Source organism: Trachemys scripta, chromosome 1 (genome assembly GCF_013100865.1).
Source record: "Trachemys scripta elegans isolate TJP31775 chromosome 1, CAS_Tse_1.0, whole genome shotgun sequence".
In the NCBI taxonomy this organism is placed as follows: Eukaryota; Metazoa; Chordata; order Testudines; family Emydidae; genus Trachemys; species Trachemys scripta.
In genome coordinates this window covers 232,736,012-232,808,100 of record NC_048298.1, presented here as the reverse complement: position 1 = coordinate 232,808,100, position 72,089 = coordinate 232,736,012, and the positions used below count along the sequence as shown (strand labels likewise).

The 72,089-nt window shown below is 42.0% G+C and overlaps 1 protein-coding gene across 1 annotated transcript; it reads right to left on the bottom strand.

Moving 5' to 3' along the window:
• Positions 1 to 37,971: 37,971 nt before the first annotated feature.
• Positions 37,972 to 69,884, bottom strand: TMEM182 (transmembrane protein 182). The gene is made up of 5 exons (XM_034758032.1): positions 69,098 to 69,884; positions 68,601 to 68,700; positions 68,046 to 68,144; positions 54,203 to 54,340; positions 37,972 to 39,055 (listed from the first exon to the last, which is right to left on the bottom strand). Exons 1-5 carry the CDS (start codon positions 69,236 to 69,238, stop codon positions 38,820 to 38,822), a joined length of 714 nt encoding a protein of 237 aa, XP_034613923.1. The 5' UTR covers positions 69,239 to 69,884; the 3' UTR covers positions 37,972 to 38,819.
• Positions 69,885 to 72,089: the final 2,205 nt, after the last annotated feature.

Here is a 72,089-nt window from a genome sequence, read left to right as displayed (position 1 = left end):
GCAAAGTACCAAGCACCTCTTGTGATGCACTGAGCAACGTTTACTCACACTGATTTTTACCTTGAGCAGTTTATAGGATTGGGCCCTAAAGCTACTGCAAAACTTGTGGATTCTACTGAAGGGCAGAAGGGCTGGCTGCAGGTACAGTTATTGTTAAAGATAAGTTTCATTTAAATAAATCTTGGATCAAATATTTCCCCTGAGTTAAACCAAGAGTTGCAGTTGGTGGAGACATCAGTTTTCTCCCCTGGCTCCCAGCAGAAAAGATGATGAAAATGTAAAGGGGAAAAGAAGATGGTGTCCCCAAAGTCTGGGTATTAATATCTTGATTTTGGCAAATTTCTCATAAAACTTAAAATGATTCCAACAGGATGTGCAGATTTCACTAAGTTGAAGGTGTCTTGGATTTTCCCAAGATGTAGAAAATCCTACTCTGGGGGAGGGCAGGCAATGTTTGCACTGCAGTCCCCCTGCTGACAGAGGATGCCCAAAAGATGTACTCTAACAGCCATCTGCTCTGACCACACTTCTCTCCAAGCAGCACCACCCACTTTGGAGGCTACGGGTGCTGCTTGCCTTGCCCTATATTGTTATCAGGATATTTTACTTTCCCCTCTCTGCTCCTTTTCTCATGGTCTTTTCTGTAGGATGCAGACATTATAACCTTTGAGTTTGAGTCAATCTTGCAAACCCCTTATATTTGAGGAAGTTCAGAATTAGGCAAAATGAAATTGCCCTTTCTTAATAATCAGGAAGCAGGGTAGCCTGCCACACCCCAAGCTGCTACTACTGTCTTGAAGTCCAAGAGGATCCATCTTTCCCGTTAAAGAATAGCTACTTTTTGATTCTTAGCCAAAAGGGGTGTTTTTTAGGGAGGGGGGTAGATTTTTTGCTGAAAAGTTGTTTTTAATCTGGGGGTGGGGGAGCGGAAGGCATTTTCCAACCTGTCCTAGAACATGGTACCGTTGTGGACAGCTATCTGAACTCTTTTGTAGCCAAGTTTTATGTAAATGAATGTACTATGGTTTGTTGAATGTTACATGTAATATAGCCACTTTCTCCATGTCTCTAAGTTGTGTGCAAAGACAGTGGCATAATAACCACCAAAGGTTTTTGGTTAGTATCTGCGTAGAGGCTCCGTAGCTGTGGAGTCCACATCCTCCTTTATTTTAAAGTGTATACCCAGTCATTTAAAACCAAAATAACAAGCAGTAGGCATTGAGACTAGAGTGAGTGAGTAATTTACAACAAATATTTTACCTGACAAGTTTAGCCTCTTCCTCAAATACATTCATTATTCAAAATTATTTTACCTTTTTTAACTCTAAGGATTGATTTGAAGCAGTTCTCTGCAAATATTTGGTAGATTGTATACACTATTCATATTCAGGGAATTCTCAACTTGGGGGTTGCAAACAGATGCCAAGTGATAATCACCACTCTACCCTTACCATATTGCTAATTCGAAGGGGATCCTTCCTAGATAGAAATGGGGGTACCAGTATGGAAAAAGTTAAGAATCACTGCACTGATCTGTGATGGTTAGTTTGGATGACTCAGATAAGTCATCTGGTGTTGCTTTTGCTTATTGAATGGAAGAGTGTGCAGAGACTTCCAGTAAACATGTGAACTACACATTCATTTTCTGCAAATATTCATGTGTGTAAGTTTGAAATTCACTTTCCATGGACATTTGTGCCAGTAAACCTTAATTATACAAATGTCACAGAAAGCTCTAGTTTAAGAAATAATAAAACAAAGCTCACCCAGAGAAACACACTGACATATGCTGGGTTTGCCCATCTCTAGGAACAATTATGCCAGTATTATCTGTAGGTGATAACAAAATATTTTCTCCACTCTGTGCAATATTATCAAATAAAAAACAATCATCCTAAAGCATGATCAGCCAATGTTCAGCACCAAATCCTTAGTTTTACTTGCGGTTCAGTTATTAGAGCAGCGGAAACTTTGATTCTCTAAGTCACGAGTAAATGAACGCACATCATAGCGATGTTATGACCATTTAATCGTTTTTCCATAAGAAAAGATTAAAATGCCTTAGTTATGCTAGATTAAATGCTCATTCGATAATTGCAATGGACAGTATGCTTTCAGAGTAGGCGAATTAAATTAAAAGAAAGACAACTACAGAAAATGTACTAGTGGTAGAATTAGAGAATGTTTCATCAGTTCCTGATGTCTCTACAGTAATGAATCTGTCAAAAGATAATAATATTTTAGTGAAAGGTATGATTGGATAAGTCACGTTATTTATTAACTGTTACCCTAAAATATCACTTTTGTCTTATTATTAAAGAATGGTTAGAGAGCAGCAGGGATGCCTGACACAAAGCATTAAAAAATGGATTATGGCTATAACAGGCCTTGGAGTGTATACGCCGTGCTGTAAACTCTGTAGTAGAACTTGCTAATACTGTAAACCAGCAGAGACCGGATCCAAGTTCCGTAGATTGATACAGCAATTCGCCCACTGTATTTAGATAGTTCCCTGGAGCTATGTTTGTCACAACAGTTTAACCATCCACATCCTTAGCTTCTAAACCTGATTTTCAAAGCACTTCAATTAAATATACTCTTTTTTTTTATGATGGCTGTGGGGAGGGGTTGTGTTATAGAAGGGAGACTATTATAGCAGCAAACACAAGTGAAAAATTTCTCAAAGATCTCAGCAAGCTCCCTGGTATTGCTCTGGCATATACTTTTTATTATGTGTTTGAATTGAGCCAGCATAGTGTCTGGTGAAGAATGGATCTTTAAATATCCAGTATTCAGGCCAACAAGGAGAGAGGAAATACACGCCAGTCCAAGTGTGGCAGACAGTAAAGATCCTGTGATGAAAGGTAAAGAATGCAGATAGTATAGTGCTGGGCATTATATAAATCCTAAGATAGACACTATACATAAAGCATCACCCACTCAAATTTTACTGTCTTTATTTCTGTAAAAGCATTAGAAATTAAGGGGGTGGGGGGATGTGAATGGTTCAGTCTTCAATGGCATTGTTACAAAACAAAGTTTGGCAAAAACAACTTCATATATTTTGAATTTGTGTTTTCTGAGCCCAAGATTAGCACTTACAAGTGGGGTTTTGCCAAGCTACATTGTACTGTAGCAATTACCAGTTACTTATGATAGTCATTCTTTACTGTAGCAATAAGATCTCATCACACTGATAAAGTGCAAGATATGGAGCTGTATACAGAAGGAGCTTTTATGCAAGAGAATATAACAACCTTTATCTAACTATGTGAGACTGGCTAAAACCGTTCCTTGACTTAATTCACAAATGAAATGTAACCGGCATTTGCAGAAGTCATTTCTGATTAAGAAAAGATGCGAGGTTTCCAATTATATCAGGAACAGGAACAACTCTTGTAAAATGAAGAATACCTTTTTAAAGTGGACCCATTCATTGATCAAAGCACTACTACTTGCATCAGATGTGAACTGAAATGATCCAAAGTGCTGGACTAAGTGTGGATCCTTCACACATTTACAATGCCGCAATACTTCTTAATATCAGGGCTACGGTAAGTCTGAACTCAGAGGGCACTAGCCAGTTGTTGATTTTTTTTTTCCCATCGCTGCCAGAAGAACTGCCATTAAAAGCATTACTTTGGGGAATGACAGTGTAACACTGGAGAATGCTGACTGGCAGCATCCCAGAAATGCATTTAAACATATGATGCTTTAGCCATTCTGGAAGGCTTGCAGGCCAATCAAGCACTGTGCGGTAGGATACCTAAAGTCACGATTCCTAGGGATACAGGGAATTTGCACACCACCTCAGCTTCATCTGTGACACTGGTTCCCTGGCCTGTTCTCTTGTTTTTATGATCCAAGGGATCAAGTATTCAAGGTTGTCTATGAGACACACACACACACTCGAGTGCACACTCACCAAATAAGATGGTGAGTGTGGTCAGTACTGAGTAGATATTTCTATTCTCCTTGGCTTCCTTGACATATTTAGAGGATGTAGAATAAGGGTCAGTAACCCTGTAACTTTTTCTGTACCTTCTGGAATGTAATTTGGTCAAAAGGAGAAAAGGACATGTTTGCCCTCAATTGCAAAAAACACACTGATCTTCATCTACGTTTCAACACACATCTGAACAATTTCAGTGCGGAAAGGTCAGAACGCATTGGATGACAGAAGAGCTCATTCAAAATCCATAGAAAACCAAAGGACATGCAAGCATCAATACCAAAGATCAGAATAGGGTTGTTCTGGGTCTTCGTTATTTACTACTGAAATTCTTAGCACTGGTAACAACAATGTACAATAATCTGATAAACAGTATAATTTTTTCTTTCAAGGTCAGTTTCAAGAAACCCTTGCTAGACTCAGCTAATTAATTTTTGGCCTCTTTAACTACAGGGTATTTGAAGCCACGTTATGAATTATTTTCAGTTGAGATATTAAAATCAGATTACAAGAGAAAAGCCTTGTAAATATTTGCCTTCAAATGAGTCTAAGAATAAATATATATTCAGTAATTCATCCATATTTAGCAGATATTAAAGAGACAAAGCATATCTTTAAATTCACTTATCATTTTATACAAAGAGGGGGAATATGAAACTTGGCTTGATTAGTTTGTTTCTTCCTATGCTTTGTAATACCTTATTAAAATTTGAACTTTGAAATGGATATTATCAGTCAAATAATGTCAGCAGAAATATTTAATCTGTGGTTAGAGCTTTAGTTAATAGAACTTTTATTTGAAGTATTTTATGTCCAAAGGGAAAAATAATATAAAGAAAGCCTCGAATTGACTTGGAAGGTTGATTTTCCTTCTGTGATTTCATTTAAAATCCCTACATAACTTGCTACTCAGAAAAACCCTCTGAATCTATCCCAAATTAGATTTATAAGATTATTGTACTTTCATTAGGGGAAATGTTCCATTTTAGCATGGGAGGTGTTCGGGCCTTGATGTTTTGTACGGTTCAAATGGCCCACTGAGTTAAGCAGACAAAGACTATACTGTTGTGTTCAGCTCAGAGAAACTCAAAAGAGCTGGTTCCCCCACCCCCTACTGATAACATTTTAACAATTAAGGAAATCCTGTATCCTATAGAAATTGAACGGGATTCTGATTCTGACCTTGCCCTTGACAAGTCAGTGGAATTAATTAATTTAAGGCACGTTTATAGAGTTCTGAGAGCTCTTATGTCCTAAATTAAATTAAATATATAATTGGCAACAATATTATTATTGTTTTAAAAGAATAAGGATGGATTAGTATAGCCTCCAAAAGGATATCACAAACAAAAATCACTTTTGTGTTTTGGCAACACAGGAGCTCCATTTATGAAAACCCGAGTGACTGTCATTCATAGCATTCCGTTTTGTGGCATAGTAATGCCATTGGTAATCGACTCCAGTCCCTGTAAAGTATCTTTTTATCTCCAATGACACATGCACCAAATACTGCAGAGTGTACCCTGTAAAAAAGATAAGTATGAGAGAGAGAGAAAATCATGAACTCTTGCTGTGCATTGTTGTTTTTCCACTAAAATATACAAGTGGCATCTCTGTCATTTATGAATTCGCATGGATAGATTTCCTCTTGATAAGAGCATTTTAAGCCAGGAATTTTAAAGAAAGAAAGAAGCTTCTTGTAGGACAGTTTAATGAGAACCCCAGTTTCTCAGTGTGAGTTTGTAAAGCAGGTAAAATGTAACTGTTGATTTCACAGGGAATCTGATTTCACAAACACTCAATATTTTTTAAAGGGGTTTTAAAAATTGAATGGCTCCATTCATCAAAGTGCTCTTTAAAGCAATCTTTATGTGTGGGACAACAGAGAAATATTGCATGTAGGCTCAGAAATACTGATGTGCCCGAGTAGCTCAGTTTTTCTATCCATCTGCCTGCCTATGTGTGTGTCTCTCTCACATACACAGATTTTGCATATTTTATATTAAAGAAAATGCAACTCACATCTGTGAAGGCCAAATGTGTAATATGCCACACAGAGATGTTAATTCACTTATTTTCAAGATCTGGAAACCATAATGTAATGTCTAGAACAGAAAATTCACTCCTGGAAGAAAATATCAAGTCCAGAGTTCAAAGTCCCTAAGTAAGGGTCAAATTCTTTCCTCCTCTTAGCCTCTGTCTTGGTAAACTGGTCAAACTGGATATTGCCTTTGTTCATACCTAATATATGCAGTATTGTCAAACCCAAGCATTCACAAATCATGTCAGGCTCTAAAATGAAGGAATTGGCTTAAAAACCCTATGATTTTTTTTTTAAATCATAACTTCTGGATTTATTATATGTCTCTAGCTTTTTGAGCCTTCCTCCATAACCATGAAGGCTAGAACATGTGACAACTTAGAGGTTGTCACATAATTTCATGGCTCCAGGAGCTGGAGGGGGGGGGTTAAGAAAAACACTAAATATTGCAAGGGACTCATGATAAAATCACAAGAGTTGGCAACACAGAAAGGTTTCTCTTGTTGCTGGTATGGTTTTATCTACTAACCATTAGGTCAATACACTGAAAAGGAATGTTCTCCTCTAATGCCATGGGCAAAAGCAGGTGGCACAACTCTATGGCACATGCCTTCCTGCCTCCAAAGTCCATGGAGAGCCCCTTGCAGTAACTTCGAATGCTGGGAACATCCCAAGACAGTAGAGACCACATGAGCACATGCCATCTATGGTCTGTTTCCCTGTAGGACTCAGAGGATATTCTAGTAGATGTTTATTTAGGATGCATTGCTGTTTCAAGCAGCCTTAACTGTCACGCCCTTCCTAACCTTTTCCCTCAGTGATGGGGTCTTTTTAGAGGTTTGGGGGCAAGCAAACCAATGGGAACACTGCTTCTGTCAAGGGAGCACTATGCATGTGGTGAGCTCCATGGGAGCAAAGTCTGTGGGTCCATGGGAATCTCAGGTGTCACTGGGTTTACAGAGCTAACTCTGCAAACCAAATAGCAAAAATCAGGAAATTCAAAAGTTAAGGCTCCTGTAATGTTAACTCAGCCACAAAGGCATATGTTTTCTTGTTATGTTGTACCTTAATAGGTTACTGGTTATGTGTAATGCATTCTCTACCCTTCAACATACAGAATAGCACAATTTACTTGGCTGCTGGAACATTAACTTTTGCATTTTCTTACTTTTGCTACTTTAACTGTGCACTACTATTGTTGCATGGAATCAAGTTGTCACATTTTATAACGCACTTGGCGTATACAATATGGAAGTCAGCACAATGTCTATGCTGTTTGATCAAGCCAATGAGAGAAATCACACCAGTGTGGCAATGGATTAATTTTAACTTAAAAAAATATTGCAAAGCAGCCATTGTCAATTAGTCAATTGAATTGATCAAAACCAATCCACGTATAACTCACTTTCAAATGCCACCTAGTGACCTAGTGAGGAATTGCAATTTATCATATAATATACACCATTGTTGTCTTTAATGCAGGAATGCCTTAAAGACCATAAAGAAATTACAGGAAGACATTTTAAAAGGAGATTTAGGAGCTCAAATACCGCTGAATTTCAATGGGACTTGTGTTCCTATAGCCCAAAGGCGGTTTTCAAAATCCCCAAAACAATGACACTAAAGGAAAGAGTGGCATTATATTCCTATTTATTGAATTTCCTTTCCAACCCTCATACATTCTACATTCATTTCTTGCTTACGCTGTAGTACACAATAAACAACATGGGAAATTGCAAAATAATACACTAGCCTTTTTAAAGATTTTTTTTTAAAATAAAAATCCTTTTTATAGTATCTTCTAATGCATCACATTCTTGTTAGGATCTAAAAGAAGCAGAGGGCTAAATATTCTGGTGCCATTTGTGTATGTCCTTGTGGGTATGCCCAAGGACATAAGCATCGAAGTAGGACTTTCAAGCTGGGCAGGGGCATCCCAAGGTAGATTTTATACACTTGAAAGTCAGGTTTGGTCAGAATACATCTAATTTATTAGGCACAGGTGGAAACTGGTTCGGAATCTGCTCCCCATTGACTGATGAGCATGAAGCACAGGTATAAAAAGGACGTGCTGGAATAGGAACTGCTCTGGTTCCCCTTCCTTTCTTTCTTTCCGTGAATGAGTGAGTGACAACCAGATGAACTGACTAGCATAGGGGAGATGACGTCAGGAGCTACAGATAGCTCTCAGAGAGTGTTAGGTTAGGACGGGAGACATTTGAAGAATACAAGGGAGAGAGCTGATGGGCTTGAGTGAGGGCATCAGGATAGGATGGTTGGGTGGGTAGGGAGGAAATCAAGTAATAACCCACATTGCATCCTGAGGAGGAAGAGGAGTGGGAGGAGGTCACGTACATATCCCCCAGAAGGATATCATCTGCTGCTGATAGAGAAAATAGGTTAAGTGAATAAACATACACACAATGATTCTATGTAATGTAAAGTAGAAATGTGTTATAAGTAATGAGGATAGCTGGGGAACTGAATGGGAATTCTGTGTCGGAAAGTGGATGAAATAGGAAGGCTGGCCAAGACATCATGGCAAATGATGCACAGCCACTATTGCACTCCTGCTCCTGCGCTTAAGCTTAGCTCTTTGCTGCAGCACAGGCCACGGTTCTGCCTTTTCAGAAAGCAGTCCACAGAGTCAACCCAGGGCTATGGTATTAAAAACCCTGAATTTAGGTCTTAAACAGCTCCCAGTAATGCTCAAAGGGAAAATAGCTCACAGCTATTTAGTATACAGACTCTACAACAAATTAAGCCCTTCAAATGGTTCTTGAAATGCTTTTTAAACAAAGCCACTTCGCTAGTGAAACTGTTCACCTCTTCCACACAGAGCAGTTTAGCAAAAGGAAACAGAGCAGCATTTTCTCTTTTGCCTATAGTAAACTTCTAGTTACTTCCATGTCCCAACAATGTCCTACAATGTTTGGATGGCAAACACTACCGAGAAATGCTTAACATCCAAAATCTTGAAAGTGACTTTTTTGATTGTTTCCAAACACTTCTTTTGGTACAAGCTTTTGCAGCTTTTTCTTTCTTAATTAACAAAACCTAAGTTTTAGGGGTCTACATATGCTGACAGTCTCCCCATGAGGAAGATTATTTCAGTCTTGGCTTTCACTGCCACCCACCTCCCAGTGGATGGATTTCATATCCTGCTTTTTTGGAGGCATAGCAGGAAGCAATTAAAAAAATTAATCACAATTAATCGTGTGAGTTAAAAAAATTGGATGTCTTCTATATTTTCAAATATATTGATTTCAATTACAATACAGAATATAACGTGTACAGTGCTCACTTTATATTTATTTTTATTACAAATATTTGCAATGTAAAACACAAAAGAAATAGTATTTTCCAATTCACCTAAGTACTGTAGTGCAATCTCTTTATCATGAAAGTGCAACTTACAAATGTAGAACTATGTATAAAAATACCCTGCATTCAAAAATAAAAAAATGTAAAACTTTAGAGCCTACAAATCCAATCAGTCCTACTTCTTGTTCAGCTAATAGCTCAGGCAAACAAGTTTGTTTACATTTGCAGAAGATAATGCTGCCCGCTTCTTGTTTACACTGTCAGCTGAAAGTGAGAACAGGCGTTTCCATGGCACTGTTGTAGCCACCGTTGCAAGATATTTATGTGCCAGATGTGCTAAAGATTCATATGTCTCTTGATGCATCAACCACCATTCCACAGGATATGCGTCCGTGCTGATGACAAGTTCTGCTCCATAACAATCCAAAGCAGTGCGGACCCACACATGTTCATTTTCATTATCTGAGTCAGATGCCACCAGCAGAAGGTTGATTTTCTTTTTTGGTGGTTTGGGTTCTGCAGTTTCCACGTCAGAGTGTTGCTCTTTTAAGACGTCTGAAAGCATGCACCACACCTCATCCCTCTCAGATTTTGGAAGGGACTTCAGATTCTTAAACCTTGGGTCGAGTGCTGTAGCTACCTTTAGAAATTTCACATTGGTACCTTCTTTGCGTTTTGTCAAATCTGCAGTGAAAGTGTTCTTAAAACGAACAACATGTGCTGGGTCATCATCTAAGACTGTTATACATGAAATAAATGGCCAAATGCAGGTAAAACAGAGCAGGAGACATACAATTTTCCCCTAGGGAGTTCAGTCACAAATCTAATTAATGCATTATTTTTTTAACATATGTCATCAGCATGGAAGCATGTCCTCTGGAACGATGGCCGAAGCATGAAGAGGCATATGAATCTTTAGCGCATCTGGCATGTAAATATCTTGCGGCACCGGCTACAACAGTGCCATGCAAATACCTGTTCTCACTTTCAGGTGACATTGTAATTAAGAAATGGGCAGCATTATCTCCCGCAAATGTAAACAAACTTGTTTGTCTAAACGATTGGCTGAACAAGAAGAAGGACTGAGTGGACTTGTAGGCTCTAAAATTTTACATTTGTTTTGTTTTTGGGTGCAGTCATGTAACAAAAAAAACTACATTTGTAAGTTGCACTTTCATGATAAAGAGATTGCACTATGTACTTGTATGAGGTGAATTAAAAAATACTATTTCTTTTGTTTATAATTTTTACAGAGCAAATATTTGTAATCAAATATAAAGTGAGCACTGTACACTTTGTATTCTGTGTTGTAATTGAAATCAATATATTTGAAAATGTAGAAAAACATCCAAAATATTTAATACATTTCAATTGGTATTCTATTGTTTAACAGTGTGATTAATCGTGATTAATTTTTTTGAGTTAATCGTGTGAGTTAACTGCGATTAATCGACAGCCCTAGTAGCTATCATTTCTATCAACCTGTTTTACCTGTGAGACTGATGTGTTATCTTACACATGCACCTCTTCTGTCATATCATGTTAAGTAAGGTATAATTGTAGTCTATTAGACTGCTAGAACCAAAAAGTGATAGTTCATGACAGCACCTGTCAGCATGTCACACAGGAAAGTATCAAATGTTGAATTATACTAGTTTCATATCACATTAACGTGGCAACTCTTTATGCCCAGTCACATGGGGACAGCCAGTGCTTAATTTGCGCCAGGGCTCAACTGATGCCTCTAGACTTGGCAAGTCGTAGCCCCAGCACCTCTGGGCTTCCCATGTCAGTTACCGATCCCAGGGTGGGCAGCAGGAGGCTCATACTGGCCGCAGAGCACCCTTTCTGCGCTGGGGCTGCAGCTGCTTTGCCCACAAGTTCCAGCAGTGCGCTGAGCCTGCCCGATGACCAGTGGGTGTGGCTGTGGCTAAATCGGCACGAGCTGAGCTCCCACATCCTGGGCAGCGAGTCCTTTTGGGCCGGGGACACTACCCCCCAGCAGTGCTTCCATCAGCGCACCCATGCCTTCCTGGGGGGCTCTCGCAAGGAAGCCGCTGCCCCCTGGGGGGCTCAGGAGAGGCAGAGACTCCCCAGAGCTGTCAGTGAGGAAAGAGGTGAGGTGCCAGGGACTGGGGAGGTGACCATGCAGCCAGGGCACAGTGTGGGGCAGGGGAAGCTGGACACCGGGGCAGGGAAGCTCCAGGAGGCAGCCTGGCGCTGTGGGCATGGCCATGCTGGGGGAGGCAGAGCAGGTGCATGGAACAGTCAGAATGGGGCGCACAAGATGCACTCCGGCCGGGAGGCGCTGACCAGTGCTTAACTTGTGCCCGGGCTGAGCCCCAGCACCTCTAGGCTTAGCAGCCTCTGGGCTTGCCACTGAGAGAGCGATGGGGATGGGTGTGGTTGGGGAGCAGGGTTACTCTCCTGTGTCCCCTACACTTCATTTAGAATCTAAAGCACCAGGCCCCCTGCCACAGGACAATCACGCAGGGCGTGGAGTAGTTCAAGGTGGGTGTTTGTGATGGGGGGTAGGTTGGGAGGGGCATGGGGGATAGGCAGGGCTGGGGGTACATGTGGGAAGGGGGAGGTGTATGGGCATTAGGAGGAGATGGGGTGCGTGCGGAGTGTGCAGGATGGGGTGTACATGGGGGATAGGCAGGGTTGGGTGTATGAGTTGTGGCGGATAGGGGTGAATCAGTGCTTGGTCTGTACTGGGGCTTGCCAGGACTGAGCCTCAACACCTCTTTCATTACAAATTAAGCACTGGGGACAGCTTCTGATTTTCTCACTCACAATGAGTAGCACCTTACTTTGCAAGTAGTCCCACTGAAATCACTGGCACTGCTCATGTTATAATGTGAGCTTCAGCAAAGGTATCAGAATGTGGCCCTTGATTTTTTTTGTTATTTATCTATTTACACTTGCCTATAACAGAATTGCAGGCATTCTATTATGAATATATTCCCTTTTTTTTCCTAACCAGTAGGGTCTTTGGGGAAACATGAGTCTCTCTCCCAAGTCCTTAAACAAAACTAGTTTGAAGCTTACTGCAGCAGGGGGTGACTAATGTGGACAACATTTTGAAGCCATTAAAAATCAAGAGGAGTTTTGTCATTTACTTCAGCGGGACCCAGATTTCACAGGTTGAGTATCCTGCAAATCATCCAGAGAGAGAGAGACATTACCAGCTGAACCAAAAGAAAAGCAAATATATCAAAGCAAGTGTCACAATAGCCAGCTTCTTCCCATCCAGAGCTGACAGCACCACGATGTTTTAATTTTGGCTGGAAGTTTAGGCCTCAAATTTGCAGTTAGCCCCACAAGTGCAAACCCTTACTCCTGTGCTGAATCCTAGTAAAGCCAACAGACAATGAGAAAAAGTAAGTGTCCATGCTCGTAGCGCTCTTAGCTGGATAGAAGTCTTAATGAACTTGGACCCAGATCCCCAAAAGTACTTAGTCTCCTTCTAGGTTACTACCGAACATACTCAGTCTTGTTATGCAGTGCTCTGGCCTAAAGATTGGCTCCATACTTAATGATAAGGTCCCTTCCTGCCAAGATGTGATAGTTGTGTATTGTGATGATGGTCCTATTAGACTATTTCCTTCCATCCTTTATGATGGTTATAAACAACTGAGATAATATGAGAAAAAAATCATTCATTCTGTAACTTTCTAAGTATAAGATAAAGCAGTATGTGCAAAATATCCCCCCACGGGTTTATAGAGTTTAAGTATATTTATAAGAGAAGAAAATCCTTTTGATATCCTGGAAAAATATGCATTATGGATGATAGGGAAGAATCTGATACTAACCAAAAATGTTCACTTGACTTTCCTCCTTCAAATCCCTCCTCAAGTCCCACCTCTGCAATGATTCCTACAAGAAATGGATGAACCAGTGATGGGTAGGTTCAGAGGCAGTCAAGGCTAGTTTGAGGGGCAGTTGGGGGTAGATTATTTATTCATGAGGAAAACCCTTTAAAATGAATTCATGAGGAAAACCCTGCACACAGATAGCCATTTCCCATGTAATCGCATTATTTTCTTAATTCTTTTCCTCTCCCCTCCTAGCATTTGTTACATTCACTTGTGCCTTGTCCTAAATGGGCAGAAACTTTGCCCTCCTATGTGTTTGCACAGTGCCTAGCACAGTGGGCTATCACTCAGGATTGGGGCGGGGGGGACTTTGGCCACTACAAATTATTTGTCATTATTAAAATTGACACCTTAACATGACATTCACATAAGCCTTTGTATTGTGTCCTTCTACTAATGTGCATATATATTTAATAGGTCATTCGAAAATGTCTCAAATGTTAATTGTCTTTTCATGCTCTATTTTTTAAATTATTTTTTTAAAGACAAACAGAGATGTGGGACGAGTTTCTGGTGTCAACTTACACCAAATTCTATTTCAGTGAAGTTATATCTGACTTACACAGGTGTACCTGAGAGATCTCTATGGGCCAGGTTCAAAGAATTATGTCCTAAATAACAGTATCCATGCTGTGCTGTAACAGTGGCTTTTTGCCATTAAACCAAATAGTCATTTCACCTTGTCCAGGACAAAAGTAGATCTACTGCCAAAATCCTCGTCTAGCAATCAGAAATAAAGGACAACAATAGTCCCTAAATTACACTTCATCAGCCAAATATAGATAGTTTTGTTCTTCTAATGGTTTATAATGTTCTTATGAAGATTTTATTGCTTCCACTCCGTCCTCCACATTTCAATGCCCTTGTCACAAATGTCTTCAAACAATATCATGCGCAGGCTAAACAGCAGACATCTCCGCTATGAAAGAGGACCCAATGGCAGCAATCACAGCAACCCCTCTTCAGTTTGGATGTGTCTGCATGGCATAGTCTACAAATATAGGGCTCAGTATTATGACTCTGTATGCAGACAGGGCAGAACCTCTAAGCCAGGCTATTGCACATTATTTCTTGTACTGAAACACCAAGTTGTGTTGAGTAAAAACTACACTAACTAGCTGCAGTAGCATCCCCAAAACCCATATGCTGAAACAAATTATTTTCATAATGTAGGGCACAAAAAAGGAATATGCCAGTCTGGAGAATTGGTGTTTCCTCTCTTGCACTCCCTCCTGCTTTCCATACTGTGTCATCCTACAAGTGCATGTTGTTGTCTAAGACCATTATTGGCCCTGGTCTCTGGCTCTGTTCCTTTCATGCAAGATCACAGGCAGTAAGCTCCAATAAACACACAGGTAAAATCTGTAAACCACACAGGTAACTTTTGTGTTTTCCCAGAGCCCCTGCTCTGGTTTCTAATCCGCTCAATGCCCCAGCAATTCTTTGTTCCCTGAGAGTAACATCGTCTACATTGACTCAACTGCACCCATTATGTTCCCAGCTCTGCATTCTTCCCTGAGCTGCCTCTGAATTCTGGCACTGGTGGAGTGCTGCAAGGTTGCATGGTTCACCCTGGAGCATCAAATTACCTGAATACCCAATTACAATGCTGTTGTATAATCTATCTCCCATATCCTCTTGGCACATCTCACTGTGAACAAGGGCCTATGGAAAGATATACTCTCCTTATCTAATGATTCCTTACACAGATACTATGCAGTGGATATGTACAACTTTCCCCAGTACTCTGATCAGGTGCCCATCGTGCAATATGCACATCGTGCAATGTTTATATCTTGCAGTTCTGCACTAGTAGTTGCAGAGTGTCTGTCTGTGCACTTTGCACTCTAACCAGGAGCAACTGCTTGCTCAGTGTGTACTTATTCATTTACTAACAGCAAATGACCAACTGGTGATTGGATTATTTTTGTATCACATGCAGCTGAACTCTGATGACCCAAAGCCTCCCATGCTGTGTAAAGCCACAGCGTTGGTGTCTTGGACTTTTCTACTGACTATAGAGTATGACTTACTCCTTTGCTCTACCTAGTTGGAGCACCTTGCAGAAGATTTACTCACTCCACAATACCAAATTCAGCCCATAATTTGACAAGGATGTTTGGGGAATAGCTTTCTTCCCCTAGGCTGAATCTCTAAAGCAATCTTTATATAGGCTCTTTAAAGCAAGATACCATTCAGATTTGCCCCGGTTGACACATTCAGCCAAAGTGTGCTCTCAGTTCTGCTAATGTCCATGGGATTGATGAGAACTGATCTTAGCCCTTTACTTCCAGTTCCCTGTACCAGAGCAGCTTACGAGCTCACTAGAAAGCATGCGGGAAATGACATAGTCTTGTGTAATGCTTGATGTTGATTTCAGCTACATTTGAGCTCACTGTAGAAGAGCTTCACAGTTTAATTAGGATAGCTCACATCCAGCAACTACAAGATAAACAGAAAATTACCATTTAGAGATGCATTTCTCCTAACACTAGTTCCAGGAGGGGTGGAAGAGAGATCAATTATAGACCTACAGTACCAGAAAACTGCACATGAAATGACTGAATTTCTTAATATATTTTCTTTACCTTCGAGCAAGTTACGTACCCTCCTCCGTGTGCACAGAGGAGCCTGAATAAAATGGAACCCCTATGGCTTCTCTGCACAGGCAGGTTTCTGGAAGCCTGTGCGGGGACCCACATACCCTGGAATGGTACACAATTCTATCGGGGCTCTTTGTGCCACAGTGCACAGACTAGATGTAGCTGGGGGATGGGTTGGCGAGTCAATCTGCCAACATCTTATAAGGATAAGCACAAGGATATAAGGATATAAGGATAAGGAGTGTAGGTTACTGCCAGAGCCCAGCGAATCTTTCACTGCTAACAAAATACTACTAAGATTTGGTGCCTTTTTTTTTTTTTTTTTTTTTTTTTTTAAAGGGTCTGAAACACGATCCTGATAGTCTCAACTGGTGTCTCACATCTATTCTCTGCTCATGGTCTCATTCAACTGCAGATATTTCTGAATGCTTTGGGGCCAATGGCAAACTGTTCATTGTTGGCACACCTCCCAGTATTCAATAGTCAGGCTGTGTTATTGATTGCTGAAGTCACATGGTGTGTTCTTCTGTCCCTCTGATTGGATGACCTAATATTTACAGACGAGAGAAGTTCCTGAAGAAAATGCTTGGGCGCTCACCCTCAGGGAGAATGTGGGAGCACTTCAGGGAGAGAGACATGGTAGGTGGGCAGTGAAACACTATTCCTATTCTCCCTAGTACAGAAAAGGGGGTTATATTTGTCTACCTGCATGGACCCTACATTTAAAAATAGCTGTGTTCCTTCCTGACTAAGGGAGGGTACAAGATATATGGCAGATTTATTGTCTGCTTAGCAGACTTCATATTTGATTCTTTCTTGGCATATCATAGCAAGTAATATGGCCTCCCGTCCTCCCTAATTGGAGCTGCTGTTTGCTGGCCATCTATTTGCCTAGATGATGGCAGTAGAGCTGATGGGCCTCCTCCCTGTCAACAGCCTTCCCAGCATTGCAGCAGCAGGTCACTATCCAGGCTTGTGACCATATACACAGCCCTGTGCCATGTGCAGAGATGGCTCCACAGGGCAGTTTTCTTGGGGTGCTGATTTTCCCTCCCCATTACTTTGGTGTGTGTTCTCAATGAAGGCACATTGCTACATGTTCTCAGTCTGAAACACATGCAAAACGTTTCCAGACAAGCGTCCTTTCTGCTCCTCAAATATCCTCCTTCTTAGCCCCTGTTTTCCCCTTCTCCCCTCTGCTGCTCTCCCTGATATTGTTTGAGAGGGCCAGTGATTTAAAACTCTCCCCTTGCCTCTTAACATCCTCACAGCTGAGCACACAAAGCCAGTATATGGAAGGGAGAGTGTACCAGCACTGCTGACAAAGGGGCCCATAATCATGGGTGAGTTCTGGTATTTGCACAAATTAAAACTCCTCCTCCAAACATAGGTGCCAACAAAAACTGGCCATCCAAATGTTTGTGCAAAGGGAATAAAAAGGGCAGAAACGTGACCAGATGGAATCACTAACCAGCTTTAGCAAACATGCTCGCTAATTAATTTTTTCCATTGTTTGCCCAGCTTTGTATGTAACTGAGACCAGAACTGGGCTTATCGGTAATTACCAAAAATTCTGAAATTTTACCTTTGTCAGCATACTGTGTTACTACCTAGTGTACTGATCTGTGAACTGTGTATCTCTTAATCATTTCTAAGAAATATTTTAAAACTCAGCACTCGTATTTACTGTTGTTGTCTTCGTAAAAGGGGGTGAAAATTACTTATGTATCAGATCTCATTATGAAAGTTTTTCAAATGTAATGGCCTGTTATCTTCATGGCTCTGTCAGTGTACGCTCTGGCTGCAGTTAGGGCTCATAATCTGTGGTTTGGAAATCAGTTCACTAGGACTCAAAACACATTTCCCCATTCCACAGTGACACCTGCTGGGAAGAACTGAGCTGATCAGAGACAGGATCCCCTGCTGTTTAGCTTGGCAAGGGGCTGTGGAGTGCAAAATGAAGAGTCTATGGCAATCAGGCAGATTGATTCTCCTCCTTTTCTTCCAGATTTAGCTCTTCTCTTATCACAAGGAAAACGGATCTATGCCAGCATGATTAATACCCAGAAACTCTTTGCACAACTCCACAATCCTCTGAAGCAGCGCTAGTATTTCAACTAGAGACCTGAAGGAGAAAAGAGTCTAATAGATCAGATGGATTGTTCAAACTCATGGGCCAAATTCATCCCAGGTGTCAATGGGGTTAAAGCAGGGATGAATTTGCCACACTGTGTCCAAACTCATGACATTGTGTTTTGTGTTATGTTCCCTTCTCCTTATGTGCCTTTAGCCACTTCTCTTCTTCAGTCTTTGGCTCCCTGATACCAGCATGTCTGGCCCCGGAAATGTTTTCTGCATAAAGGACTGCAATATTATAATGTACATAATAACAAAAGAAATTGAAAAATCCCCCCATAATTGAGGGAAAAGATAACTTTGGAAGAAAAGTGCAAAATGTTTTGGAAATAAATGACAAACACCGGAATATCAGGCAGGCTAGTGAGTTATGTAATGTATCTTTAACAGTGTGGACTTCCTACAATGTCAGATCTAGAAAAATGTTGGAAAAATTGAGGTGTTATAAGGAGGAGAGAATTTCTAAAATTGGAAGCCTCTTATTAGAGCTTTAACTCCCCCCGTTGCTGGGAATATTCTTCTCGGCTGAAGGACAGAAATCCCTTTCGATTGCTGTGAAAGATCTTTAAGCTGTACGCTACCTAGGAAATGTTCAGCTTCTTTAATTGGTAGTTTGGCTTTTTCCTGCTCCTCCTCATTTTACCTCTTCAGTGATCCCAAAACATCTTAACTATAGCAAGGTAATTTCCAACCCCTCCAGTCTATTTCCTTTTTCTCTTCAGGGCAGTACCAGCTTCCATGACCATGTCCCTTGTTTGACCTGGATGCTTCCTGCTGTTTGTTTTGGTTCCAGTGCGGGCCTGAAGGTGCTAGAAACTGGACCACAGGCCATTTTCTGAACAATGGGAGCCTTTATACCAAGAAAGTTTTAAAACTTCCCACAGTGGTGGCTCTTGGGGCCCATATTCTTTAATCCTCCAACTTCTGATGGAAATGTGCTGTTTGCAATGGCTCCAATGAGACTCTAGCAACTGGGGAAAATCTCAACCAAAGATAAGGACATCTGAAAAGAAAATAGAGCACATTTTACTCAAAAAAGCTCTACCTTTCTTTTTCTTGTTAAGTAGCTCATCAGTGAGATTTTGTCACAGACCCATTAGGATTTTCAGCAAAAAGCTTCCTTTACAGATGAAATGAAGCCCTCTGGTGGCAGACAGAAACATTGCAGCACACGTTTTTATTCCTTTTCTGGGCCCTGGTACAAAAAACAACACACGTCTTTCTTTCTCTCCAAACTAAGGAAGCTGAATCTGGATTTCACTGTAAATCAGCCTCAATTGCATTTCCCTCTTTGCTTCTATTCCATAGAACAATTCTGTGCTCATTTCCCTATATGTTTGCAAAAACCCTAGTACTTCTGCTCTATCACGGACTGCATTTTTGTTCATCATAAAACTAGCTTCAAGAGAATCGGTCTCAAATACTCCACCTTTCTACAGAGAAATTTCTGCCCCCGATTTGATGAGTCAGAATAATGTCTCACTAACAGTTGCATATACAGACTGACAATATTTCTATCTTGCTTACAGAGTGTGATATATTTTATATAGATTTCTCATGTATGTTATACATATCAAATATGAGTGTAGATGTATGAAATAGATCAAGGTAGGCAAGCTGATTTTCAGTGGCACTCACTCTGCCCAGGTCCTGGCCACCGATCCTGGGGGCTCTGCGTTTTAATTTAATTTTAAATGAAGCTTCTTAAATATTTTAAAAACCTTATTTACTTTACATACAACAATAGTTCAGTTATATATTATAGACTTATAGAAAGAGACCTTCTAAAAACATTAAAATGTATTACTGGCACGCGAAACCTTAAATCAGAGTGAATAAATGAAGACTCGGCACACCACTTCTGAAAGGTTGCCGACCCCTGAAATAGATACTGTAGTTCATCTTACACAAATAAAGTTGCATGTATGTATACTTATAGATAGGACAGAGAGGTTAGTTTCCAAAGCCTCATGTTCTAAGGATCAAAAGTTCAGAAATTCCTGTGGTATAAGTGCTCCTTTTAGACTTTAACTATAACTCTCAAATTGCTTGTCAGCAATAGCTTGGTGCAGAGACTTGTAGGATGAAAAAGTCAGCATGGGTTAAATCCTCTTGTTAAATTGCTTCCCTATTTCTCCTTCACTGCTCTGTTTGACACACCCTTGTGTGCAGCTGTTTGGATGATAAACTTAATATCTCTATGCACTGGGTACTACACTAGTAACAGAGCCAATGAACCTGCAACATGACTGGTCAGAAAGTATGTGTTCAAAAGACACAGATGCCAGGATTTGGAGAATTATTTTTTTTATCCGTGGCTGCAGTTTGGTCTAACTCATGAACTAAATTTCCCCTCTTTCTGAGTGTATGCAACTCCCTGTAAAATTAATGATTACACTGTAATAACATTAATGTGGGTTATAAATCCAGAGCAAGAAGAGAATATATACCATACTCTCCAAAGCACTAAATGATGGGTAGAGTATTCATATCATTGCCTTCTACTGAACAGAATCAGAGCTGTTTATATGTTTGGGCCAAATCCTTCACACATACCATTAAGCCCCACTGAAGTGAATGGCTGTAAGTGGGGGCAGAATTATCTTACTTGGTGGCTGTCCCACTAATCTGATAGCCTCAATTCCAAGTTAGATTTTCATTTAGCTGAAGTAACAGAGGTCTATAGTTCTTGAGTTCAGGTGCTCAAGCAGCAGTAATATGCGTGGTCTAGCTGATGACCATAACATATGTGTTGGTGTATGGGCATGGACTTGTAACACTGTTTTCTAACAAACTTAGGGGTTGCATAAATGTCATGGAACTACTTTGTTCTTCGCTGTGTGGTTAGTTTATGGGGATGCTGATTTTCTTATGCTTTGTGTCATATATTTTGGGACAAAAGGGGTGTAACTTTTTCTCTCCACTTGTTAGTAGTGCGCCACTGAGCACATATTCTAAAGCTCTTTGGATCAAGTCAGGCAAGTTAACGTGAATGGGTTTTACCGAAAGAAAAAATGTATTATGTATTATTTGTACTACTGTAGCAGCTAGAAGCCCTAATCATGGACAAGAACCCTGTTGTGCTAGGACCTTTACAAACACAGAACAAAAAGACAGCCCCTGACACAAGGAGCTTACAATCTAAGTATAAGTCAAGAGACGGGATGGATACAGATACACAGGGAGCAAGTAAACAATGAGACACTATTGGTTGGCCTGATAGGCAGCAGACTCAGTACACCAGCAATCTAACCATTCTCAAAAACTTGTCCCATTGTGATTAATTTGATAATGGGGGCCAAAACTAACAGGAAAGTACTATCTTTAAGACCAGCATCCATGTGCAAAGCCAACTCTGGAGGGGAAAAGCTGAGTTTAAACATGGATGAAAGTGGTTTAAGAGATCTGAAAAGTGTCACTCTACCAGGCAACAGTTTCAGCACGGTTCTCTAAGGATACCACTCTGGCTGTGCCTGTATTGTATATCAATTACGTTTGCTTATTAACGCTTATGTTGCTTAACCAGTGTATAACATAAGGGCTTGTCTACACTTGAAACGCTGTAGCAATTCAGTGTGGACAATCACTACGGCGATGGGAGAGGTTCTGCCATTGCTATAGTTAATCCACATCCCCAAAGGGTGGTAGTTAGGTCAACAGAAGAATTCTTTCACTAGTCTACCGTTGTTCACACCAGGGGTGAGGTCAGCTGAACTATATCGCTCCAGGGTGTAGTCCTAGTCTAAGAAAATGAGAAAAAGACCCTCTGGCATAAACTGATTCTTCAAGTTTGTTTGTCAGATCCTCTACCTTGCTATACGTTTCTCAAAAAAAAAAACTATTAAGAAGTTGAAATATGTGTAACAATACTTATTTTGTTTTCAGGCACTTTTCTGTTCAAAAGAAGCCAGACACAACTTTTCCATCATAACTAAGAAATATTCTAATAAAGCCAGATTGTGAACCACTTACTCACAATAGTAAGTAGTTACCCAAATAGTCTAATTGATTTTTCTGGGATTACATGGCTGAGTAATTGCTTAGTATGTTGAATAAAGGGTTCAGAATCTAGCTCTTATGAAATTAGAGCTATCCCTACTCATACTGTAAGATTTAGCAAGTAGACCCATTGATTTCAATGGGATTATTCATAGAATAAGGCACCACCCAATGTGATTAAGATTGGCAAAATCTGGAGCAATAGTCCATCGAGTCAAGTTTTCTTTCTGTAACAGTGGCCAGAGCCAGGTGCTTCAGATGAAATGTGAAAATTATGAAGTACTCTATAGGAATTTCTTTCTCTGAATCATGAGGGTTTATAGCCCTTCTGAAAAAAAAAGATTCTATCGAATGTAACTGTTGATGAACATATCCTTACAAATATCGCAATCTTTTTTGAATGTCACTAAGCTCTTGGCCCTAACAATATTTAGGGCTAAGGAGTTCCACTGGCTGCGTTGTGATTAAATACATTTATTTTATTCAAAGGTGGAACTAGAATAATAGGTCTCTGCTCTACAACTTATGCTACTTGTTATTTCTCTCTCTGCATCTGGTCAATTAGAGGGAGAGACTGAATCCCACAATGCCAGTTCTTGCTGCACTTCAGCCACAACTGTTTACTTCTGCAGTGTCCTTAGCTTCTCTTGGAAGACCCTATAGCACTGAACTACTTCACCACAGTCAGTTTCTAAGCTGCCTTTTTGCCTAGACACTATGGATGATATTCTGTGCTTAGAGGTGCGGGTAGTGCAGAACTCGCGGCACAGGAGGACAGGAGCTAAGTTGGCTTTAAGCCACCTTTACCCACTCCTGAGCAAAGGAGCCCTCAGAGGACCTTACATGGCTGTCTTCTATGGTGCCTACACAGGAAGAATTTTCCTATAGTTGGAACTGGAGCTTTTAGGGCCCTATTTATGCTGCTCTGGCCCCCATATGTGGCATAAAGATCCACAGTAGGAGTGAGGAACTCACCTAAGCAACTTAAGGTAAACTTTATCATTTGTTCAGGAATATTCCAGAAAAAGGACATTGCTGAAACTACCCAATGGTCATTCCAAACCACCCATGGCCAAAGCCCTACAACCTGCAAAGGTTTCTGAGTTAACTACTCTCCTTTTCATGACTGTTGCTTGCCTCACCCTTAAAAAAAAAAAAAAAGCAGAACTGCATCCAAAAATATAGTGGCCTTACCAATCCCTACCATTCCTCTGGTGCTTCAGCGTACAACATTATCGCATATTTTCTGAGATGGGTTAAATGTAATTTGATCACCCAAACTCCTCAGTTGAATTTATCCATTAGGGTTAACAGCTGCATTAAGCCAAGATTGGTCACTTTACTCCACATAGAAAATCCTCCTATCCTCTGCTAATAAAACCTCCAAATCCTGTATAAAGTGCTTACTGGTTAATTCTTCTTGGGAGTTGCTTGTCTTGACTTTGTTGAATGTTTCATAAAATTCGAGATCAGACTCATTATATTAAGAGCAGGATTCAAATCTATTTCTCATTTAATCATCCTTGCCCTCTACTGCTATGAAAACCGGGTCTTGGACTTAATTTGGGAAGACAAAATGGGTCCTTTTCAAGAAGCAACCATCAAAGCTCAATGACCATCAGAAGCACTTTACTTGGGAGAAAAAAAAGAAAAGGGCCAAGTTTCAAGATAACATAAAGACTCAGTCATATTGGATTGCCTGAAGCTGGTACATTTTTTTAAATCGTTCACAAATACTATATCTATCCTTGACAGGTCATTTCATTCTATTTAGCACTTTTTATTCTCTGTGGTTTATAAGCTCTTAAGCAAATGTAAGAGGGAGGAAAAGCTAACGTATCTGATAATACAGTATATCAGACTGACAACCCAACTGAATTTCCCCTGTGGTGCTAGCAAAACACTGTTCTAAAAAGTAATAATGCAAAAAAAAAAAAAAAAAAAAAAAAAGGATCATAGAGATCATGCCATTACATTTAATTTTAGGGAACAAAACCTGAAGCTGATTTCTGTTTAGATCAGTTGTATACCAGTTGGAACGTGGGTTCCTAGCATTGCAACAGAGCAATATGATATGAGCTTTAAATAGCTGCCAAATAAGCATGTGGTGGCTGGCAGCATTAAACGTGTTGCAGTGAGACTGATCTGTTTCAAAGTAAAGCCGCATAACAGAGGATAAGTCAATTTGATGTAGAGAGGAAACATTTTTCATTATCTCTCCGGGTTTCTCTCTTATTTACCGTACTTTTGTTTCCATCTTAAAGGGACACTAATTCAGAGATTTTTCTTGTCCAGTCTGATGTCTGAAACCCACCTAAGTTATTTTAGAGGGAAATGTCCATGTGTGGTCCCCTCCCTGCTTCACTGATGATGCCATCCTTCTCTGCTTTCCTTCAGGGCATTGTATGGGAAAGAACAATTTGCTGTATGTAGAAATGACATCACAGAGACCATCCCTTTCTATTTATCCAATTTTACATCACTGTCTATTCTGAAAGGCACCTGTAGCAGGCTTCACTTAGGATCCAGCAGACCTAGTGGTCAGGACACAGCCAAACAGTCTCTCCAAGCCTTAAGGCTGCTCTCCTGGGAAGTCCAGGGGCCCAGCAGCCAAGCCACAGTTCCTCGCCCCCTCTCCCTTTTCCTGAGTCTGCAGGATCTCTCAGGAGGTTGGAGGAAGGGAGAAGGATAGGGGAATCTGAGCCCCTCTCTCCACCAGGTACTGGCCCAGGGCCCAAGGAGAGAGAGGCAAGGGGTAACTCAGTCCCTTCTGACCACCACTCATCATCAGTAAACCCCATCACGCACCCAGGCCCACAGACTGAGCATCACAGGATCAGTCTGCGCAGACGGGTCTCCTCTGTCCTGAGAAAAGAAGTCTGTGTTCTTGTGGTCACATCCCACTTAGAGCAGTACCTCAAACTTCTATTGCCGTAGTGAGTGGTACAGCACATAATCCATGGGTTATGGTCTTTCACAGTGTCCAGCCACTGGAGGGGTGCATGAGCTGTCATGAGATGGAATGACTGTTCCCATAAGTAATAGCAAAGTCATTCAGTGGCCCATTTTAGTGCTAAGGCATCCCTCTCTATCACTGAGTACGCCACTTCCCAGGGGAAGAATTTCTGACTGAGGTAAACGATTTGTTGTTCTTCTCTCTCCACTTCTTGGGACAACATGGCCCCAGGCTAATGTTGGAGGCATCCATCTGCAGGATGAAAGGTTTTGAAAAATCAGGATGGAACAGAACAGGCTCCCAAGTCAGTTGATCTTTTAATTTCTTGAAGGCTGTGGCACAGTCCTGAGACCACCTATCCATATTGGGGGCTACGTCTTTCACTAGGTCCATCAGTGGGGCTGCAATCATGGCAAAATCTAGGATAGTTTCATAGATTCTAGGACTGGAAGGGACCCCGAGAGGTCATCAAGTCCAGTCCCCTGCCCACATAAATGGATAAACACTTATAGTAGCCCACCAGTCCAGGAAGTGTTGAACCTGACTCTTTGTGGTGGGTTTGAGGCATTCTTCCAGAGCATGGACCTTTCCTACCAAAGGGTGCAGGCATCTCCTCCCCATTATATACCCCAGGTACATCATCTCTCAATTAAATAGGTGGCACTTGGTGGGGTTAACTGTAAGTCCAGAATTTCTGAGTGCCTACAAGACCGCTGCAACATGTTTTAAATGATCATTCCAGTACTTGCTATAGATGATGATGTCATCGATGCACACAGTTGCCTACTGATCATGAGGCCAAAGCACCTTATCCATCAGCCTTTGGAAGGTAGTGCCGTGCCATGTAGGCCAAATGGCATAATCTTTAATTGGTACAGGCCAAACATGTAGAAGATTGTCTTTTCTCAGGACTTCGGAGTCAAGGAATCTACCAGTAAACCCTGATTATGTCAAGGATCAGGATATACCCGATGGCTCCTAACTTCTCTAACAATCTGTAAACCCTCGGCATTGGGTAGGCTTCAAATTTGGACACAGTGACCTTCCCGAAGTCTATGCAGAATCTGGTCAACCCTTCCTGTTCAGATATCCACACTACAGGGCTTCGCCACTTCCTATGTGACTCTGTGACCACCTAAGGTCTAATGTAGCTTGCAGTTCCTTCTGTACCACTTCCCACATGTGCCTCAGCAATGGCTAAAAATTCTCTCTGACCTTTTTCTCTGTTTCAGTCTCTATGTGATGGAACGCTAAGTGAGTCTGTCCTGGAACTGTGGAAAAGACTAACAAGAAGAACTGGGTGAGATTTTGAATTTGCTGCTTATGCTCCACGTGTAGATCTTCTCCCACTGGGACTTGGGTGGAGCTGCAGGAGCCTGGGGTCCGAGTTCCAGTTCTGGGGGAAACAGCATTACCAGGAGCCCTTCCTGATCTTTCCAGGCCTTTAGCAGGTTGACCTGGTACACATTAGTATCTTTCCTCTTGTTAGCTTATAATTTACTGCCCCCGTTCATCTCATCACTTCAAAAGGGCCTTACCATCCAGCCAACAGTTTGGATTCTGAGGTGGGAAGGAGTAACACTAGGTCCCCCAGTTGGAACTCCCAGACATGAGTTCCTTTGTTGTATGCTTGTGCTTGCCCCTGTTGTGCTTTGGTTAGATTTTCTCTTGCAAACTCTTCTAAAAGCTTTAACATCTCTCTCAGTCATAGAATATACTGTATCGAGTTCATGGCCTGGAACTTCAATCCTCCCAGTATTCTCCTTGGCAATCTCCCATATAATAATTTGAACAGGGAAAACCCTTTTGACTTCTGAGGGACTTTGCAGATGGTGAACAGGAGTGGCAGAAATAATTGGTCCCAATGGAGAGGCTCCAAGACTACAAACTTCCGCAGCATACTTTTCAAAGTCTATTTAATCTCTCTACCAGCCCATCGGATTGGGGGTTGTGCACTGATGCTCTTAGAGCTTTTATCTTGACCAGGCTATACAGTTCCCTCATAAGTTGGTACATAAAGTTGGTGCCCGGATCTGTGATTATTTCCTGAGGGATAACCATTTGGATGAACACTTTCATGAACTCTGGAGCAAGGGCTGTCGCTTTCGTGGAGCAGAGTGGAATTGCGTCAGGAGACCATGTGGTATAATCTAATATGACTAGTATGTGCTTGAACCTGGCTGTACTCTTTTCCAATGGGCTCACCAGGTCCATGCCAATCCTCTCAAATGGAGTCTCTACCACAGAGAGGTGTATCAGCAAGCCCCAGGGTACCTTGCCTTGACTTGCCCACTGGCATTCCAGACAAGAGGTGCAGTACTCTTCTACCTCGTGGTGAACACCCAGCCAATAGAAATGAAACGTCACTCAGTAGAGTGTTTTCTCCTGAGCAACATGTCCCCCACAGGGTGTGTCATGTGCCAGACCTAGTATTTCCCTTAGGTACTTCATTGGGATAAGCAATTGCATTCTAACCTCCCTCATCTGATCATCCTTCACTGTTCTATTTTCTCTCCTGCTAGCTCAAAGTGTGGCCATTGTTTCAGGCCATTGTTTCAGGTTCAACCACCTCACCATTAACCCGGACAAGTAGTTAATAGGCTTGTTGTCTAATGGGTTGTTTCTTTGTTCTTCAACTAAATCCACATTGTCCAAAAATATTTCAGTCAGTGCCAGCTCACTTAATTTCTCCTATCATTTGACCCCCTTGGAAAAAGTCTGTCCCACCCCAGTTGACGCATCGTCCACAGGGGCCAATGTTCCTTCTCCCGGGTCTTCCTTCCTGTCTTCACCTGCTAAGGCTTGCAGCTCTGCCATTTCCTTTTCTCCAGCGTTGCTGTTGGTCCTTCACAGGGCCTCCCATTCTCAGACCTCATCAGGTCTCTAAAAGCTCTCTAATCTCACCCAATTATCACCGGATATGCCAGGTTCAGGGCTGTCCCCACACAGATCTCCTCATTGTGGTTCCGCATCCTCAGCTGTACATTTTTCGTGGGGTAAGGATGCATATCTCCATGAATGAACCGCGAAGAGACAGTCCCTGTGGGAACTGTTTCAGGCCACTCAAGATTCTCCCTTACCAGACTCTGGGAGCAATTCGAGTCAGTCAATCCTTGCACCTCCATACCATTGACCTGTATGGGCTCTAATAGTTTTCCTGGCCCCCTTTTATGGGCCATGATTCGGCCACACACACTTGGTCGTAGAGGCAGTCCATGTATGGGTAGTCACAGCAGAAGTGTTCTGGCTCCCCACACATGAAACAAACCCCTGTCCCCAAGGAGAGCCCCATCTTGACTCCTGACATTTTCAGGGAGGGGCTGGCTTCCAGGTCCCTCACCCTTCTTATGTCCTGGTTCTGGTGGAGGCATGTCCCAACCTGCTACTCTTGATTTCCCCCCCACACCCTTACTGGGCCCAGGTAGCCCTGTTCTTCTGGGCCACATCCCCCACTCTCCCTTTCTGTCACTTGGGTCAGTTGAGGTGGGACTGGACCAACCCGAGGGGTTCCACTCTGGGCCTTGTGGAGAAATGGTAATCCTCCACAAAGGTTATGGTCTTGGAGAGGGTTTCAGGATGTTGGCACATCACCCATTCCTGTCCTCCAGCCAGGAGAATATGTGTGAACTGTTCTAGGACAATTATTTTGGCTATTTGGTCTCCCAACTTTTCACAGAACTGGAGTCACTGCCAGCAATGTTCTCTCAGGTCCTGGGCCACCGCCCATAGTTGTGCCCCAGGTAGCCCCTGAAATCACTGGCAGTATGTCTTTGCAGAAATATCAAAGGTGCCTAGCATGGCTGTCTTAAGCAAGTCTTGTACAGCCCTTGTGTTGAGATGCCAGTACAGAGCCTGGGCTGCCTCTGTCGAGTGGCTATTTGCAGGCCAGCTAGCCACCAGGGCCACCCTTTCAAAGGTTACCAGTAATGCCTCTGGGTCATCCTGCATCCCTATTTTTGTTTCTTTCAATGGATGACTTGAGGCCAGGTCCAGGCTGGTGTTGCCTGCTAGGGAACTCCCTGACATGCCCTGAGGATGAAACAGCCATCAGCTGCACCAGTTGCACCAGTTGCTGCCGTTGGTCTCTTTGCTGGGCCACCAAATCCCTGATGAGTTGTTTGCTGCTGCAAGTGCTGTTGTTGGGCGGCCAACTGCTAGATTAATTCATAGAATCATAGAATTGTAGGACTGGAAGCGACCTTGAGAGGTCATCTAGTCCAGTCCCCTGAACTCATGGCAGGACTAAGTATTATCTAGACCAGTGCTTCTCAAAGCCGGTTTGCCGCTTGTGCAGGGAAAGCCCCTGGTGGGCCGGGCTGGTTTGTTTACCTGCTGCGTCCTCAGGTTCAGCCAATCGCGGCTCCCAGTGGCCGCGGTTCACTGTTCCAGGCCAATGGGGGCTGTGGGAAGGGCGGCCAGCACATCCCTCGGCCCGCGCCACTTCCCACAGTCCCCATTGGCCTGGAGCGGTGAACTGCGGCCAGTGGGAGCCACGATCGGCCGAACCTGCAGACGCAGCAGGTAAACAAACCAGCCCGGACCGCCAGGGGCTTTCCCTGCACAAGCGGCGGACCGGCTTTGAGAAGTACTGATCTAGACCATCCCTGACAGGTGTTTGTCTAACCAGCTCTTAAAAACCTCCAGTGATGGAGATTCCACAACCACCCTGGGCAATTTATTCCAGTGCTTAACCACCCTGACTGTTAGGAAGTTTTTCTTAATGTCCAACCTAAACCTCCCTTGCTGCAATTTAAGCACATTGCTGCTTGTCCTATCCTCAGAGACTATGGAGAACAATTTGTCTCCCTCCTCCTTGTAACAACCTTTTATACACTTGAAAACTGTTATCATGTCCCCTCTCAGTCTTCTCTTCTCCAGATTAAACACACTCAGTTTTTTCAGTCTCCCCTCATAGGTCATGTTTTCTTGACCTTTAATCATTTTTGTTGCTCTTCTCTGGACTTTCTTCCGTTTGTCCACATCTTTCCTGAAATGTGGTGCCCAGAACTGGACACAATACTACAGTTGAGGCCTAATAAGCGTGGAGTAGTGTGGAATTACTTCTCATGTCTTGCTTATAACACTCCTGCTAATACATCCCAGAATGATATTTGTTTTGTTTTTTTGCAACAGTGTTACACTGTTCACTCATATTTAGCTTGTGATCTACTGTGACCCCCAGATCCCTTTCTGCGGTACTCCTCCTATGCAGTCATTTTCCATTTTGTATGTGTGCGACTGATTGTTCCTTCCTAAGTGGAGTACTTTGCATTTGTCCTTATTGAATTTCATCCTATTTACTTCAGGCCATGTCTCCAGTTTGTCCAGATCATTTTGAATTTTAATTGTATCCTCCAAAGCACTTGCAACCCCTCCCGGCTTGGTATCATCCACAAACTTTATAAGTGTATTCTCTATGCCATTATCTAAATCATTGATGAAGATATTGAACAGAACCAGACCCAGAACTGATCCAGCTACTGAAGTTAAGCTGACTGGTCTGTAATTCCCCAGGTTGTCCTTATTTCCCATTTCATAGAGAAATAATATAATTGGGACTGCTGCTGTTGTTGCTGCTGGTGCATAACCCATTTCAATGGGTTGTCAAAATCCATCTTTTGCTTGTTCCTCTTCTGCTCTAGTGTGCCCAGGCTTCACTCGGGGACCAGCAGGCCTAGTAGTCAGGCCACAACCAAACGGTCTTTCTGAGCCTTGAGGCAGCTCTTCCAGATAGTTCAGGGGCCCAGAAACCAAGCCACAGTTTGTTGTGCTCCGCCCAGGACCCTCCAGGATCTCTCAAGAGGCTGGGGGAAGGCTAGGGGGACCTAGGCCCTCCCTCTCCACTGGGTCCCAGTGCAGTGCCCAAGGGGAGAGAGGTGTGGGGTGGCTCAGTTCCTTCTGACTGTCACTCATAATCAGCCTCCCCTGGGCTGATTCCTATATTCCCTGTTTTCCCTTCCATGTAGGGTGACCAGACAGCAAGTGTGAAAAATCAGGACGGGGTGGGGGGTAATAGGAGCCTATATAAGAAAAAGACCCAAAAATCAGGACTGTCCCTATAAAATCAGGACATCTGGTCACCCTACTTCCATGTGGGGCATGGCCCTAGCCTTCTGCTTACACCGTACCAGTAGTTCAGGGCTTCAGCTGTGAGGAGAAGGTGGATGCTTCCCAGCTCATCCTTACAGTTCAGTTGTCCCCCACTTAGTCAGTGGGAAGGGCGATCCCAGCCAAGTCTTACTCACAGTCACAGTCACAGTCCTTGACCTGTAGCTTGCTCTGCCTCCATGGCTGCAGCCTGTCTGCCTTCTTTCAGCCAGTCTCTCCCCCATGGTCTCGCTTGCCAGACTGGCAGAGCTCCCTTTTAAGCAGGCCCTTCATAGGGAGCATGCCTGACAGCTGCTGAGAGGCAGGGTCTTCTTGGCCCAATACTGATCTGCCACTCCTTTTGCCTTCATGTGGGGTCTGTAATCCCATCACAGCACCTTATGCTTTATTTATTTGTTTTGATTTGTACAAACTACAATACAAGAGCACCCAGCCAGATCTCTGCCCATCCTTGAGCACCTTTTAGAAATATATAAATAATAAATGACCTGTCAATTACCCCAGTTCAAATAACCAGTGACAACAACAAACTAATCAGCCTTCTCACACATCCCACACCACCACTACTCAGGTCTGCACAACACACCTCTCCTCACAGCCAAGGGAGAAAAGATGGGCCTGGAAGTATGCCCCAAGGCCCAAGACTAACAAATGAGGTTGTTACAGACCTGGGTAAGAAACAAGATCCAAAGCTGAGGAGCACTAATGGAAAACATCTTGCCAGCCCCCCACTATCTTTTATAACAATTGGGCTCTTGCAAAGGTGCCTTGACTAACCACTATGTAGCAGCATGGCATGGGGGAGAGAAGCAGTCTCTTAGATAGGTAGGTCCTATGATGAAGTTTCAAGTTGATGAGGAAAGGGAAATTCTGCCCCACTTAAACTGGATATAGTGGATAGGGGAGGGCTGAAGGACAATATGATACAGTTATACTTGCATTTGTCATCTCTTTTGACACCATTAATCAATAAGTACCAACTTATGTTTTGTCTTAACTCCTTTGACTTCAATTGAGCTACACGAGATTTACTCCAGTGTACCCGAGAGTATATTTTGATTCTAATAAAGTGAATTTCAGCAGTCAGGACTTTTCCACTTGGACCCTGAAATTCTGGTTTTGGATTTCACCAAATGTAAGGTCATAAATCTAGGAACAAAGAATGTAAGCCACACTTCCAGGATTGGGGACTCTATCCTGGGAAGCAGTGACTCTGAAAAAGACTTGGGGGTCATGGCAGATAATCAGCAACTATGAGCTCCCAGTGCAATGCTCTGGTCAAAAGGGCTAATGCACTCCTTGGACGTATAAATGGGAATCTCGGGTAGGAGTAGGAAGACTATATTACCTCTGTAACTGGCACAAGTGCAACCAGTTCTGGTGTCCACACTTCAAGGAGGATGTTGATAAACTGGAGATGGTTCAGAGAAGACCAATAAGAACAATTAAAGGATTGGAAAATATACCTTACAGTGATAGACTCAATCTACTTAGTTTATCAAAGAGAAAGTTAAGGGGTGACTTGATGACAATCTATAAATGCCTACATGGGAAACTGAAATTGGATTATAGAGGCCTCTTTATTCTAGCAGACACAAGGATAACAAGAACCGGTGGCTGGAAGTTGAAGCTAGGCAAATTCAGACTAGAAATGAAAGGCATTTTTTTAAAAAGTGAGGGTAATTAATCATTAGAACAATGTACCAAGGGCTGTGGTGGATTCTCCATCACTGGTAATTTTTAAATCAAGACTGGGTGTCTTTCGAAAAGTTATGCTCTATTTCAACTACAGCTATTGGTCATGAAGCAGGAATTAATACAGGGAAATACTATGGCCTTTGTTATACAGAAGGTCAGACTAGCTGATAACAGTGGTCCTTTCTGGCCTTAAAATCTATGAATCTATGAATAAGTTACTGTTCTAATTAGTATACTGAGGCAGGGTTTTGCTCTCTCTTGAACACATATAAACAGTACATTTTTTGAACAGTGCAAGCAAGCCAGTTTGTGTAAGTCTGCTTCCCAACATGGTATGTACCTTGTTTCAATTTGAAAGAATTCTTAATTATATCCACAGAATGGTACATTTGATTCAAGCTATTCAGTAGTTAGCATGCTCAAGACATTACAATCCTCTACGGCAAGACTGTGGCTTAGTGTCTGATTCATAAATTATTGGGCTTTAGTGCCTCAGCCTTCTGAATTCAGCTGTTACTAGCTCAAATTCCACCCTCAGGGTGGGGCTAAGTACAGCTATTCCCATTTAAGAGGACAGTGAATTTCTGCTTTGTGCTGTGAGAATATTTTGTAGTCCTTTAGGGCTAGATTGTGAACCCCTTATTCTTACTGGTGAGCAGTTACTCACAGGGGCTAAGATTGTAACATAGCTGCACTGCCTCAGGAGCAGACTAGGGACTGAATTATGACTCAGATGATCACAGTTCCCCCTTGCTATGGGGATGAGTTAATAACTTCATCCTTTTAATGGAGCAGTTTACACTTTCTGTGCACCTGGCCAGCTACTCTGGTTGACAAGTGGGGTGGGGGGGGGGGCACAGAAGCAGGGTTCTTTCCACTCTGCCTACTTTAAGGTTTTATGCCACTGCCCATCAGTGTAGTATCTTTCCTGTAAAATCAATTAGAAATATCAAAGACCCTGGTGGACTTCATGGAGACTCTGGCTCCATCCCCTCCCTGCCCCCCTACAGAGGAGAGTGTTGCACATGTAGCTCTTTGTCTTCCCTACTCCTCAGCTGGGGACACAATCTGAGCAGGGCCATGCAGGGGAGTAAGGGTGAGGGGCAGCTTATTTCTACTTGCTTAGAATCATAGAAATGTAGGGCTGGTAGGCACCTCAAGAGGTCATGTAGTCCAGCCCCCTGCATTGAGGCAGGACCAGGCAAACCTCCTAGACCAGTGGTCACCAACCGGTCGATCCTGGGGACTCTCCCAGTCGATCGCAATCTCGAGCGGTGTAGCAGGACTGCCACTAAGGCAGGCTCCCTGCCTGCCGCGGCCCCACGCCACTCCCAGAAGCGGCCAGCATGCCCCCGCAACCCCTGGAGGGGCAGGGGTCTCCGCGTGCTGCTCCTGCCTGTAAGCACTGCCCCGCAGCTCCCACTGGCTGGGAATGAGGAACTTTGGCCAATGGGAGCTTTGGGGGTGGTGCCCACAGAGAGGGGCAGTGCGCAGAGCCACATGCCCCCTGTCGTCTCTCCCAGGGGCCACAGAAGCACATTGGCCCCTTCCGGGAGCAGCGTGGGGCCGGGGCAGGCAGGGAGACTGCCTTGGCCTCACTGTGCTCCCAACAGGGAGCCACCCGCAGTAAGTGCCACCTGGCGGGAGGCTGCACCCCAACCCCCAGCCCTGAGCCCCCTCCCAAAGCCAGAACCCCATACCCCTCCTGCACCCCAAACCCCCTCCTGCACCCTGAGCCCCCTCCCAGAGCCAGCACCTCGTACCTCCTCCTGCACCACAACACTCTGCCCCAGCCCAGAGCCCTCTCCTGGACCCAAACACTCTCCCAGAGCTTCCATCCCTCACCTCCTCCTGCACCCCAACCCCCAGCCCCAGCCCAGAGCCCGCACTCCCTCCCAAACCCAAACCCCTTGCCCCAGCCGGGTGAAAGAGAGTGAGGTTGGGGGAGAGTGAGTGATGAGGGGGGATGAAGTGAGTGGGGCGGGGCTTTGGGGAAGGGGCAGGGCCTCATGGAAGGGGCGGGGTAGATCCTGGGTTGCCCTTAAATTCAAAAAGTGATCGTGGGCGTAAAAAGATTGGAGACCACTGTTCTTGACCATCCCTGACAGATGTTTGTCCAACCTGTTCTTAAAAACCTCCAGTGATGGGGATTCCACAACCTCCCTTGGAAGCCTATTCCAGAACTTAACTATCTGTATAGTTAGAAAGTTTTTCCTAATATCTAACCTAAATCTCCCTTGCTGCAGATTAAGCCCATTACTTCTTGCCCTACCTTCAGTGGACATGGAGAACAACTGATCATGATCCTCTTTATACAGCACTTAACACATTTGAAGACTGTTATCTGGTCCCTGCTCAGTCTTCTTTTCTCATGCATACACAGTTTTTTTTAACTTTGCCTCACTTCCTTGCATGACTGAGTAAGGGCTGTGACAACTTATCACCTAACACCTGTGTGAGGTTTAATACTTGGGATCACCTATTAAAAGAGAATAAGCAGCTGTTTAAGGATGTGGAAAGCAGCACGTTCTGTTATTAACAGTTTACTAACACATCGCGGGGCTTTTTTGGAGTTTGTGACTAATAGCTAAACACTCTGCAGAGTAATAAAACCAGATTCTTTCTTTGTTTCCACAAAGAATATAATTCCTTTGCCTCACTAATTTAAATATTAATAAATTACCAGGAACCTAATGAAGATAATGCTCAGCAGGAACTCAAGCAACCCATCTAGAAACTGGAATAAACTAGGAAGAATCTTTCATTGTAATCCTAGCTACAGCGGCATTTGCCATTTTGTGTCAGTCCCTTCCTCTGGAACCAATAACAGCTGCATCAAATGGCTGCCAGAGGGCACTGCTCCATAGTGTTGCCTCTGCATTGTTCTCCACAAAGTGAATGCCCCTCGCAACCTCCTTTTCGCTGGGGACCAAGATTCCTAGTAACACCGCCAGCCTCCAACATAGTACTGTGATAGGAGCTGGGAACAAAATATTTGTTATTATTTATTCGTCCCCTTTCACAATCTTTTTCCAAATAAATTAGTCGATAAACATTTTTTTCTTACTATTTCCCACAGACTGGTCAGCTGCAAGGTCAATTAAAATAGAGATACAGTTGGGAAAAATTCATTTGATGAATTTCACCAGATATTTAGATTAAAGCATTTAACCATTTTTAAAAATCTTTTACTGTGCTCTAATCGCGAAAATAGTGGTGTCACCACCAGTGTTTCTAGATAAACCTTAAATCTGAAGAATACCACAGAGCAAGACTCTCTAGCTAGCCTGCCCTTCCTGGAGTACTTAAAAGGCCGTTTCTCTGTAATTAAATGTATTGAAAACCAAAGTACCAAAGGCGTTTAGGCACAGCTTGACGCATCAGGAAACAGCACCTCTGGGCACCATTCCCACCCTTCTTCCCCCCCTTTACTGCTGGTCTACAACAGCAGCATATCATAACATTCTGCCCAATGGCTCAGCTGCACCGGCTGCCGTATTGTGAGGGTGTGTAAACAAAGCCCCTATCAACCCAGCTAGTCCAAGTAGCTCGCATGACAGGTGTAAGGCAGCGACTAGCTGTTGCCTGGGCTTGTAGTGACAATCTGCCCCCCATTTTTTTTTATGGAAATTGGAGAGACTACCCAACCGACAGTAGAACCAAACAACCAAATTAGATCCTGATCTGGTGCAAAACATCAGAGCTCTATTAAGATCAGTGAAGCTCTGCTGTTTTACACCAGATGAGGATCTAGCCCATGATGTCTAAACAAAAGATCCCATAATCTGACTACTGTACTTTGAATAAATGAGAAAAATGGGTTTCCACAAAAAAAGGCACCATTCTGCTCTGTGCCACCTGAGTTCTGCCATAAGAGCAGAAAAGATGATGGAAATTAAAGTAATTTCTACATCACAATGGTAGAATAATTCCAAAGTGTGAATTTGAGTGAAAATGTCCCGAGTCTCAGCCATTTAGTACAGGCTAGAAAGTGAGGGTAACCAGCTAAATGGAATATTCAAGCCTTTACTAAAAATTAGCATGCTGTTGAGATGTGAGTGACATAATCCATTCAAAGAAAGGCAAGATTCCATAGTTCAGTAAAAAGGCATCACTGAATTTCCAAGTGAACGGTATGGGAACGACATATTGTACATCTCTCTTTTATCCTCCTATTTAGTTTATGCCACAGTCTGGCCCAAAGTGCACCATTAAGGAAAGCTGAATTGCACGTAGGTAGCTAGCCAATTTAGCTGCATAATAGAAAGAGTTCTGAAAATGCACATAGGCTGAATTAAGGGCTCCACAGGAGCCTTTGGCTCATTCCTTGAAGAATCTATTAGTTGCTGTTGCACACATTGTAAGGTTTGCAGGAAGGAGCCCAGCTCTGAGGCTTCTCAGCACTCCACAGCTTCTAAGGGTTGCAGGGAAGTGTGTCACCCCCTACTGACCTCCTAAGGGGTTGTGGAGAAGGATTCCCTCCTGAGGAGCGTTGGACAGGGCTTGCCAATGTTTTCTAGTCAAATAGTTCTTGATCATCAAATTGACTCACACAATTGCCATTGAATATCTAAGGTTATAGAGAAAAAAAGAGGACATTCTGCATTATTTGAGAAACAGCATATGATCATGTAATTCGGGACAGGATCATAAGACAAGGGGTATTGTATCTGCAAGGGGTGGGGAGTTAATTTGGATTGCTGCTGGACTGGAAGCAACAGACAATCTATCTCACCACATCTTCTAAGAGGTCACTGCTTTCCTGCCAGTTAGAGATGCCATTAGTACTCATAACCGCTGTGGAATGAAGCACTGGGTACTAGAAGAAACCAACATATAATCTTTATGTTTCTCCATCAATCCAAGACTTCTTTGCACTGAGTTACAAAGTGCAAATTCTACCCATGCTCTCGGGTTGAATTTCAACCAGAACTAGTACCAAGCAAAAGAACTTTCCCTAATATTAGAACTCTACCCCCTCCACTCTAGGAATACAAGCACCTACACTCATGCACGCAGGCACAAACACACACAGCCAGTTATCCCCAGTTACATAATGTTGGTCCAAATCCTGCTTCCCTCCTCACTGGAGTAGTCTCATTGCTTTCATTGGGACTATTTGCAGGCAAGCAGGATTTGGTCTATCATGTTGTAGATTTCATATACAAATATTTAGAAAATTGAGGGCTGCAGAAGAATTACATGTTCGTGCACTTTATATTCATAATAAACATTTTTAATTAAAAATCTCATTATACAGCAATTTTTCACTATTTAAAGTATGTAAATCACAGATAATGTTTGAAAAAGCCAATAATCAAACATACCTACAAAATGTCCAGGTAAAAACTTGATATAAAAAATCTACACCATATGTTTTATTATATAATTTTGGCATACCTTTAGTTAGTAGTTTAACTATATTATTTTGGCTTACAGAACCATGCAACAAAAGAATACAGATTTCAGAATATAGAAGAATACAGCTTTCAAATGTTTACATAGCAGCAAAACATATCATGTTGACAGTTAAGCTATTACATGTAGATACTAGCCCCAAATCATTATTCACTGGAATCATCTTCTCTACTGCCCAGTTCATGTGGATACTGCATGAACAACTGTACTCTATTTTTAAGTGCAGAAGTGTTTGTTCATATTAAAGCAAAGGAAAGTTTTGGAAAGGGGGAGAGGAGGTGGATTAAATTACCCCGTTGAACACTTGTTTTCCTCTGTCTTTACCATTCTCCACAAGGACTTTTTTGACAGTGGCACAAAGTAAATGGTTAAGACAAACGTAGAAAATCCAGATTTGACCCATTTTTATGTTGTTGGTGGTTTTTTACCCTCCCGTGTTTGCAGGGAGATCTAATGCTGCAACTAATGTTATGTGGAGAACCATTCCATGTAGTACCTAAAGAACTTAAAGAAATTGGATAGGAATGAAAGTTATTTTTTTTCCTATAGTGAGTTTTATGTCCCATAGGAACGTCTCAATTAAACATGTAACTTAAGCAATTCTAGAAGTGCCTCTACAAATGCTATATAGTAGTAATGGCAATAATGTACATAATTTGTGTTCCAGTTTAAAAGTTTTATCACAATCCCAGTACACCAATTATTAGATGTGTGATAAGTCAGAGTGCAGTTGAATAGTACGCCCTACTAATAGGAAGAGCATTCCTGCAAACAAAGCAAAAAATATTCCTATAGGAGCCAGTATGAAAGACCAGCCATAGTGCACATAAGCAACAAAGTCTGGGCAATCAATTTTTTTCATATTCATGTAGTTTTCCAGATCAGCCATTGCCTGGACCCAGATGACATACATCACGACCACCAGTGAAAACAAGATGCCTGAAAAAGAAACATCAGAGTTTTACTGTTAAGGGATATGAAATAAATAATTATTATATTTACCGATTATGGTATCACCTCGGAACCAGTCTATGATCGAGTCCTGTTTGCTAAGCAGTGTTAGGTATCTTCACATATTTGTTGCCTACTACTGCTCTGAGCAGTATTAACTTTCCCTTTTTTGTTTCTGGACTGCACCAGAGGGGCATAGGGAAGCATCAGCCCAAAGGGAGCCAATTGCAAGAGCACTGCTGGTTCTGGGAAGCAGTTCAAAGCCACAATGAAGCAAAACAGCAAAATGTTTATGTCTTGGATTTGGCTGGGTATCCACTGTATTGTACTTGAACCTGTGAGGGCTCTAGAGATATCTCTCTGCTCCCCAAGTTCAGGGAGTGTCTAGATCTTGTGCAGGATGTCAAGAGGGTGGGGAAGGAAAGGTGGGAGGGAGATTCCTGCAATCCCGTCACCTCTTTTATATGTCCATGCCAAGGCACTTCACAATGGTGCCCAATGTCAATGGCATCATTTAGAATGTATTCAGTTCAGAGATTCCACTCAATCATTTTACGGGCAAATCCTGCTGCATCACACTGAAAAAGTCCCCAAAATTTCCCTCTAGACTAGGACTGCAATATGAAAAAAATTAAAATGTTACTAATAAAAATGTAGTATGTTAATATTTACATCAGATTTACAATAGCTTCCTGAAAGGAATCCACCATAATACAAATGGCCTTTTCCCCGTCACCATTCTGGAGACCCCTTGGATTGCTTACAAATAGAAAAATAGGAACATGCGTCCCGTAAACTTTATTAATCGCTTTGCTACTACTTTATGTACCAGAACCACGTAAATGGAGCCAAATGCACCACCAGTGCCTGGCTGAGGTATTGGTTACATGCCCACTACTACATTTTATTCCAATGGAATATTAGTATTTCAAAAAAACGACTTTGCAGCATGGATGCCAGACCGGAGTGGGGGATCATTTGTTGAGGTAAGGACCTGATCTGGAATTTTTTGCACACTCCAAGACTCCCATTTATAACAACGGAGTTCTGGGTATACTGAGATTACAGGATCAAGCCCTCAGTTTGCTGCCTTCCAGTCATTCAAATGTTAAAATGTTAGAGGGATGACTTACTGTAGCGGGATGGTCATCCGTTCCTGCCCTGTAGGGCTTGAAATCAGCCCTGGGAGAGGGCTGAGACTGCAAGAGGGCTGCTGCTAGGAAAGCAGCAAGCCTCGGCTGATTGGGGCAATAGCCACAGCTGCGGCCACGTCCCAATCAGGCCGAAGCTGGCCCTTATAAAAGAGCAGTGGGCCAGGAGCAAACAGACACTCTCTCTCTAGCCTTTGAGAGGGAGGGGCCTGGCTGCCGGGGAGTGTACCTGCATAGGAGCAGGGCTGGGGAAAGGCCAGAGGAGCTGGGGAGCTCTGGCCTGGAAACCCCCAGGCTGCAGGCCTAGTATGATGCTGAATAGGTACTGGGATTGCAGGGGGCAGCCCAAGGGTAGGCAGAGGCAGCAGGTCCAAACCCCTCTTGCCTGTGATGAGTGACGTATACACTGCAGTCTGCCCCAGTGAATGGGGGCTAGATGGGGACTGGGCAGTAGCCATATACTGAGGTGAGGTGGGGCTAGGGGGTGGGGGTTCCCCTGGAAGGGGGAGACCCAGAGACTGTGGGGTTACTGGGTCCCGGGAGGGACACAGGGGGGCAGTGGATACCGGCCTGCAGAGGGCGCTCCGGAGGCTGGAAACACTAATTCCCAGAGATGACCAGCAGGAGGCGCCGCAGGGGTGAGTCATGCACTGTCACACCTACTTATTCAATCTCCATTCCATGATGCTTATATGAAAAGTCCACTGTTCAGTAATATTAAAAAATACTCATTTATTGGGCACTTTGCAAAAAAATGTGGCAGTCAATAGATTGCACAGGAAAGAGCAGGGGAGTGGGAGTCAAAGGCTTCTCCTGTGTTTATTCCGAACTCTGTTAAAGTAACATAAGCTAAAATATATTGAGATGTTGTGTGTCCAATTTGAGCAACCTTGGTACTAATTTTCATAGCTACCTTTGATTTCAATTGGCATGGCATATCCCGACACTTCTGAAAAATCAGACCAAGGATGGGCACCCAAAATCTTTTGTAAAATTTTAACCTGAACTTCTCTGTGCATCATCTGTAAAATGGGGATAATATTTACCTACTTCAGAGGTTTATTGAGAGACTTACCGTTGGTGTGACTCTCTGAAAAGACGCGTGCTATGTGTTATTAAATAAATTTCCAGACAGACACTCATTTCTGGAATGTGATAGCACATTTGTGAAAACTGGAGATCAATTATTTTCTACCAGGAGCTTGGTTTTCCGGGTCTCCAAGTGTAAAGTCAATTGCTATCAAGTAGTTAAATATAAAAGGCCTAAAACCAGCTGAATTGTATTCATTAATCATTAGTCAACCCAAATTCAGAGAGTTGAGTGCACAGATATGGTGCTTTATTGTCAAAACAAAATACATGTACACTGCCTCATGTGACAGCTCACAACTGTTTAAAGTTTAAGAAAACTAGATTTTGAAGACCACCAAAAAAGAGCTAAAGTGGTTAACCCGAGGCATAATCAAACCATGACTTAAATTCCCAAAGGATCTTCAATTTTAATGAGATTGAAGGCAAGCAGAACTGCTATATAAAGAGTGAGGCAGGCCTCTATACACACTGCCCATCTATGAAATACACATTCGGGATTACTTATTTTCCAAGTGCTTGATTTCATGACAGAGTCAAAAACCCAACTCTACAAGGTATAAATTAAATTTTGAAAATCTTTTAAGCAAAATGTTGCATAAACTCAATCTTGATTAAAGGTAGTACTGATGTTGTATTAGACATACAACTGGTACTAGTGAAACAATCCGAGATAGAGGGATCACCTCCGGGCAAAACATGCACATGAAGAAATGAAATTGCAGATTCTCTGAATAAACGTGAAATTGAGCAAGAGAATCTTGTATCACAGTGGTTCCCAAACTTTAACAACCTGTGAACTCCCTTCACTAAAATGTCAAGTCTCACGAACTCCCTCCTAAGAATGAATATTTCCAGGGATTTTCTCCTTTACCCGAGTATAAATTATAAAAGCGGTGACCTTGGAAATATAAAATTTGTTTCTATGACATGCCTATTACTATTTATTATTAATTATTATTTATTATTACAGTATTTTTATTACATTATGAAAATGGCAACACTCTTCCAAGATCTCACTTTCGTAGCTTGTATCACTTTGAATAAGTCTGTGGTAAGATAAGGCTCCTATGTTTCATCAAGGAGTATCAGATGTGAAACAGCATGAAGGTATTTAAGAAGCCAACTCAAAGAGTTCCTCCTACACAAGCATTTCGGTCTTGAGCAGTCCAGGCAAACAATGAACATTACAAGAAAGCTTAAACTTGTTCTTCATAATTTAAAAACAATACTAGCTGCCTATTTAATTTTAAAAGCAGCAAAAAATATCCACCTCCCATTCCATTTCTTATAAGGAGTCTTGAAGTTTATATCTCCTCAGTGTGATAGATATGTTTGCTTTGATCTGCTTACCTCTTGGAAGTCCAGGGGCTCCAGGCTGCTGGCCCCATGCTGCCCGGGGTCCCTAGGGACAGCTCTGTCTGCCACTAGGGAATTTTTTCCCGAGAACCCCCTGTAACATTTAGCAAACCCCCAGGGGTTCACGAACCCCAGTTTGGGAACCACTGTTGTAATAGAACACTTAACAATAACAGATACTGTAGCGGACTAGTGCAAAATTGGAACCAAACAGAACTATAGAGGACACATTCTAGTATTTTTCTGTGTAACGGGAGAAAAGTCTCAGGGCCAAATACATTAATGGAGTATAGCAGAGATGGCGTTAGCCCAGGATAGTACCCAAATATTGAAAGATGCCTTAATAATAATGTGACAAAATCCATAAAGAGGATGAGATTATCTCTCTGCAGAAGGTCAACTGTGACTGTTCTTGGGATACCCGGGACCGGAGTCACCTTGTTACCTCCTGCCTCTAGTGAAAGGTGGCCTTGCCCATAGTGGCTAGATGTTAGCTCACTAACACTGCCATTCAAGCACTAGTCTCTAAGCTATGCCAGCTCTGTCTTTGCCTGGCAGGTTAACAATAGGTGTGCCCCACATCCCTTTGAAGCGTTCCCCTCTGATATCCAGCCCCTGACACTGGCTTCTCACAGAAATCCCAGATCCTCTGCCCCCAAAGAAGCACTTCACCCTACTCTACTAGTTTTACCTTAAATCACTGCGCCTGTATAACACACAGCACTTGTAATAAAACAAGAGAAGGTTTATTTAAGAAGGAATAGCGATTCCACTTGAACCAAATGAGTGGTAGAAACAAATGGTTATGAAACAAAACAAAAATCATAAAATGCCTACACTTATTAACAGTCACCTTTCTTATGTAGTAAAGTAGGTGTTCTCTGCAATGTTCAGTCTATCGGAGAGTTGACTGGTTTTATAGGAACCAGGATGCAAACTTTCATTTAAACACCCCTGCTCCATAATGTCTCCTCTGTTAATGGATACAGAGTGCCCCTCCCCACCGTGTGTTATACTGAAACAGCCTTTATTCACAGACAGGGCGATCCCCTGTCTATTGTAATGTGTCTTTTTTACCTCCAAGCTTTTTTACCTCCAAGGTTTTGATTGTTTGCAATTATCTCTGATGGTTTTCCGTTGATAGTCCTGGGGTGGAGCAAGGCTAGACAACTGATTTTTGCATTATGTCACCAGCTAGCCAGGCAGGGGTGACAACTCCCTCCTGCACCGCGACATTATCCCTTGGTGACTGACTTTTACTCGAAGTCCACAAAGCATACTTTCACTATAGTTACATTATGTCTTAAGTACTACCCATACACGCATCTCACAATGACTAATGGATACATGAGTTTTGATAAGTTATGAGCTTTCTGTGGATACCTTATGTTATCCCTTCTGGATAAATAACCTGGAAGAGATGTGTTTGGTGTAGTGAGTTTGTTAAGTCTGAAACAAGATTTGTTTGCAAAGAACAGGGGACCTTTACCAAGGGGCCTACATGTCATATCAACACCAGACCTACGGATCATTTTAAGTCCCTCAAAAGAGGGTGCAAGTGGGACTTCAGTTGCACATGGGCCTTGTGCTGGCCCTCTCCACAGGGATGTATTTCACCCAGAGTAAGTAAAAAGGTAAAGTGGTGACATAGGTGCTTTTATTGTAACAACAGCTAAAAATAACTAGTCCTTATAGACCTTTAGCACTTTCAGTCTCCAGTGCACTGTGCAGCTATGTACTAGATAACATGGTTAGAGCTTCTGGCATTAAAAATGACTGATTCCTGAAACGTGATATCTTACTCTCAGCACCCTTCATACTCACAGCAATAGTGAGCAACCCTTATGAATTGTTAAGTAAGGGCCCAACCTTGAATAGCTGCAGAGATGGGAGCAAAAACTGCAAAGGAAGAGTGAAACAACATAGACTAAGCCAGATATCATCATGTGATTTCACAGCAAGGCATTGAGACTTATGTGTGCCAAATTGTAATGCAGGGAAACTTGCTTAAGAAAATGTAACCTAAGCAGAGAGAAAAATACTTCTGGAAAAGTGAGTGGGAAATGAAAGAGACCATATATAAATTTAACTGAGGCACTAAGACCATTTTTATTGTGTCTAAGTGCCCCCACCAGGTAATAAGGATTACTTAGTTTTCTATCTTTTAGTGCAGTGTTTCTCAAACTGGGGTCGCCGCTTGTGTAGGGAAAGCCCCTGGCAGGCCGGGCCGGTTTGTTTACCTGCCCTGTCTGCAAGTCGAGCCGATAGTGGCTCCCACTGGCCGCGGTTCGCCGCTCCAGGCCAATGGGGGATGTGGGAAGCAGCGCGGGCCAAGGGATGTGCTGGCTGCCACTTCCAGCAACTCCCATTGGCCTGGAGCAGCGAACTGCGGCCAGTGGGAGCCGCAATCGGCCGGATCTGCGGACGCGTCAGGTAAACAAACCGGTCCGGCCCGCCAGGGGCTTTCCCTACATAAGCGGCATCCCAAGTTTGGGAAACACTGTGTTTATTGCTGAATTAAAGTCAGGCAAAAATTGGACAACTCAGAACTTAAATCCTTGTACATTCTATCACAGAAGAGAACATATAAAATGGGTTGGGAAGCAGAATTTAGTAAGAGGCAAAACCCCATTTTTTGCCCATTTCATCCTGATTTCAAGATATTAGAGAAAAACTCCCTATTAATAGCAATGTCAGGATCTGAGGAGCAGATCATCAGCATACAGTGTTTGCTTTATTTCTAAATCATCTGCTTGGAAACTTCTGATGTTAGGGTTGGAGGCTTCCTTTTAGTAAACCATCCCTATTCAGTAAACTACATGTGTGTGCTAAACTTTAAGCACATGTTTAAATTTCATTGTCTTTAATGGGACTTTCCTCCTGTACTTAACATATAGTGATATTGATACAAAGAGAAGCTGTTTGCTTACTGAATGGGGACTAGAGCCCTAAACATTTATCTGGCAGTAAGGTACTGACTCTTAAATAAGAATTTCCCAGTTTCATTTGAGACAATTTAATGTGTGGTTGCAACACACCTTTTTAGCAAAACAGGAAGGTGTGAAAGAGTCAAGAGCTAAATAGTCCGAAAATAGCACCAAACACAAAGTAAAAACAATAATCCTGTGGACTGACATAGTTAGCCATTACCTTATGTACAACATATAAGAGCATTTTTCTGAAACATGCAATATCAGAATTATTAACAGAATCACATAAATAGCACTCAGCACTTATATAGTGCTTAGAGATCTCCAGATAAAAAGCACTATATACGCATGAATTAATATCATTAGCTCCATTTTACAGAAAGAGAAATGAGGCAGAGAGATTAATCTGATTTTCAGAGGTTCTGACCACACATCCATTACTCTTGACAACTCAGCTCCTCTGAAAACCAGGTCGTAAGTGATTCGCTCAAAGTCTCATAGGAAATTAGTGGCAGAACCAATAAAACTCAGGTACGTCTTCTGACTTCCAGTCCTGCAACCTGTGCAAAAGACCACGGTGCCTTCTGCCATATTCAAGCTGCCAACTTCTTGTATCAGTTATAACTGGTTGGTGAAGCACAAATCACAGTGCAACGGAGTGTATTCACCACATCGGCCCTGAAAGGGCAGGTGGGCCCAATCAGCCAATTAGGCTGCAAAGGGGGAGATTTAGGTTGTATGCGGGATGCTAGTTAGAAGGAAGCTCATCTGTGAGGGAATAGACGAAGATGCTATATAGCCAGAAGGCTGGCAACAATGTGGGGAGTAGTGGGGAAGCCTGCGGTCCTCCCCCTTGCATCTCCCCCCGCCGCTCCCTGAGGTAAGGGGAAAGGAAGGGAAGAAGCAGCATGGTAGGAAGGAGTCCATGGTAAGAGCAGTAAAGCTGATGTAGATGCAGACCTTAACTGTTCACTACAGGGCCCTGGACTGGAACCCATAGGAGAGGGTGGGCCTGGGTTCCCCTACCAACCACTGCAGAGTGGAAAAGCTAAGGGCAGTGGATATGAAGACTGCTGAAGAGACATAGTCAGGGTAGAGGATGTGAGGACTGCCTGTGGAGCGAGACCTTGAATGAACATCCTGGAAAGGGAAAACTGCTGAGTGACCTGGCTAGAGGGCCAACACACAGAAAGGAAGCAGCAGCTCCTGGGATGAGAGGGGCTGCAGACAGAGAGAGATGGAGTGCAATTACAGGAAGGGGTGTCTGCTTGGTGGAGCTAATCTCCAGAACAGCCAGGAGGATGTGCCTTCCAGCAGTAAGCAGAGCTCCCTATCACACACACACACAGGTGTGAGTCAATACTACAAGCAAGGATTTTAACTAAATGGGAATCATAGAGATCGGAGACCATTCGAAATCTTACCAAGCAACTGATTTTTTTTTTGGTTTTATTCTGTGTTTATCTGTTTAAGGGTTTTTAAACTGGCACCTATTACCATAGTATGTAAGTACTTCATTTTATATATAGGGGATATAATCATTTTTGAAGGAAGTTTCTCTACAAGGTAATAAGAAAAACATAACTAGTTTTGGTGTTTGAAGCTTTGAGAAAACAAGCTAAATCAGCATAATGCTGTATATTCCCTGATATGTACAAGTTTTGGGCCTCATTTTCAAGCTAATTAACTAGTGTAAATCACAAGAAATAACAAAGTCAGTGTAAACCTTATATGAGTGAGATAAAAATTATGTGCTTCATTTGGAATGAGTATTTATTTAGATAAAGTTTACATCACTTGTGGAAGGTTGTAGGAAATAATTTCCTGTTAAATAATTTGCTGTGGCTGCTCCATCTTATTTTTATAGACACAAATTTTCACCACTAGCTCATCTTTCTCCTTCTAAATATTAGTCATGCCAATAAAAATCTAGCAAGCGTCCATTTGAAGTGTAATTAGAATCTCAGTTCATAGCAAAATGAGTATCTTTATTGGGGAAATCTTATGCTGACAATCTGTCATGAACTCTCTTGGCCAAGCTTCCAGCCAACATGACTGAGATTAAAAAAAAAAAAAAAAAAAACCTTGCAATTTCATGAAACAGATATTTTTAGCAACATTTCAGACTGTGGTATATTTCTACATTTTTCAGCTTGTAGACCTTTTGCAAATGGTGTGGGTGTCCATTTGCCCTTGCAAAGCATAGAATAAAACAGCAGTTGGATGAATCAGGAATGATGGGCGAAATTACTTCTAGAACATGAAATATGTCTGAGAGAGATTAGGATAAATAAATACTTTCCCCCACTTTTCTTTCCATTTTGCATTTATTTTTTTTAAGAACACACATGTTTGATACACAGCACTGTGCAGTGTGATAAGACATGGATTTCTCCGAGGTCACTCTTTTCTGTCATTGGCATTTGTTCTTTTGAATTTCTTTCAAACAAATACTTTTGCATATTGCAGAAGAAAAAGAATACAGAACCTTTAGAAATGTCTATGAATTCAAGAGGCAGTTTCTTGGCCTTTAATACTCATTCTTCCCTCATAGAAATGCCTTTCACTTGTCAATGTAGAGTGGCTTTTTATAGCACAAATCTTTCACTACATAGACATGAAGACAACAGGTGCTGGACAGAATGATGTGAGCCTTTTGCTTGTGCCTAGGAGATTAGAACTCCTCTAATTTGTAGGCAACTTTTCCCCCCGCCCCCTCAGGTTTACTTCAGACTTCCCTCACACCCTAACCACTGTCATTATCACTCCTGGGACCTATATATGAGATAGTGAGATCTTAGATATGCACACCAGATCTCACGTAGAATAATAATGGTGTTGGCATATTACATCTGAGGGCAGATTTTGGCCCTAATTGAGCACCTAAAAAGAAGCCATCATTCTCTTCACATATTCTGTCTCTATCCATAAAAAAGTGAAATAATCCTCAATACATTCCTGATCTTAAGTGCCCACAAGAGCCTGATCCTGCAATGTGCTGTGCATTTCACAGGGGCTAGTGAGTCCCATAAAGAAAGCTCTAAATTCATCCCAGAAGGTGCACAATACCTTGCAGAGTTAGGCCCATTGTAATTATAGGCTTTACTGCTGTCAGTGAGTATGTTATGGAATGCACCCATTCCCCTTCTGTAATATATTCACACAGGAGGCAGCCATAATGCTACTTACTGCCTGCACTATGAAAGCCACTGTTGTTGCATGCACTGAAGGAGGAGCTCTGGCTGCAAGGTCAGCATTCTCAGTACACCTCCTCAAACATCCAGCAGGCATTACTCCTTACACAGGCATACTGCCTCCCTCCACATTGCTCACACACACACACACACACACTTACACTTGTTCTCCACTGGTTCTAGCAGCCATATTTTGGTTCAAAATATACCAGTCCAGATAATGTCACAAGTTATTCTCTTTGGTATCACTCCTGGTAAATCAGAGTGGGATTTTGTCCAATTTCTCAGCTTTTCTTAATTATTATTGATATTTCAGTACTGCCTAGACAAGGGCCCTAGTGACCTAGGTACTGTACAAACAAATAATGAGAGGTAGTGCCTTCCCTGACATGTTTACAATTAAAATAGACAAAAGGGCGGAGAAGAAATGGAGAGATGTTAATATGGAAAAGCCAGAAATGGAGCCCAGAGCTCTTGGTTTCTACCTCACAGAACTTATTTTGTACAAAATAAAACTTGCAATAGAGTAAATATATTTTTAATTTATTTCTTAAACATCTCTATTCTATAGACTGGTGAGTGTTGTTGAGTGCTGAAGGCTGGAATGCCATTGCCTCTGCAACACTGTTCAAGCTGCTCAGTGTTTCTGTTCTTGGAGCTCCAATGTTATCAGCACTAGCAGATAATGCAGCCTGCTAATTTAGCAGACCTTTATGTTACTCATAAAGAAAGACCACAGGCATGGTTTGGTGATAAAGGCACTTGGCCAGGTTTATTGCCTTCAAGGCACAGTCCTAGTGCCCTGGTTCCATGGTTACAGGTAAACTAACACATGATTTACCAGTGGCAAGGAGTGGCTCAGTCAGCAGCAGAAGTTTCTGCTGTCCCCTAGGCCACACAAAGGGTTAAGGTGAGGTACCCCAACATTTACAGACTGAAACAAACAACTGAGACACATAATGTGCGTACCACCTTACATGTTTCATGACATTTGTGTGTTACCTTCCCTTGTTACCAATATATTGGACACAACATCCCTATTCATTGTTCTGTCAAACCATCTTATCTTGTACTAAATCGGGGTGTATCTGTACTAGCTTTGAAATATATTTATATATTTAATGCCTAATATGCTAGCAACAACTTTGCCAAGTTCATATACTGGACAGTGAATCTTTAAGAATTTGCTTTAATACATGACCTGACTTTCGTTTACAGCCTTTGGCTTAGGCCTTAGATCTTGCACCAGGCCCAGTGCTTCAGACTCCCTCCCTCTACTACAAGATGATACTTCATACTGTCCAAGACTGACAAAGCAATGCTTCAATAAGATGCCTGTATCAATTGTGCACTTGTACACTGGGAGACTATATATTGTGTAATATGTGAGTTAAGAGTAAAAGTTTCAATTTCAGCTCCGAGTGTTTGTGCTTTTGTAATATTTACATTACACCATTAAAGAGGAACAGATTAAGTGTAGTGGGGGAAGGAGGTAATACCCTTGCAACTTAATAACCTGCCAATATAGTGTTATTATTGTTGAGAAAGTTTTACTTTGATGGAAAATGGCAACCAGTTCCAATAAGGTATGGGAGTCAATATGTGAGGGAATAGCATAACATTGCTTATTCTTTTATGTAAAATGTAGGCACTAGTACAAAAGGAAGCAGGAATATAGGAGAGTATATTTAGGGCAAATTCAGAGATAAGTTTAGAGGGACTCTAAGTTGGTTAAAACTTATGCCTTTTTTTGGCACCCTTCATGTATTTTCATAGCAGCTTAGAGTCCCTGGGGGGCCACCAAACCCCAATTCCATCTGCACACATCTCTCAGACTCAGGCTTGGACCTAGGATCCTACGATCCTGTGGAGGTGAAGGGTCTGAGACCATATCAAGCCAGGAGTCAGGGTCCAAGCCCTATTGCTGTGCAGTGTAGATGGAGTCCTGCTTGACTCAGGTGCTGAGAGTCCACCAAAACTATCTTACAATACCATGGGCCAACTTCCTTTGTCCTCTCTATCCCAACAATCTCCAATCAACTCAAGTAAAAACAGCATTAACCCTTCCATTGTCTTCTGACCACTGAGCTGCAAACACACCATCAGAGAGCCTTCTGTGTTTGCAATGGAGACTGAGCAGAACAAGTATCAGAGGGGTAGCCGTGTTAGTCTGAATCTGTAAAAAGCAACAGAGGGTCCTGTGGCACCTTTAAGACTAAAGGTCTGAGCAGAACAAGCCTTTTACAAAGCGTGCTGTTTCATGGTCATGGGACCACAGCCAGATTTTGGTGACTCTCTGGTCTGAGGATAGCACAACTGTGGCCTTTAGTAAAAGTACCAGGAATGATCATGCATACCAGCAGATAGTGAAGGAGCTGGCAACTCTGCACATTTACTAGAGTGGTAACCAGTACAGGGAGTGGATTAAGCAGCTCAAGAGCGAGTACTGGAAGACCAGGGATCAGAACCACACCTCAGGCAACTCACCAAAAACCTGCTCATTTTATGAGAAGTTTGACCGGGTGCTGGGCACTGCACCCAGCACAGAGCCAATTATGGTGCATGATGACCTGGTCAGCCAGGATGGTGCCCTGCTGGCCCCAGAATCAAGCCTGGGGACTAACGGGAGTCAGCAGCGGGCACCAACTGAGGACCAGGAAGTCATTCTGTTGCTGAAACTGATCCCAGAGCAGGCTTTGGAACAGGATCAGCAGCAAATTCTGGGTCCAGACTCGGAGGAGCTGTTTGATATTCCCACAGGAAACCTCCCGCTGATGAGTCTGCAGCAGACATGGAAGGGACAGAAGCCATCCCTGATCCCAGTAAGATCCTGGCTCCAATTTAATGTTAATTGCTACACTAATGGGAGATATTTCTACTCTAAGAACCAATGCAAAAGTTATGAGAAACATGCTGCTAGCCCGGGCATCTGCTAATGGCTAGTGCCTTGTTGTCCTCCTTTTCCCCCGCCCCCACCACATGGACTTCGAAAGGGTGCCTGGGAAGCACAAACAGTAAAGTACACCTTTAAAGAGTATTTTTTTACTGGAAAGACACAGATTTTTGCAAGGGCCATTCCTGTTTCTTAAAAGTAATAACATCACATTGCCATGCATTTAAGCTTGCTGCTCTAATCCTCAACGGTCTATGGAGCTGCCTGGAAACAGTAAACTGTGTGCATGTGTTTGGGGAAATGTTTTCCATTTCCAGAACTAGTCCATTTCAATTAGACCCATAGTCCATGCCAACCACGGGTGACAAAATCCTGTGTCCCAAATATGACTGTGGTTTGAATTTTTATCCAGAAATGTGCTGGCTGCGGGGTGGAGGAAGGATGCGGAGTTCTGCGTGTTTGCATGCAGCCATAACAGGGTAAGCCAGGTGGTAGCCAATGCAGCATCCTGTTGATTCCTTCATGAATTCTGACCCAATCCTGGGGGGGTGATAGCTGCAAACTTTTCCTGAAGCAGGAACTCCAGATAGCTAGTCACACTGTGGACAAGGGTATATTTTCCATGGCCACCTCACATTAACATTCTTTTAGGCCCACTATCTGGGGTAAACCACATGCCTGATTGCCTCAGAAACCTCTGCCCCCACTTTACCCACAATTGACTTCCCAACACCAAATTGGTTGGCAATGAACCTATAGCACTCTCAGCTGGCCAGCTTCCAGATGGCTGTAGCAACCCGCTTCTGGACCAGGAAGGGAGGCCTCATGCCTGTATCTTTACACTGAAGGCTTAGGGCAAGCTGCTCACAAAGCTCCAGAAATGTAGCTTTCTTCATGCAAAAGTTCTGGACCCACTGCTGGTCATCCCAGGTTTGCATGACAATGTGATCCCACCAGTCTGTGCTTGTGACCCTGTGCCAGAAGCGCTGGTCTAAGCATCAAGCATCAGTGGCTACCGAGGGAACTGAGCAGCATCAGCCAGTGCTAGTCTGCCATGCCATACTCTTTCTCCTCTGCCTTCTCCACTTCCTCCTCCATCCTAAGTTCTATCAGGTACCTTTGGTAGGTCAGAAAAGGCTGCCAAAATGTCCACCACCTCTCCCTGTTTTCTGACACAGGAGTGAAAGCGCAAGAAAGAGAACTTCTTGAAGAGAGGTCTTTATATTGCTCGACAAGCTGCATTGGCAGGCTGTTCAAACTTCCTGTAACATGCAGGGTGGGCAGTAAAGATTTCCCACAGTGAACCATGTTCAAAGGACACCAGCAGCCACATTTCAGAAGGTCACTAGGAAGTCTGGGATATGGCTGGTGTGACTTGGGTCTGCATAGTAGTGTGGATGCCAGAGCCCCAGTTAGAAAAGTCTTAACGTAGGCTTAAGAATGAGTGTAGATACTCAAGCCCCAGATTCTCTAACACAGGTCAGCTGATTCAAGTCCCAGCTAACCCTGGACTTACAATGCAGTGTACACTTTCACCCTGCAATTTGGCCAATGGGTTTGAAATTTTCTCAACACACATCCATCCCCAGTTTAATAGGCCTAAATGGCCTTTGCCTCAGCATGTTTGAATATATGTTGTTAGTGTTTATTTTAATGTATATTATACATCTGGACACCATCGCTTTAAAATAATTTCTTTCTGTACTCTGATGTGCAAGAACCAATGGAAACACACAAAAACTTCTCCAGTTTTGTATTGTGCCGCTCAATTTAACTGGGCTGTTACTATTCCTATACAAGTCATATTTTGCTCTTCATCATATTTCCTGGATAGCAGTTGACATTTTCAATAAAGAAAATGTAAAAAAAGGACAATATGCTAAGTGTGTAACAAATGAAATCTAAACCAACACATGAACTTTAACTAGAGGACATATTTAGGGACACCAGAGAGTCAGAAGAGTCTTTAAGGTTACAATTTCACAAAAAGATGAGAACTCTGCTATAAGCCATCCTTCGTTGATAATTTTTTTAGGGCTACTATTTATTCAAGTTTCACTTTACAGACAATACTAAGAATCCCATGCACTCCAATCTCATTCAAAATCTTTCTGATATAATGCTCATATGAATGTACTGTGGCTTGCAACTTCAATAAAGTCCATTATGATTGTTTTTCTTGCAAAAATATCACCTTAAATCAAGCACTCGGAAATCATGTTACCATGGGCAGCGCTAGTAAATATGATTTCATTTTGTTTGTGAATATTAGTCTAAAACTGAAATGTAATTGTGTGATTTAACTTAAATCTTATCTTAACCCAAATGTAACTTTTATACAGATTTATGCCTAAGAAACATTGGAAATAGTATCTCCAACTGAGGCCCTTGACATACCCAGAGCACTGAAGTATAGGATTTTTTTTACTATGGGAGCTAATCAGGTAAATATTTAAAAGTGGGAAAAACAGCCCCACTGTGTTGACAGCTACCATTGACTGAGTGTACATGATACCCACCTGCAGCGATGAAAATGCCTCCTCCTGCTTTGTATAGAATATGGCTGGCAAAGGGAGCTGCACAGATGATGAAGAAGCTGGCCACCAGAACAGTGATCACCCCCAGGAGCATGAGCACAGTCCAGATACCACGATAAACTGGAAACCAGAAAGAGGGAAAGAACACAAACATCCTTAGAACTCAAATACAGTTTTGTAGTAAAGATTTTTTTTTGTTTCTTTTCGTTTTTCTTATTATCAAACCAAACAGTCATTCCAGGACTGCTTCCATTGAGTATATATTTTACCATATGGAATGAATTAGTTTTGAACCCTAGATTTTATTTGGTGATCATGAAACATATAATAGAGGGGTATGAAACCCTGGAGCTCTGTATTTACACAGTGTATGTATGCCTAATAGGTTCGTTTACTTGACCAAATTTAAGTAGTTTAAAAAATGGGGCACCAAAACGGTAGCCAGGAAACATTTGGATCACTGCTCAACTTGACTGGATACAATTGTTCTACCAAAGTTGAAGGGGGATGAAAAGTAGTAACATATTGATATTCTTAGTGCTGGCCCAATATCACCACTAACAATCTAAGATTCTGTCCTGAATAGTTTTTAAGAAAACCTAATGCAGCAAAAATGGAAAGAAAAATGTAAATGATGTTTCTGAAGAACAACTAAGTGCTTTTAATCAGACCCATTCTGTCAGTAAAGCTCTTTGTACTTTATTAAATTCAAAATGTAAAGTTTCACAGAACCCTGTTAGTCAAGGAAAAGCCACGCTGAATTAATGGATGAAGCTGGTGATAAATGGGCTAAGAGTTTTGTAATACATTGGCCAAAAAAGTGTTTCTAACAATAATTTTTAACTGGTTAATTGCACGTCTCTTAAGCTAAGTCATCATTTGACAAAGGCTAATATAGCAAAATAAATTCCTCTTGTAAATTTAAGAAGGGGTGCACTAATGCAACCTATTAGCCAAATTAGAAGTTGTTACAATTTCTAACTCTGGATCTGAAAAATGCAGAGTTCTGGAAATTCAGTCAGTAAAAATATTTCTACCTAGCTAAGGAAAAGCATGCAAACCAGATAGCATCTAAGAAAAAGTGGTACTCCTGTTGTTGGCATGACACAACCATTTGGATTTGTAAACTGAAATTTTCAAATTTACAGCTCTTCAGAAGCAGCCAGTCTGCAGTCACTCAGATTTTGTCTAGACTAGGATTTTAAGGTACATTGTACGATGTTAGTTAACACCATCTAAGTAATATGTTCTAAAAGTCTACAGGCTTTAACTTGACCAGCTTAGCTTGTGTTGAAGAATACACTGCCTTTTAGAATGTGTTAGTTATAATATGTTAACTAATACCTTCTTGTTAACCGAGCTTTAAATATTAATCAGACAAAGCTTCAGAGAGGTAATCATAGAATCATATGCCTCTAGCATCCATGGGCCAGCTCAGGGGTAGAAAGGACTGACCTTCCATCATCTGTCCTAGAGTGGCTATCAGAGCAGCTAACTCTATTTTTAGGTTCACATCCAGTGCAAAGGGTTCTTCCCTCACAGATAAACATTGATGGAGATATCTCCTGGGAACTAGGGCCCCAGTTCAGTAAAGCATTTAAGCACATATTTAAAGATAAACACATACTTACATGACTTACTTAATGGACAGTGAATCAGGGGTTGAAGGAATAAATCTCTCAAGGCCTTCAGTCTTGGGCCTTTGAAGAAGTGTCATATTGTGATATTCACATGGGTAGTTCAGGAAGTTTCATCACAATCTGCAGGCCCATTGGACATTACTTCCCCATTTAAAACCTAAGCTGCTAAACTAGTCTATAACCACCCAACTATTTTGTGTTGATGGCTCAGGAGACTTGAAAGTCACATATAGAAAAAGACATATTGGCAAAAACAGACCTGGCTGAAGCTTTCCTCTGTATCTTTATGGTTGGTCAGAAAAGTCACATGGAATTGTTTCTATTTTCTGAGTGGACAAGAACGCAAGCACCTTCAGCATAAAAATGTCCGTATGTAATCTGAATATTTACTTTCTGGAACTACTCATACAGACAGCTTTGAAATTAGCTTTCTGTGAAAATTCTACTAGCAGACCTTGATTTGCTCAAATGTTCATGGAAAATGAACACAAAGGGAGTACAAATGTAACTAATTCAGATTCATTAAAACCTTCACATGAATAAGGAAAGCTTTCCCAGTTCTAATAATATAACTATCTTATTAGTTATAAACTAATCCTGCTAACATCTACATGTGGCAGGTGGTTTGTGTGTGTATATACATTTGTATATATGGATCCAGGTTTTTTGTTTAAAATATTTACCTATGACACCTGTAAAAATAATGGCAAACTGCTAATTTAATTGCCAATTTTGCACACTAGAAAGTGAAGTGAAGTATTGAAATGCTCAGTTGTCAATGACATTTGTGGTACTAGTCTGGGGAAACACTCTAAAATGGTGTGCCTCCTTCCTGAAGGGCTGCATCCAGAAGGTGGTAACAGGCAACTTCTCTCCTGGCACCAGAGCTCTCAACTGTGGCATTCTATAGGATTCAGACCACTCTCCTAGCCTATTCAGTATTTACAAATGGCATGGGGACAAACTGTGAGTCTCTATGGACTCAAATGCCAACAATTTTTAGATGATACTCAACTGTTTATCTCCACAACATCCATGAAGCCCTCTGTCATTCAGCTATCCCAATGTCCAGCCAAGATCAGCATATGGCTGTGAAAGAGTTGGCTGAAGCTAAACTCTAGAAAGAATTAATTTATTCTGGTAGTCAAAGGGAAATACTTTACAGTGCTTGTCGCTATGTGATGTCTCCACTAGTTAAGGAAGTTTGCCCCCAGACTTTAAGGGAGTCAGAAATCTAGGAGTCCTTCTGTACTGTCCATTGAAACTGGCCTCCCACATAGCATCAGCCACAAAAAATGTATCCGTTCATCTATCACTAGCTAGGAAACAACATGCCGACTTGGCCAGGTGTCCATGAACTCCTTCATTACTTCCAGACTGGAATATTGCAATTCCATATCTGGTGGCTTGAAACCATCATCCTTTGAAAAGGCTGTAATGGGTCAAAATGGAGCAGCTTGCTGTGTCAGCAACATTACCCCAGTACTTTTCTGCTCCTCTGGGTTCCTATTGAACAATGAGTCAACTTTAGGATCTCAGTATTCATTTTCCATGTCCTTAGGCACTTAGGCCCAGGATAACTAAAGAACTCTCTCATTCTCCAAGATCTCACCAACTCCGCTTTTCAACTGCAGCTGTCTAAGGGTTTGTGTGTGCAAGAGACAGGTCATTCTTGGTGGTGGACCACTGACTTTGGAATACATTCCAATGGGAACTATGGATGACCATGAACCTCACTACCTTCAGATCCAAATGCATATCCCACTTCTTTGACCTTGCTTTCCCACACAGCAACACTTAATCTATTGACATCTCAGGAATAAATACACCAAATCCCACCTAACTCACTCCCCTTGGGGGCAGAATAGGGAGTATCTTTATCTGATTATGTAACACACATTTTTGTCATTATTTTAAACTCTGGAAGATGTTTAGAACCCAAAGCAATGAGGCCTGTCTAAGAACCAAGACTTAAATGTTTCAAAACTTGATTTACATGTAACAATGCCATTTTATTTTAGACTGATTGTGTATAAAGTGAGTACTATGCATTAATGCATTCTTAGCCATCAACATGGGCTACCACAAGTGTCCAAAATGAAAGTACAAAATACTCCCAAATTGCACACGAGTGATATGTAAAAACTTGCCAACCGCCTGGGAAAACTAAGGGCCAAATTATGCAGTCTTTACTCACACTGAATAATATCTTACTCCACAAGTCAAACCACTACTACAGGTCTGTTGCATTTTACGCTGGGGTTACGTTCTGTAGTCAGCGAGTAAAGCGAAAATTGGGTAGTCAAAATTACAGTGAGTGTAATGGCAGGCGGAAACGCCCGCCCTACAGGTACAGTATTAAAATTGTTGTTTTTCTCTTTTTTGTTTTGTTTTTGCCAACTGTGTAAAGCTGAAATCGTGCATGTTAAATGCGCATAAGATGCGACAGACCTGTACTCCTAAGTTTGCAATACAGCCCATAGAAAGAGACAGTATGTTGTTGTGCTGCCTGAAGTAGCCTGGGATAGGGAGATTATAACTCCCCAAATCACTATCTCTCTATCTCCCTGCTGCTTTGGGGAGTGAGTAAACTGCAACAGGTCTATAAGTGTTGCAGCGTGCACACCTCTACATGCCAGTGTGCTGCTGGGCATGTTGCAGGGAAGGGAGCAGAGTCAAAGCTCTCTCCATGCCCTGCCTCTCCACACCTATGTAAGGAGGGACATAGTAGTTCTGGGGAGACTGCTTGCAAGAGGCGATAGTATTGTGCACCCGTGCAAGATATTAAAGGGGAGTCTTACACTCCTTCTACTCCCTTGAGACAGTGCTTAGGATAGGCTATGTTCTGGCTCAAAGTAAGGTACTACTCAACTGTAGCCAGGGTGAGAGAATCAGATCCTATGTAAATTAATTTCCCAGATGTATTGAGTTAGCTAACTTCAGTACTGTACTTGTAGTATTTAAGGCATTTCCTACAGTCAAAGTACGAAAGTACAAGGGAATACTGCACATTCTGAGGTAACCCTATCAACAGTATTTATCTTAGATACCACCGCTTCATGGTGCAATAATTTAAAACTGAACAGGTCCATAAATCAGTTCAGCAAACTTTCCCTTCATCTCGACACACAACTTCCCTTGGGAGTGTCAGGCAAGCCTGAAAATATAATAGTGCTTGGAACAAAACAGGAGAACAAGCTGTCTGCTCTGCTCCATTCAGAATAGAGCACAGAAACATAAACATTTTCATGTGTTACCAGTTTTCAAAATTGCTTGGCAGGTAATTTTGTCTTTTTATTTGTTTTTCCTGAAGAAGAACATCTTCAGTCACTAGTGAAACACTCAGGTTGATTCTCTTGTTCCCTTATTAGCCCTCTTTATTTACAAAACCCTGACCATCAACTTTCCAACTGAGGATTAAGGGGATTCCCTTCGGAGCTTCTCTACATCATTTATTAATTAGCTGACGTGGCTGGTCTTCAGCAGTGAACTGAATGTTGAGAAATGGTTCCCGTGGTAGCTGGGAGAAATAGCTCCCTACCCCTGCTAGCAAAGGAATTCATGATCTGGTATTTTAATGCATTATGTACCTGTGCTATAGATAGAGAAGAAAAGTAGTGGTATGTTTGATCTAGAAAGACTTAAAGGGTGGTCCCTAATATAACTACAGCAGTACAACAGTGTCAATGATGTAGAGAAACATGATAGGACATGATCATATTGGCTTCATTACGCATTACTCTCACATGTTTTAAAGCTTACATCAAAGGATGTGAGAGGATTTTGCAAAGAAAGAGGGCATCCAAAGTATCACTGGTGACAAATATATTGTGAAATGTTATGCAGCTGAGAATCAGGACTTGAATAGTCCACAGCACACCCATCATGTGCAAGGGTGATGCATACCCCAGAAACTATAAAATAAGATATTCAGGCATAGGCTAGCTGAGGACACAACTGTAACAAGGGTGTGAACAGAACTCTAGCTAGAGATGTTAATACCAAATTCATGAAACCATACCAATTATTGTATTTATCTTTCTGCATCACCTACAACTCTAGCTGCAAATGCCTTAAAATTTGGTCCATTCAGAGAACATACCAAATACATTTCTGATAGTCTATAGAAAGCAACAATTTAAAGCAAAAGATACATTTATTAAAATAATGTAAAGCCAAAAGCCTTTTTGACATGTGTGTGGGTACAGGTGTATGTAACCATGATAAAAGTGTGCTAACTGATTTGGATAAGAATTGACCTGAACATTAACCCACAAACTCCAACCCTGAACTAAACCGTTTTTTCTTTACCTTCTTGTGTTCTGCCAGGGACAGAAGTATCAAGATGTCCCTCCCAAAAAATATAAAATAAAATAAAAGCTAGAAGTAGAGGGCCTGATACAGCAGTGTAAATCAGGAGTGGCTCCTCTGAAGTCAAAACAATGTAAGGGAGATCAGTTGGGTCCATCCTCTGAGTATTGGGCCCATCCTATCTGAAACCCAGCTGGAAACACCGTAAATCTTGCCAGACAGTTTTTTCTCATAAGATTTCCATTACTAGCAATTACCCCTGAGTAATAATTACTTCTTTAAACAAACAAACAAACAAACAAACAAACAAACAAACAAACAAACAAACAAAAACACTGAGTCTTAACAGTAAAACAAACACAATTTTCATGCTGCTGATACATTTCTCTGTTAAATATTTCTCCCTGGAAATGTATAGCTGGAAGGTTTCCTTTATTAACGTACTACACTGCAAGCTGTTGGGCTCAAATATGTGCCTGTATTATCAATTCTTGCTCTGGAGATAGAAACCCTAGAGGTAACATAAGAAATTATTATTTTCAAATGCCATGGCTAATATTTCACAGACTAACCGACTAGAAATGTATGCTAGTTCTATTAGGTTAGTCTCAAAACAGCAACACACCTGCCAAAAATTTGATTCAGTCATTAAAACATAATAGTTGAAAAAACTGAAATTCTCCTCATCTCTACAGACATCTGCATCCATATAATTATGTATTATATGTTAAGTGTTGACCGTGTGTGCTCAGTACTGTACAAAACACAAAATATAAATGGTCAGATGGGATCAGGAAAAAAACTACTAAGGGCTACAGGTCAGATTATTCAGCTGGTATAAATCAGTGTAAATTCATGAAATTCAGTGGCTTTCTGAGTTGGCTTCAAAGGAGCTATGCCAATTTACAACAGCTGAGGAATGGCTCTTTATTTGCAAATCAATTGGAAAACATCAATTTTAAAATCAAATTAATGTCTTGACTAGGGACCAAGTCTTGCAACCCTCATTCTTGGGAATAGTCCCAAAGAGGCCAATGGGATTACATATGCAAATCAGGACTATTTGCATTGCAAGACCTGCACAATCAGTTCCAGATTTGAAAAAATAATAATATTTCTTTACTTCAAAAAACACATTGTAGCAAAAGTTATTCGACAACATAGTAGATACTACTTGAACGTTGGTGTTAAGTGATCTGGTATAAGTAATGAGATACAATACATTAATAATGATATCAATACATTACTATTTTAATACCACATCCTTACTTTTTCAAAGTAGTGTGCAGTGTTATCTGTGCAGTTCCCACTAATATCATGAGAATTATGTGGCTACAAATGAGTATGCGTGTTTCTGATTAATGTGTTTTGATGATTTATTCATTTATTTATTCACAGAATAATTTTGGTTTTCTTTCATTGTTCGTTTGTAACTTTTACTATTTTATGAAATTCAGTGCAAGTGGATCCAATGGCAGCACAGCAAGAGTCTGTAGGTGTTTGCCTATTATCTGCACACTGTCTTTGTAAACTGTCATTCTACCTCCGAAAGACATATGGTGTTTACAAAAGTGAACGTGAAAAGTAGCACAAAATAGTGGTGACTGTATAAAGTGTAACAAGTTACAGTTTTGAAGCTGTGACTCTAACTGTTAAAAGCTGATCATGTATGTGTGGGCAACAATGCAAGAAAACCAGGAACACCACAATGTACATTTAAATCTCCGAAAAAGCCAAGATTCGTGGCTTGAGTTACCACATCTCTACCGGAGTTGTCCACTGAGTGAGGGTATTTCAGCCTGAGTTTCAGCAGCAGAATGAATTGGGCTCTGTGCCTGATGTTTTGTAAACTTGTATTTGAAATGTATCTAGCAGTGTTTAAAGACAGCCATAAACTCTAAGGCAGGGGTCGGCAACCTCTGGCATGCAGCTTGCCAGGGTAAGCACCCTGGTGGGCCGGGCCAGTTTGTTTACCTGCTGCATCGGCAGGTTCGGCCGATCGTGGCTCCCACTGGCCCACATCCTCGGCCTGCGCTGCTTCCCACAGCCCCCATTGGCCTGGAGCAGCGAACCGTGGCCAGTGGGAGCCGCGATCGGCTGAACCTGCCGACGCAGCAGGTAAACAAACTGGCCCGGCCCGCCAGGGTGCTTACCCTGGCGAGCCGTGTGCCAGAGGTTGCCGACCCCTGCTCTAAGGCCTCCATCTGCATGTGCAATTTTGATCACTGTCACCTGAGCATACAAGCATTGCAGCTTAAAAACTGAGCGTGCGAAGGAATAAGCAAACAAATGGAGGGTGGATTGAGGCCCCTTTTACTGTTGCCCCTAAATGCTTTGGGACAAATTTTCACTGAAGTTAACAGAGTTACCCCAGCAGGGAATTTGGCCTTGTGTGCTATTGAAATCTTCCAGGGTTAGAAACTCCTTGGCCTTGGTAGACTGTTTTCTTTCCTCTGCCTGAGCAGCTTTAACTGGAAATGATTTTCCCAAATAACCGATCTCAGTGTGGGACCGGAAAAGCACGACGATTAGGGTTTCCACTACCGCCCGCAGCTAGCGCCAAATTGTTCCGATATGATGCAAAGCCCATTGAAGTCAAATAGCACATACAGGGCCAAATCCTTTGCCTTTACTTGGTTTGAAAAATAAATAGTTTAGAGAAAAACTTAGGCACCTTTGAAAATTGCATACATATTATATTTTTTTCACACATGTTTTAGCTTTAAAACGTCAGTTGTTGTTTTTACTCAGATTCATAGATTTTCAGGCAAGAAGGGACCACTGAAATAATCTAATCTGACCTCCTGCATAACACAGGCCATAGAACATCACCCAGTCATTCCTGCATCAATCCCATAATTTTTGTTTGAGTTTAGAGCATCTCTTTTGCAATACGCATGTTACAAAAGGGGTGGCTAGAATTTTTTTCAGAAGGAAAAGTGATTCTTTTTTTTACCCCTCACAGTTTCACAGTTCAAATAAGGTGAAAAATAGTTCACCTTCAGGAAGAGACAAACTGTGGAAGATTTTACCTCCAAGGGTGAACGTTTGAGAAAGTTAAACATGTGAAAATGGGGGTTATAATAGAATTTGTTTTGCAACCTTAAGGTTGAGGTGAAGGTAAGCTGGGACCATCAACAAACAGTAGAAGAACAAATAAAGGGAAGCAATAATATCAATATTTTAATAGTTTCCTTTTGTTGTATGGTTAGTTGAGATACAATATTGGACACTGCCAAACGGATACAAAAAGTAATACACCTCTACCTCCATATAACGCTGTCCTCGGGAGCCAAAAAATCTTACCATGTTATATTGAACTTGCTTTGATCCACCAGAGTGCGCAGCCCCGCCTCCCCGGAACACTGCTTTACCGCGTTATATCCGAATTCGTGTTATATCGGGTCGCGCTATATCAGGGTAGAGGTGTAGGTGAAATCCTGGCTCTATTGAAATCAACAGGAGTTTTGCTATTCACTTCATCAGAGCTAAGATTTCACCCAGGGTATGTTAAGAATAAAAGGATACACTTCTAGTATTTCTTAATTTAACAAATGCTGATCCTGCACATTGTCAAAAGCTTGTTCTACTAAAATACTGTAGATAGGAGAGTGCTAGACTAAAGATGAGTAAATTTCTGTACTAGCAAAAATGATGATAATGTAAAAAGGCATTAAATAGCAAAGGGAGTCATTATGATCATGATAAAGTATTCTTGAATATAAATATCTGCTCTAATAAAAAATTAGACTCAGATGCTGAAAATGAACTTGTGTGGCATGAACTGGATGCCGAAACAATCTCTTTCTTACCAGAATTTTAATGAGCTCCAAAGCAATCCAACTGTTTCTATTTGTATAGTAGGGATGGATCTGAATATAGAGTTCCTGGGACATCGCCTATAGTACAATTTTCCCTGTTTTTAATCTCCTAATATGAAATATTGCTAGGTAAATTATATTTGAGCAATGGATCTATTGGCAAATATTAACTAAAATTAATAAGAAATGTTGATGATGTTCCTTTCTCCCATTCTTATTCTTTGTTTGTCCACTTCTGTATAATCATATAATGTAATTTGGGGATTCCTTATGAATTTATGAATGACTGGTTGGATGCAAACTCCTCCTAGATTATTAGGAGAGGAAGGTTCCACAACATTGGAAAGACAAATTTCTCTGGTGTGCTGCAAAGTCATGGGTTTGACCTATGACCTTGATTGGCCACATTTGACCTCCTCCTGGACTATTAGTTAATATTTTTAAAAGATCAACAGAACTGTTGACAGTACAAGTTATTTTCCTAGGTAAGCAGTATATGCGACAAGAATCAAATCCTGAAAACACTTACTAATAGGGATAGAGCAAGTTCAAGGATATACAGCAGTCATGTATCTATACATTATGAGACTGAAAGATGTCCAGCCATAGATCATTTGAAAAATAATTCCCCCTAGATTCCATAAAATCCTTGATTTGACCTTTGACATCAATGTCACACCAATTGGCCCAATTTGTTTTAAATGGCATTTGTACAAACTCAGTTTTCCAATCATGGTGCAGAAAATAATGTCCTTACTAAAGTATGTTAGAGTTAATCTAGTACAATATCCCAATGTTATTATTTCATATATCTCACTTTAGGAGAGTATATGTTTTGAAATCTTACACTGTATACATGACAAACATATCAGTAAGACTCTGATGGGGTGTCCACCTCACAAAAGGCCTGAGCAGGTTAAAAAGGGCCAATTAACCTGGTAGGCTGCATCTGAAGGAGAGCCAAGGACTGATAAAGTCTAACTGAAGATGAAGTCCATCTGGGCAGGTGCAGGCTGGGGGTAGTATAAAGCTAGGAAGTGGCGAGCAGGAGGAAGCTGCAGGGAGGGGCTCTGCAGTCACTCCCTAGACAGAAAGGAAGTTGGCTAGGGAGGAGTTCTAAGAGGAGAGTAAACGCTGGGATCCTAGAACTAGAGTCTGGCAAGAAGCAGAGAGGAGCGGCTACTGTGATCAGAGAAAGCTCAGGCTGGCAAATCCTGAGGGGACCAGGAGATAGAGAAGTGAGGTGGGAAGGCACACAGGGAAACGACAACAGGGTCTGAGATTGAGCAGACCATGGTTGCTAGGCATAGTGTCCCTGGGCTGGAACCTGAAGACGGAGGGCGGACCCAGATTCCCCTAGCAGTCACTGGGAAAATGGCACTGGACCTGGACTTGGACCGGAAGACTGTCTTACGTGGCATACCGACAGCTTATCCATTAGGATTTTGACACTCCAGAAGGGGAGGACTAAATAGTGACTGGCCAGAGAGTGGAGGCACAAAGAGGAACACCCGAAGTCCCAGAGAGAGAAAGAGAGGCCATGGTGTGAGGAACCAATGGAAGGGGTTGCCAGACCAGGCAAGAGCCAGTTCCCAGATCCAGCCATGAGGAGGTGCCCCCAGTGGTGAGTTGTACCTTGTTACAAATCTGGTGAAGCATATGGGCATGGCAGTCACCGCCAATACAAGGGGAGGATGAGACACCATATTAGAAAGAGACACTGTAGCTGCAGTGTGCAGAAGCCTTTTTTGCAGAAGGAGAAGGCAAATACACCCTCCCAAGTGGGACCCTTGAGTTTATGCTTCTGGTTAAGGGAGACAAAAAAAAAAAAAACAATGAAAGGGGATCCAGGTACTACTTACGCAGGTCCTGGAGAACCAACAGAGTCAGTGGGAAGCACCGTTATACCTGCAGAGCTATTTGGCAAAGCTGGCAGAACAGCAGCAATATTTATTTAAGATCCTGCAAGAAGAAATTTTCAGAGGTTGCAGAAGGGAACCGAAAAGAGATCTCAGGGCCAGGAGGCTGGAGGCCTGACAAGAGAGTGTTATGTCTATGGGCAGGGGGGACACTTAAAAAAGGGAATCCCCCTACCTAGTTCATGACAAGAGGGTTTGTCCTGAAGGGAGGAATGCAGGACAGACTAAGAGTCCCACCTGTTGCGAGAGCAGGAAGGAGAGGTGCCTGTTTTTTCCTGTGGGGAATTGGGACATGTGAGGAGGCATAATCCTCATGAGAAGGTAAAACATAGCTAGGAAAAGGGCAAGGTTTCAAGAAAGGAAGAGCCAGTTGCCCTCAATAAGGGCGTAGTAGTAGCAGTAGTAGAGAAGGCCAACAGGTCTGTAATGACGAAAAGTGGGAAGGAACTGGAAGGAAGAAATGGTCCCATGAAGATAAAACTGAATGATACTAGGATAAATACAGAGACTAACCAAGACAGTGGGGAACTCAGACTCTGAGGGAAAGAGTGCTGAGGGAGAGCAGACCAAGGGCAGGAGTTACAAGAGAAGTTGGTAGCTGTAGAGCAAGCCATGCAAGTGGTTTCACAAGCCTTAGAGTGTTAGCAGAAGTACCAGAACACCATGGAAGAGAAGAGTAAACTGCTTCTCATGGTGGGTGACCCAGAGATGGAGCAAGGTGACTTGCAGGCTCAAATTCAGCAACTCCAGGATAGAAGGTACCCATATTCTCCCCCACAAGCTGGTATATGTCCACCATCCCACACAAGGCATGAGCTGGTTAAATAAGGCCAATTGACCTTATAGGCTGCACCCAGAGGAGAACCAGGGACAAGGTTTAATTGAAGATGAAGCCCAGCTGGACAGGAACAGGCTGTGGCTTATATAATGCCAGGAAGTTGAGAGCAGGACGGATCTATAGGGAGGAGCTCTACACTCACTCCAGAGAGAGAAAGGGAATTGGCGAGAGAGAAGGAGATCTATGGGGAGAGTAAACCCTGGACTATAGAGTGGCAAGAAGCCGAGAGGGGTGGGGTAGCCACTGCAAATAGAAGAAGCTCACATTGGTAAATCCTGAGGTGGGGCAGAAGACAAAGAAGTGAGGTAGGAAGGTGCCGAGGGAAATAGCAACAGGGTCTCAAATTGAGCAGATGGTGGTTGCTAGGCATCGAGTCCCTGGAATGGAACCTGGAGATGGTGGTGAGCCAGGGTTTCCCTACCAGCCAGTGGACCTGGACTTGGCATATGGACAACTTGTTCAGTGGGACGATGACACCCTGGAAGTGGAGGACTAAATAGTGATCTGGCTGGAAGGTCGAGTCACGGAGAGGGAGCGCCTCAAATCCCATGGGGGATGGGGGACACGGGGCAGGGAACCAATGGAAGGGAGTGCCAGACCAAGCAAGAGCTGATCTCTAGACCCAGCAGTGATCAATCCCCATTATAAACCCCAACACAAAGACACAGGAACAAAAAACATCGTTCTGGAGGGAAGCACTAACTCAACCAATCAGAGAAAAGCACAAATAAATGCAATAAGATAATTCATCACATGGACAACCTAATTCTATGAGACTGACTCTAAGTTTAGTGAAGTTTAAGATAAATTTGCTCTTTGAAGACACTAAATGGTTCTTTTATATTGAATTTTAAGAATTTTGGGGGAAGATATTTTGTTTATTGGGAAAACTGAAAAACACACACTTAAAAAGGAAATTTTACATTTGCAAACTATGCCCCCTCTCCAGCAAAGGCCTTAAGTCCATGCTTAGCTTTAAGGTTGTGAGTAGTCCCATTGACTTCTATGGACTAGTCACATGGTTAATGTTAAGCATGTGCTTAAGTCTTTGCTGAATAGTATCCTAAATATTATGGCTTCCAGAAATGAGCAGTCCAGTCCTGGTGAAATGAAATGATAGAATTTTTACTTACATTTTTACTTCCAAACACAGTTTAAAATCATATGGACTACGACATTCCAAAGCTCCATTAATTAAACTGCGTGAAATGATAAAGCTACTTCATACTGAAGTATACAAATTGTTTTCCTGAAACTATAGGCACTATATACATTTGAAGCCAAGAAAATACTTACTGATTGCAGAGTCATAGGAGGTTGAGTTGTGTTCATCTCGGATAAAAGGAAATGGAGAAAGGTAGGCATGTGTGCAATTCTTAGATGGCGATTGGTTGGCTAGGGGGAAAAAAAGCCTAAACATTAATGTCTAGTATTTATATGATCATGAGTTGTATTTGTGCTGAGTAGAACACTTTTAAACACATTCTCTAAAGTGGCAGACTGAATTCTGTGGGTACAGCCTCCAAGTTCTTATTCAGGCAAAAGCCCCATTAACCTCAGTGAGGGTTTTGCCCGAGTAAGGGTTACCAGCTCCATGCCATCTGGGAATTCCTCAACCTAGGGAGAATGCCCAATTAGGGCAGCTGTAAGAGTGATTTGCACTGCCAGAGCAGTAAAAGCAATCATTTTGGGGGACAGAATCGTGTGTGTGTGTGAGAGAGAGTCCTTATTTATGAGATAATAGCATATAGATAGATAGATAGATTGATATTGCACCAGATGACCAAAAAAAGAATTTCAGCCTTTGCATCAATATGGTAAAGGTAATGTAAAAATATAAACTACACTTACTGTACCAGAATTTCCAAATATTGTTAGTGTCCTCTTCTACATCTCCAGCAAACCAGCACCTCCAGAAGAAACCTTCATGGTGGAAAGTGACCTTCTCCTCCTGCGCAAAACAAACACAATCTTTGTAGCCTGAATGCATGAGCACAGTCCAGGCATTTTTCAGGTAGCTAACAGAATCAAATCCCATCAAATATAGGTTTTTAGTTGAAAATAATAAGAAAACGCATCTTACCTGAATGCAGATTATTTAAATAAAACCTGTACAATTATAGCTCCTTTGTCAAAAGCTCAGATTGCTTCTTGTGGTTCTGAGCACAATGGGTCTGATCAAAGCCAAATTAAATCAATAAAAATCCACTAACTGCAGTAGGCTTTGGATCAGGCCCATAAACACCAGAGTCAAACATACAGTATGTTCTTTCTACGTGAAGAAGAAATTTTCACATCTGTGAAACTAATGCCAGCTATTATTCTGAAGAAAAAATATACATACTAACCGTGGTATTGTTTGGACCTTCTGAACATCTTCCAACTTCTGTAGCAAGAAGCCAGTAATCTGTCCCAAAGGCCACCAAAAAGAGCAAAACTCCCAGCGCCCCGAAGAAGCCTCCAAAAAATATCCCCACACTCAGTTTCATCGTTGATTTGTTTCCAAATGAATCTGAATATTTTTTTTTATTATTTTAAAAATCAACCCTCTCAAAGTAAAAAATTAGGCAAGTGGACAATAGGTGCTGGTTGGAGAATGCAGCCAGTGTTTGAAGAAATTTCTCTTTCCTTGCCTTTCTGTTTTTCCCTGTGCCTGGTGGGTTGATTTTGTGTTCCCAGATTTGTGTTCCACAAGGCTGACTTCAGCCTGACAGATGGAAAGGCCCTTCTATTTTAGGACATTGATGGAAGAGCTTTACTCTGTTTCTCTATCAAGGCGTGGCCAGTCAAAAATAGCTGACCTTCCCCTAACTATCCAGAGAGAGACAGGGAGTGACTTGAAATATTATTGCAGTTGGTGCATCAACAACAGTGGAAGGGAGATGAAGTTGCAGCGCCCTCATCATTCCACTTGGGCTGGATTACAGCACATAGTTACAAGCACTTCCAATGTGTAAATTTGGCAGTGAACATTTCTCTTGCCATTAGCAGGAAAGAGAACACACACAAAATCCCAACTTGAATGAAAACTTTTGTTGTAAATTCGGTTTGCTTTAAAAGGGAATATTTTACAATTAGCTTCAGTTAATTATGCTAGATTAAGTCTTCAATTGCTTTACTTATTTATTCAGATTTATATACAATATTTAATAGCACCTATCCAAGGCACTCAGCCCCCTATACATATTCAACTGCAACTCTGTATAACGAAAGCAGTCTCCAAAACCAGAAAGAGAATCAAATCCCTGCAGCCACAGGTCCCAGTCCCTGCTGCATAAATGTTAGCCCTTCTAAAAATGCCCTGAAGGCCAACTGAATATAACAAGGGAATGAATTCCTAAATTCCAAGTCCCTCACCGAGAAAGCCCTACCAGCACCCTTCTCTTTTGATGCCAAGTGAGCATTCCCAAGAATATATGGCACAACATGAGTACACGGAACATGCCCAAGAACGGGTGCCGATATGGCACAATGCACCAAATCCTCCAATCCTTACTCAGGCAAAACTCCATTGATTTCCCATCCTGGGAAGCAGTGAAGTCAAGGGAGCTATGACAATTTACCCCAGCAGAGGATCAGCCCCAGAGAACCCTTTTATTTTGGATAAGCTAGCTACCCCACCACAGGATCACTGCTGTCAGCAATCGTTCTGGATCTTACACAGGCGTGTTTGGGGAAAGAAAGTGAAAAAGGCTCCCACTGCCAACCAACATCAAACCCATAGCAGAAAAACCCACAGCTGAGTGGTAAATGTTTTTTCAGTGTCTGGATAAGATTTTACACAATTAGTATATCTAACCAATGCCACATCTGCAGGTTGTTAGAAGAGATATTTACTGCAAACCTGATATATATTTATAAAGTTAGAATAGTGCAAAATGTAAGTGTGATATTCTTTTACAGCAATGGCCCTTTTACACTGGACAACTTAGACACATGAAAGTAAATGCATTTTTCAATCAAACAGATTCTATGTCAGTATTTCCTTTTCTTTAGAATCACTGATACTATTTACTTTGTCGCACTACAAAGAGGCCTGTGCAGTGAATGTGGTTCAATTATAAAAGAAAGTAAAGCAACTTTTATTAAGGGATTAGTCCTGGATTAGAATGGTGTGTTCTACTAACAGAACCATGGAAAGTGTCATGAAACAGTTATTTGAAGTTAAAGTTATCCTATTACCTTGGGAACTATTAATTTACAAATCATTTATGCCCAAGGCTCAACAAATCTTGATCTTGCTACCACTGAAGTCAATGGGGGCAGGGGTGTTGCCATTGACTACAGTGGATCTAAAGTCATGCAAGTTCCTACCATAAGTAAAACTTTCCAACGTTGTCTTACACATATTCTATTATTTGTATTCTTTTTTTTCCAGACTGATGAAATGTGTTGTAATACAATCTATTATGATGTAAAGCTTTATTTAATAACTGGACACAAAAGGTCAAAGTGAGCTGATGTGGCATTCATTTTGATTTGCTGTACATCATAGATTGCCTTAAAGAATATTAATTCCCAATTTTATGAAATATAAATGTATTTCCAATTTTATTAATTTATCCCATCAAACATATCAGTTGGACAACACTGGTGCCTGTATTGAGAAGTATCAGAGGGGTAGCCGTGTTAGTTTGGATCTGTAAAAAGTGACGAAGAGTCCTGTGGCACCTTATAGACTAACAGACGTATGACGAAGTGGGTATTCACCCACGAAAGCTTATGCTCCAATACGTCTGTTAGTCTATAAGGTGCCACAGGACTCTTTGTCGCTTGTATTGAGAAGGTGAACAAGCCTGAATTTGGTCTTCTTTACGATATTACTCTAAGTGAAAATAATAATATTAATACTTACAGGGGTTCCCCGGTATACTTTGGGGCTGCGTTCTTGAAAAGGGTGATGGATATCGAAACGACAGATACCAGGGAATTTTTCCCCATAAGAAATAATGGCGCACCCTGCCTCTTTCCACCCAGCCACTCCCGCCCCTCCTCTTCCCACCCAATTCCGCCCTCTCCTCCAAGTGCATCCCATCCCTGCTCCTTCCCCTCCTTCTCAGCACCTCCTGCACACAGGGGAACAGCTGTTTCGTGGTGTGCAGGAGGCACTGGGAGGGAGGTGGAGGAGCAGGGCCACTGGCAGAAAGGAGACTCTGGGGAGTGGGGGGTGCTGGCTGCCGGTGGGTGCTAAGCAGCCACAGAAAAAACACGCAAAAGGTGAAGCGACGGATATGTGGATCAGGACCAACGTTAATCGGAACACATTCCCCTACTGATGAGCAATGGATATGTGAAATGATGGATAAGGGGGAGACGTATACAGGGACCCCCAGTATATAG

Excerpts from the sequence above, each read along its gene's own strand:
- TMEM182 (XM_034758032.1), bottom strand. The coding sequence starts at position 69,238 with ATGAAACTGAGTGTGGGGATATTTTTTGGAGGCTTCTTCGGGGCGCTG. Across the intron at positions 68,701-69,097 it reads AAGGTCCAAACAATACCACG|GAGGAGAAGGTCACTTTCCA; the intron begins GTTAGTATGTAT and ends TGTTTTGCGCAG. Across the intron at positions 54,341-68,045 it reads CTCCTATGACTCTGCAATCA|TTTATCGTGGTATCTGGACT; the intron begins GTAAGTATTTTC and ends TCTGGTTTCCAG.